The following is a 72,089-nucleotide window of genomic DNA, read 5'->3' as shown; positions in this document are numbered from 1 at the left end:
AACAAAAACACCACAGCATAAGAGAAAACAAAAACAATACAGAACAAAACAAAACAAAAAACATTAAAGAGAGAAAATGACATCCAAAAAAGGGAAAACACAACAGCAAGAGAAAAGAAAACACACATTCACACACAAAACAAAACAAAATAACTAAAGAAAAAATTTTACAAAAACACACTTATACACACAAACACACACCAAAACAACAAAAAGTTATAAAACAGAAGTCAAAACATGACTGCAACAAAAAAAATAATAAAACACACAAAAATATCACTGCACAAAACAAAACACAAAAGCAAAAACGCATCAAAAAAGAAAAAAAAACACAACATCAAAAAAAGGAAAAAACACATCAATAAAAGAAAAAAAAACAACAACTGCAAAAAAACTAAACAAAACTAAAGACAAAACACAGGAACGTTAAGTCGAAACAGAAACATGGTTCTGTGTCCAATCAGAGAGCAGCGTCTGATGTTCAGTAAGGACCGCCTCTGTCTGTTTGGAGTTACTGACGCTGATTGTTTTCTGTTGTGATTTTGACTGCTTAGTGTTTTGACCACTTAAGGGCCACCGTATTCTGGCCTCCCACCAGTTTTTTACTTTAGGAAACTAAATCACTCTTTACACACATTCACTGAGCAGCTCATTTGCGTTTCGTGACACCAGCGAAACTCCATATAAGGTAAAGCGCCCTGAACGCAGGAGGCACAAAACGAGAACGAAACGATGAAAGTGAACGCGTGATCACGTGTTCGCATGTGGAAAAGGGCAGATAGCGATGTGTTATCTGGTTGATCACGGTCGTATGGCAAAGACCTATTATGTAGCTATTGAAAATAATCAGAGGGGCGTGGCCAAACCCTAGCCAATCAGGAAGCTCCTGCTAATGATTATGGAATATCACATGATCATCAAGCTGTGGACAAATTCACCATCATGCTCATGTTGAGATGGAGATGATGTGTGTGTGTGTGTGTGTGTGTGTGTGAATAAAAGTAAGAGCATCAGCAGCCATTACAAACCATCTTGTGTAGCCTCAAATCTCACCAGTTTTCAAAGGTTTAATTCCCAAAATGACATTGGTCTCTTTGCTGCTGCTTATGTGTGTGTGTGTGTGTGTGTGTGTGTGTGTGTGTGTGTGTGTGTGTGTGTGTGTGTGTGTTGACGAGAGCAGGGGCTTTATTAGGGATGTTAGAATAACAGTTACCATTTTGGCACAGGCATACCTAACCCCATCTGTCCACAGTGTGTGTGTGTGTGTGTGTGTGTGTGTGTGTGTGTGTGTGTGTGTGTGCGTGTGTGTGTGTGCAGGCTTGTCAGAAGCTCTTTAGGCTGTAACGACTCTGTCCCAAAAGCCCTAATCAGTCATTAATGACTCCATCCCGTCTTAGACACACACACACACACACGCACACACACACACACACACACACACACGTATATCTGAGGCTCAAGTGTCATTATGTGAGCTGTTGTTGAAATTATTTCTGCTTTAAAATAACAAAAAAGATTATATATTATTCATGAACAATTTTACATCTAGTGTATCATTTTCGAGTGTGTGTGTGTGTGTGTGTGTGTGTGTGTGTGTGTGTGTGTTTGTGTGTGTGTGTGTAATTATAGTACAGTTGATTCCTTTGATGTTGTTTTTATTTTTTTGTATGTGTATACTCTGTTACAATAAAACTGCACTTTTTGATGCCATCTGCTGACGTTGGGGGTGAACCCAGACAAAGACACGCACACACACACACACACACTGTACTGGGACACGCTCGCCAGCCTAGAGTCTCACACACGCACACACATCCTCACACAAAATCTCTGAACGAGCATCATGGCCTCTATTATCACTTACGGGTCACAACCCAATTCTCCAAAGAATACATTCGCGCGCACACACACACACACACACACACACACACACACACACACACACACACACACACACTTTCACCTGACCTATATAGAGCATTAATCCACTAGAATTCAAGGTTGCCTGTCAGATGGCATTGATTGGGTCTAAAGATGTCGGCGTGCGTGATCGATGAACGTTTTGATTTTTCCTTATGGATCGATCTGTGCGGTTAGCCGCGAGCTAAACCAGTGTCGCTCTCTGTTCAGGACAGGACGACAGGACATCTCCAGCGGGAATTTGCTCCTTTACAACTAATTCCCCGGATGGTCCCTATTAGCGAGATGATAAAATAATGACTAGTTAGTCTGATGTGTTTTCTTTGCAGCATTTTTTTTAAACTAAACTAAACTACACGTATATATTATTGACATTAGTGTTTGCTTCTTTCTAACCTTGTCTGTCTCCTCACACACACACACTAACCCCCATCCTCCACCCTGCACAACCCCCACTCCCCCGTCCCTCGCTTAAGTTGGTGCCAGCTCGGTGGGCACGGATGCCATGTGTGCCCACTTTGGAACGCCTCCTGCACCTGCGAACCGCTGCTTGCCCAGAAACTCACACACTCTTTCTTTCACACACACACACACACACTTACACTCACCCTCAACCATCAACCCGTGTGTCTCCGCCAGACGCCAATCGCCTAGCGACAATCGCTAATTCAGTAATTCAGTCATCAAAAACTGATAAAAGAGCCAGAATGTTCTGTCGCCCAAACCTGACTCCAGATCAGTTCGATCTGCAGCATCAGTATGTTTTATTCTTTTACACTGACTCCAGATCAGCCCGAATGCCGACATCAGTTATTATTCTTTTACACTGACTCCAGATCAGCCCGAATGCCGACATCAGTGTTATTATTCTTTTACACTGACTCCAGATCAGCCCGAATGCCGACATCAGTGACTGCAGATCAGTTAAAAAATACAAATGGCAGCTTTCTGTCCTCTCACACTGATTCCAGATCAGCAGAAATCTCAAATTCAAGCCTGCGTTTCCTCTTCCACTGTTCTTAGATCAACTTGAAACTAATGCCATTCTCTCCTCCTTCACTGACTCTAGATCAGCAAGCTTATTTCCTTTTCTTCTCCTTTGGTTCACCCAGCTCGTCTTCTCTGACTCCAGATCGGCTCAAACATCACAGCCGGGGATTTCTCCACCATCCGAGCAATTTTAAATCGCTCAGCTGTGTCTTTACATTACCTCCAAGCGAGAGAGCCAGGCCTTTCTCTGCTTTTATAAATTGCTGTACAAATATTTTACTTAATAACTGCTGTTTTCATCCCAAATAACGCAAATTGACCTTTAAACAAATAGACTTGGAGAACATAAACAAGTGTTGGGCTAATAGGTAGCGCATGATGTATTGCGTAGGACACAAGTGTCCTGGGGAAACATATTGGAGCTGGGTGTGTGTGAGCATGAGAGTCCACTCCCATGCCAGGATGCGTGTGTGTATATGCGTGTGTGTGTCTTGGCATCGTAAACGAGTACTGTATAAGCAGCCGCAGTTAAGAAACCCATTGTTTTCAGTCCCTAGGTTGCAGTTAATCACTTCCTCCACTCCAATAGCACATAATCGTAGATTAAGATTGAGATTAAGACGGTATGGACACTCATACAAACTGGACACACCAGATGAGCATGTGCTGGTGCTGTGAGACGGGAGTGACGGTGAAAACGTTCTCATCATGGTCAGAATGTGGACAGAGTGATCATACAAGCTGGTGTCCGGTAGTGATAAAAAAAAAAACCAATGTTATGTTTTGATTAAAAAAAACGGTCCATTACAGGGTACGAAAAAAATGACCACAAGTCACATGCGTGATTGCAAGATCGCAAAGATGGCGCAGGATCCAAATTTGCTGAAGATGACAAGAAGAAGAAAATTGCACTCTGTTAATGCTTTCTGTTGAATTTTTTTTTAACAGAAAGCATTATAATGTCTTTTAATGTCGTTTGAGCTGATCTATAAGGTGCATTATGCAAAATGTTATTTTTTTTATATGATTAAAAATAATTTAAAATTTTCTTACCACATTTACATCCCCAAATCAATTATGGTTCAATTATCTCTGACTAGCATTTACCCACCTCTGATTAGCATTGCCACCTTTACTAGAGTTTATCCACCTCTGAGTATGGTTTATCGACCGCTAACAATCGTTCTCCGCCTCTGACTAGTGTTTAATCACTCTGACTAGCATTTACCCACCTTTCACTAGCGTTCCCTCAACTCTGACTAGCGGTTAATTACTCGGACTCGTGTTTACCCACTTTTAACTAGCATTTAATCATTTTGACCAGCATTTACTCACCTCTAATTAGCATTTACTCATGACCAGGATTTACTCACCTTTGACTAGCGTTTAATCACCTTTGACTAGCGTTTAATCACCTTTGACTAGCATTTAATCAGTCTGCCTAGTGTTTACCCACCTCTAATTAGCATTTACTCACCTCTGACTAGCATTTACCTTCATCTAACTAGCATTTACCCAAATCTGACTAGCATTTGCTTAACTTTGATTAGCATTTATCGAGCTCTGACTAGCATTTACTCATCTTCCACTAGTGTTTAATCAATTTATCTAGTGTTTACCCAAAACTGATTTAATCACTCTGACTAGCATTTACTCACCAGTGACTAGTAGTAGCATACCTCTGGCTAGCATTTACTCTAACTATTATTTACCCACACCTGACTAGCATTTACGTACCTCAGACTGGTGTTTAATCACGTCTGACTAGTGTTTGATGCCGTTTGACTAGCATTTAATCATCTCTGCCTAGCGTTCTTCCTAAAACTGCTTTTCAACAACTTGGGTTATTCATACTGTCCTGCCAGATCAAACTGTAGTGTATTCTATATTGTGCTGCTTAATTAGCATTTAAGATACCTCGACAGTCTACTCTGACCAATCACACAACCTGTTGGGTCAGCCAGTTGATGAGTTAAAGTGTAATAACATGGATATACAACAGTTTTTAAAGTGTGGAAATAGCAAGCCTTCTCATGTTGTTGCCGGCAAAACACCTCAAACACCAAATGGAGAAATAAATAAAACTGTGTTGTAAATATTCTTTTACATTATTATTATTGGGCTATCCAGGTAGTGATGTGATTAATACCATTTATAATATTCAACTTTTTCTTCTCTTTGAAATGCACAATGGTTTGTTAAATTTTTTTGAATTGTGGCTGATGTTAAAGAAACGGTATGGCCAATGCTAGTAAACCACATTTTGTTTACGTGCTACATGTAATTCCTTTATTTTTCTGTTAGTTTCCATCTGTTAACTCATATCATAATGTAAAGTGAAGAAACCTCGTTCGAAATGTGAAACAGACCTAGCAGGGTGTCATATTTTACCAGGCTGTGATGCTAATTGCCCATTTTTCTCCGTCTTTCAACTTGATTCTTTTGTTTTGTGCCACCTAAACGCGTCTCAGCCAACACGTCCGAATGAATCAGCTCACATTCTGGACGCATATTTCAGTCAGTAATAGCTCTTAATGAGAGGAAATAGCGAGCCCAGGCTCCAGGCCACGGAGTCGCTTGCCAGGATATGTCTATTTATGCGAATGACAGTGTGAAAATACCTTATGAAAATATTCAGTTGTGACAGTTCCTTCGGTCATAACCTCTGTGATCATGGCGTTTTATTTAATACCCTTTAGCAGGTCTACAGTGAGCTAATGGATAAGGTAGAGGACGGGTTAAATAACCCAGTCTTAAGCTTTCCTTTAACTCATCTCCTTAATGGAGCTGAAATGCCAGCAGGCAACACTGATCTCTATTGTTTTTTTTTCTATTTGTTATTTTTAAGTAACGCTAGCTAAGCCACGTCTTAATATAATTTTAGTCATATTAAAGTGCAATGGCTCTCCCTGTGTCTCTGTATTCCTGAGTGTGTTGCTTTTAATCTCGATAAAGCTGCGGTGTCTCAATCTCCACACTCAGACCAGCAGTTTAAATAAAATCACTCTAATCCAGCAAAGCAAAAGAAATGAAATGGCATGGATTAAAAATAAGCGACAAACCCTTCTTTCACTCTCTCTCTCTCTCTCATGTATGTATACACACACACACTTGCATCTTACTTTAGATTTATTTTCCCACTCAGTATTTTCACATCATTTTGTTAGGATTGGGAAATGACTCTGTAATTAAGCACATGTTGCTAAATAAAAAATAAATAAATAAAAAAAGTAGTTTTTACCTGACACTAATAAGCATTAAACGTTTGCAAATTTCCTGAAGACACCTCGCACCTTTCCTTCTCCCTTTTGAAGCTCCACGTCCTTCTTTATAATAGGGAATGACTTGTGTATGGATGAGCTGGTCTTGGTACCTGCTGGTCTCCTGGATGTGTTCGTACACTGTTACACAGTGATACACAGTCTGGGTAAGTCTGGTGTCTCTGAGATACTTTGCTGTTCACAACAGTTGTAATGAGTGCTCAGTCGAGCTGTCAGACTGGACCAGTCTGGTCACTGACCTTTGATCTCTAACATGATATTGTATCCTGTAGACCCTCTACTCACAAAACGTGGACAGGAGAGTGGGGTAGTAGATGGTTTTTGGGTCGTCGGGCCAACCTGGTTTCTGGTGCTCAGTGTGGACAGTGGCAGGAGCTCTCACCCTTCATCCACAATGTTCTATGTCTGATTGCAGCCGTGTGATTGGCTGATCAGATGGCTGCTTGGGTCTTTAGATGCCCTTTCCTTTTTTTTTCAAATACATATTTTCAATAAATAATCTCTCCCTCTTTGGTCTCTTTTCACTAGAATACTCATTGTAATGGTTCTTCTTTTTCTTTTTTTATGTTTTGTGTCTGATCCAGACATGGACATAAAAAATACATTAATGTTTCTTGTCTTGTGTTTTGTGGTGGGTAAATTTTATTTTCTGGTTAATGCTGTTTGCTCCTCGAACTGTTCCTGTTGTTTGTCCAGTTTATATCTATGTATAATAGAGAGAGTTCTCCATTGTAGAGGACCTTCGCTGTTTCCATAGCAGTTGCTAGCCCAACACCCAACCCTTCTCCTTTCTCATCCGGCACTTCGGAACCGGCAATGGCTGAGCTCTAGCCCCCCGAAGTTACAGCCTCACCCGGGAACCAAACTAGCGATCTCCGGATGATAGGGCGAGCAGTTTATATATATATACAGATTCTAAATTTCCTAATTGGGAATTGAAAAAACATCAGAAAAAAAATTAAAAAATCTTAAATCATGCTCCAATCTATCTCAAATTTAAAAATATGAAAAATAAATATTTTTTTGCTGTTTATATTCTCACATCAGAAACAACCTTGTGTCACATGACCCATGGCTGAAATCCATTAGTGTCACTTTTAATCAAATAAAGTAAAAAATATATTCCTTGATTCCATGATTTTTCGTCCCTTATCATCATTTCTGAAGAAACCGAACCCACTTTCACTGACACACACACACACACTCAAACGCCCACACACTCGTGCTGAAGCCGCTGTCCCCGTTTGCAGTGTTTGTCACACGTCTCTCGCTCTATTTTGACAGGTCGGATCCTGTTTTTTCAACTCGTCCATTTTTTCCACTGCCTCGTTTGTTCAGCTCTTTGCCTTCATCATGCCTTTATGATCTGTCTTTCGGCCTGTCTCTATGTATATGTATGCGTGTGTGTGTGTGTGTAGAGGGCTTGAACTGAAAAAGGTTAACACACCAGCATTGATATGCACAGTGAGCTTAGCTTTAATCTTTAATCAGAGCTCAAGACCCCTGATGTCCTCGCCCTCTGCGTGAGCGTGTGTGTGTGTGCGAGCCGAGGGTCTCCTGATATGCTCTGCCCATTATCCAGTCTTTATGGGGAGCGCCGCTCCTGGTCGCCGAAGACCGAGTGAGAGTTAACAAGCGGAGAGTGACACTCGTTTAGAGAATCCATTAATCTCTTAATCCCTCTCTTTAGCATCTCAGACATGAAACGATCCTCTCGCGCCCGCTCACTTCCTCCCTCTCGCCCTTTCTTCCTTTCCCACTTACCCCCCTCATCCGTAGTTCCTTTTTCTTTCATGTGTTCGCTCTCACTGTGAAGGGATAATCTCCCTCTCACTCCCTTTCTCCCTCTCTTCATCTTACATTAGATGTCAGCAAACGGTGAGAATATGAGCGGTGTGTATCATCTACCTGACTCTTCAGGACCTCTGTGCCACATCGTCCCTTAGGGCCTTCACGTTAACTCTTATATCTATATAAGATACTCTAGGTAGCTATGAATGGACAAAAATAAACAGAATGTTCATTAATCGCTTACACAACCTCCAAACGAGAACATTTACTCACTTTTGATTATTTTTAATATTTTTTAAAATTATTTTATTATTTATTCTTTTATTTTCTTTAATCTCCTACCATCGTATTCCTCAGTGCTAACAGTCTGAGTGTTAAGAAGAGCTGTCCTGATTCAAAGACTCCCTGCAGCCCCCCCCCCCCCACACACACACACACACACACACCTGTGATTTCACTCTGTTCTTTCAACTTCCTCGGTCACGATGGGCAGATTTTAATCAGCAACTATCACTGCCTGGGCAAACAGAGAAAACGCACTGAATGCAACATCAAAGAGAACGCGAGAAAACACACTCTCTCTGCCAAAGGAAGCTGCACTGGAGACACAGACACACACACACATACACATGATGACCTCACCGTGCTGAATACACAAGATCGAATCTGCTTTTTCGGAAGCTTCTGGAAGGCCGTGGAATAAAAGAAGGCCTTAGTCAGGCCTTACTCACTCATTCAAATAACAGGCTTTCATACACACACACACAAACACACACACACACACACACTCTCTCCCTTTCTCTTACCGAACAGGAAGTGCTGCTATTTGTCCCAGTGTCCTCTTCGCGGGTCAGTGGCTGAAAAAACGCTCCTGTCACTTTCCCTGTGGGAGCGGCCAAGGTGACAAACATACACACACACACGCACACACACACACACTCTTACACACACAAAGACTCTTCCGAGGTGGAGATTCCACCGGCTGAGTTATGGAACTCCCGGAGGGTCTCAGGCACAGCCATTAAACAAAACTGTTGTTGGGCAAAAGAGGGGTTTCTAAAACAGTAACCTAGACGAGCCCTGTAGGGACGAGCCAGTAGAAAACACACGCTTGTTTTCTCACCTCTCGCAAAGAATTAATGGCGTTTTTGTCACTTGTTTTTGTTCGAGTACAGCTGATAGCGATGAGTGTGTGTTCTTCTGCACCATTGTCTCGCCTCACCTTTAAAGGTGCCATTTTTATAATCAATAAACAGATTTTTTATTTTTTTTGGAAATGATGGTACAGGGTTTAAGATGCCCTTTGGTCTCATGAAAAAGCACAAAAATATCTTAAATCTGACTTTTGTCTGAAATAGCATACCAAATTACAAAACATCTACAAAACATCTCAAATCAGAATTCACAAAATATCACAATTTGAAACATCTCAAATTAGCATATTCACAAAATACCTAATCAGAATTCAAGATGTTTTAAATTAAAATCCATAAATATATATATATTTTTTTAAATCAGAATTTAATACACCAAATCAAAATTCTAAACTTTTCAAATTGGGATTAAAACACGACTCAAGTCGGATTTGATATTGTCTTCAATTAGAAAAAAATCGCAATTTAGAATTAACAAGATAACAAATAATAATTGAAAACGTCTTGAATCATGCGTTTCCGAGGTGATGTAATGGAAAAGCGTTCTCCCTGTCATCCGGAGATCACAAGCTGCTACAGCCACCAGCAGGCAGGACTCTAGAGAGTTTAGGTTGGCCACGCTCTCTCAGAGGGAAGGAACTGCATTCCTGCAATTTCACATCAATCATACTGACTCTAGCCAATTACATCTGTGAAGTCACAAAAGTGAAAAGGGTGGATAGCGCTTTCCTCCTAGTGTGTTAGATGTGGCCTGCTGGCGTCACATGTCAGCATGTTATAGTCTTTGCTCTCCGTTCTTGGTAATTGTTACCTTGATGAGGAAACACTTAATTGACTACAAATTTGAGAAATTGTGTACAACCCCCCCCCTCCCCCACTTTCATTCTCATCACACTAATGTTCTCAATTACTAATGTAATTTAACAATGTTACTCATTTACATTCAAGTAGCTATAAACATTCACTCCAAGAAATCCTCTTGTAAAACTCTGTCGACAACACATGACACAATCATTAAATAAATAAGCTTCTATTACAGCTAGTGTTCTAGCTAGTGAATGGATTTTTCTATTATTTTAAAGGCTTTGGTTTTTGTAGGGCTTGAAACCTGCCTGTTTGCACCTAATTATTATTTGCAACGCATTAGCTAATCACAATAATAATTAATTGCTTATTCATTTAATTTAGATTAGAATTCATACAGCCACTTGGCCAACAAGTGGTGGGTCTATGCTTTTTAACAAAGAGATTACCATTTCTACTTGCAGTAATGGTTTAAGTCCCGGTCAAAGTGCTGATCTTTACAAACACAACAGGGTGCCTCATTTAACCTGGTTAGACTGGAGGTCAAAGGTCAGTCTGATTCATCACAAGGGGTGGATGAGAGTGAACGCGGGTGAAAGAGATGAAAGGCAAGACACGTGTCAGAATCGGCTTGTTAATAGGTGTTTATTTAATGTGTTGATGTAATGTGGAAGTTTATCCTACACAGATGGTGTTTGATTTTTCTTGTTTTGACTTTATGACGATGAAAATGCGATATGCGTTATGTAGAAATTTTCTTTTGAATTCTGATCTTTTCCCAGGCTAGTGATATGAAGTTAGATATTTTGGATATTTTATTACAAATCCGCCATTAAGTTACATGATTTGTATTCAACCCTATGCTAATGTAATCATTTCAAGCTGATTTAAGGTAGGCTATGCCAGTGGTGCTCATCCTTAATCCTCGAGGAGCACTACCCTACATATTGTAGTGTTTTTCCTGCTCTATCACACCCACTTCAATTATGAAAAGGCTGGTAATTAGTTGATTAGTTAAATCAGGTATGATAGGAGCTGAGAAAGCACTAAAATATGCAGTGCAGTGGTCCTCCAGGAATAGGGTTGAGATCCACTGGGCTAGGATATAGCTGTTAGGTCAACCTTGGGTATTACAGCGGTACCTTGGTGTACAAATTTAATCCTTCCGGAGGTGAGTTCCTTAGGTGAAATTTCAGATAATCCATTCCAGCCACCCAAGAATGTTACCAATATTACCAATTGTTGACACTATAATTGTATTTTTGCATATTAAAAACAATTAAAACATTTATAAAACCCATGTAAATAAAGTACAATATAACACAAATAGACATTAAACCACACTTAACCTTAATTCATGATTTTTCTTGGCACCGGTTGGTTTAAAAGCGAAACTGAAAGTGGCTCCCTTTTCTTCTTGCTACCATCCTTGATAACATTCTTGGAATGCATAATGTGTATGTCTTCACTAAATCTTACACAAAACACAAAATGACCTACAAAAAAACCATAAAAAACCAACTTGGCCGGCGTTTCGATTCAAGTTCCGAGGCAAATTTCCAGTCCTTTAGATGTTTGTCTGCTGAGGTACCGCCTTAATTTATTAGTCAACTTGTCTGCAAAACTCAACTCCCACCAAATTTGTGAACATTTTGTTGATTCGAACCCACTGAACTTAAACAAAGTATGTTCTAAATAGTATGTTTTACTAAAACACAGCATGTTCTAAATCTTTCTACTTGTGTATAGTGCTGTTACGCTTGTCCCGACCAAAACGAGATGACAAAAAATTCAGGTGTTTCTTTGAAATGTTAGCTAGTTTACTGGAAGATACCTGAACAGTCATTGATTAAAAGAGATTAAGATGTGCATGTCATGAATAGGCATGAAGGCCGGTAGGTTTGTTTATATATAGGGAAGTGTTTCTGGTGCATGTTTACCGCTTTATCCTGTATACACTGTCGTGGGGGACCTGGAGCCTATCCCAGGAGACTTACAAGACAGGGTACACCATGGACGGGATGCCGATCCATCACAGGGACACACACACATACACACAGTACGGGCAATTTGGGAACATCCAATTAGCCTAATCTGCATGTCTTTGGACTGTGAAAGGAAACCGGAGCACCCGGAGGAAACCCACCAAACTCAGGATGAACATGCAAACTCCATGCACACAGACATGGTGGGAATCGAACCCAGACCCTTGTGGTGCAAGGCGACAGTGCTAACTGCTAAGCCACCGTGCTGCCATGTTTAATTTAGGTATAAGAATAAAACAGTCGATAAATTGTTTAAAATACATTTGTAGAACTTTAGTTTGTTCCTTCAGGGGAACATTTTAAGGTTCTAAGGAGAACCCTGGGACAAAAGCTACAATCATTACTCTGGAAAAAATCCTGAAAATGTAAATAGTTTGTAATTTTCTTATTATTTAGGGTAAGCTGCCAATACTAAAGTTTTTTTTTCGTAGTTGTAGTAGTGTGCACTTAATTAATTTGGGTTACTCACGAACACCCCTAAGTTATGACCACCTGTTCTGTTTTGTTTTTGCGAGTGTGTTCTTTTCCTCACACCCTTTATGGGCGTAACAAGCGTAGTGGGAACATAAAATAATTTCTCCATCTCGTGTTCCAGAAATGTGATGTTTCCTCTATGGGGATTGAGAGGCAGTGTAATCACACACACACACACACACACACACACACACACACACACACCTGCCCGCATTGTTCAATCAAGTCTGGCACACGACAGGAAGAGAATGTTTGCATCCTCCACTTAAGTGCCCCTTTCCTCCCATGATGACATCACAGGGAACAGGAAGTCGTTGGATTGGAAACCCCCGCCCCCCCCTCCGCTTGTGTTAAGGGTTCGAGCGAGACAGACACATGCGCTCTGACCCCCTACACGCACAGATGCAGTCCTACGAAAGGCGCTACGAGGCGGAAAGAGAAGGAAGGAGATGGATGGATGGATGGAGGGATGGAACGGAGGGACAGAAGGGGCCGAGGGGAAGCTCGGAGCGCTCCTGGTGGGCCGCGGGGGGCAGGATGTTATGGTTTGTTCAGCGTTTAATGTGGGCGTTTCCGACAAGGTGCAGAGTGCCCTCCTCACCACAGAACGGGAGATTTATGACAGTGATGGCTGACGGCTCACTTCTCCAGGGTGTGTGTGTGTGTGTGTGTGTGTGTGTGTTGGGGTACTTTTTTGCCTGTGCATCTGTATATACAGTACATGTGTGTATATATCTGTGTTCTTGGCAGAATCCACTTCCACTTGCTCTGTAGTAGCGGTCCCTTCATTCCTGGCCTTGAGGATGAGGATGTCAGCTCAGTCAAACTTCAGAGCTGGAAAGTTTAAAAACAGCACATGCAGTCTGGACATGACCTCTGACCCCACTTTAAAGTCTACACTTAGCACAATAGCACAGTCGGCTCATATGGTCTGGCAACCTGCTCTGGCGGTTAAGCCAACAGGTAGAGGCGTGCAGCTCTGACCCTGTGTTTTTATCTTGACCGCAGCCCCCATGCTGGGCCTCCCATAAAAGTGTCGTCTGGCCCCTTAATGTGTTTTCCACCGGGCTCCGCGCACTGATTTTGGCTGGGGCCTTGATTGATTTTTATAGCCATGAGACTTTGTTATTGGAAGATATCTTAGCGGCTCCTCGTGATCTCGCTCCTGCCGCAATGGCTAAATGAAACAGATGCAACACGCCCGTCCGCCCCCCGGGGGGCAATTGGAAACCGCGCCGACCGGAATCAGCGTCAGAACAAACGCACCGGCGCTTATCTCTGTTATTCCATCGTCTAACATCTTTTTAAGCTCGTGGACAGAGTGGGGGGTGCGAGGCGGGTCAGAGAGGTGCTGCGTCTGCATCGTCCAGATGTAGGGAAAAGCACCTATATTTGGATGTTTTGGAGACGAGGTCGGTCAGAGAGGAACGCTCAGCCTTTCGAAGCGGACTGTTCCACGGAGACGCAGGCGGGAAGGGGTCACAGGAGCGGCTCGCTAACCAGCCTCACTCAGCACCCGTGGACAAACACCTCATCCTGCATGACAAAAATAAAAGCGTTTTACTTATCTCCTTGTAATAAACTATAGAATAAATCTAATATATATATATATATATATATATATATATATATATATATATATATATATGTGCCCATCTAATTTTAAAAGTTTTTTTAATGATATATATATATTATACAATTATATTGTAAAAGTTCTTTTTAATTTTAATAAAATTTAAAAAACAAGAAAAAAAGTTTATTTTAAAATCACGTTTTAATTTTGTATCTCAGTTTATACTAGTTCTTATTACAAATTAAATAAATTGATAGAACAAGGCTAATTATATATTTTTTCACTCTAAAACTCTAAATTCATTAATTTTACAGCACAAACAAGCAAACAATCATTTAAACAAAGAAATATGTGATTTAGCTTGCTTTTATTTTGTTCATTTGTCTATTTATATCTGGAAATTACCTGTTTCACCTTGAAACTCTTTTTCAAGTAAACAAGCAAAGTAAATACATTAATCACACATTGACACAAACACACAATTCTTCAAGTCTCAGCATCTTTTGCAAAATAAATAACAGCTAGCTTTTTTTTATTAAAAATGAATACGTTTTTTTCTCTCATTAATTTATTTATTTATTTACAATTTTATTTGTATTTCATTTAAATCTTACCACTAAATCTTTAAACCACAAACTAGAACAACAACTTTATCTTCTTCTTATAAAACAACCACATAAACATAGAAACAAATAATACAAACAAGGAAATTTTATTTTTTGTTCCTTTTTACTTGTAAAATTGGATTTAAAAATCGGTAAAATTCAAAAACATTTGAAGACAACCTGTTCACTCTCGATGTGTGACAGATACATTCCTCTCCTACCTTAATGCATATTTACAGTAAATTACTGTCTCGGGGTCTGTGTGCATGGAGTTTGCGTGTTCTCCCACCTCTTGGTGGGTCTCCTCTGCGTACTTCGGTTTCCTCCAACTCTCCAAAGATATTAGGCTAGTTAGCATTTTGTGTGTGTACTTGTGCCCAGGTGTACCAGGGTACACCCTACCTAGTGCCCCTAGTCTCCTGGGATAGGCTCCAGGCCTCCTCCGACTGTGTACAGGATAAGCGGTGTAGAGAACGAGTGTGTGAGAGAGTGTTAATACAATTAAACTTCGGGACTTTCCTTTCTAGACTGTGTAACTATTTATAATCTTATTCAAAAGGGATTTTTTTAAAAGAAAGTTATTTAAGAAGTCACATATTTATGGCCTTCACGTGATCTGTGGTGACCTTTTAATAATGTCCCACCCAGTGAGAGAGGGAGATGAGAGGGAATGAGGAGAGAGAGAGAGAGAGAGAGAATGGAAAATTGAAAGTAAGGAAGAGAGGAGGGAAAGAAGGGAAGGGCAACAAGAGAGAGAGAGAGAGAGAGAGAGAGAGAATGAAAGAGCTGTTTGGCAACATCACTCCCTATTTTAAGCCTCTGTGATAAGGCCACACTGAGGAGAGGGTGCTTGGCTCTTGGTTTTGTGCTGTTGATCAGTTTACTTTGAGGCCTTCTATCGCCAGCATGCTCATCTCCGAACTGCCTCAGGTCATGTGTGTGTGTTTTATGTGGGAGTAAATAAACTGCAAATACTAGTTAAAAATAATCCATGATGTTGAGTAGTTGAGTTAAACTTTGCCCTGAAACACACAACATGTATTTAAACTGAACAGATGTTTAGATGGAAACATTTGGTTTGTTGGCGATGTCATCATTCATGTTAGATGTTACAGTCGTAGTTTATTGAGAAGCTCCTGAAGATGGGTCGTGAATGGATCTTCCAGCAGGACAGTGACCCAAAACTTACCGGAGAACAAAGGAGCGTCTTAAGAAGAAGAACATTAAGGTCATGGATTGGCCGAGCCACTCTCCAGACCTTAATCCTATAGAAAATGTATGGAGGGAGCTGAAACTTTGCGTTCTCAAGTGACAAGCAAGAAACTAAAAGGATTTAGAGAGGCTCTGTAAAGAAAAGTGGACAAAATCCCTCAACCTGGTAACCGACTACAAGAAATGTCTTACCCAACAATCATCTGATAAAAATTATAAGCCCTTAATTGCTTTGTAAGTGGGCGAACTTACACAATCTGCAATATTTTTATAGCTGTGTTAAGAAAGGACAAAAAAGTCCTATAAACCAAATAGAGATAGTTCTTCCTTATTATTTTATCTCTACCTACAAACTTTTGGTATCTTGCCAAAAATCACGTTTAAGTTTTGCTACCTATTAAATATTTTGTGGGAAATTACCCTGTATTATTTCTTCTGTCCACCTAGAATTGTTTTTGTCATTTTGACAAAAATTGTGTGCAACTTTTTACAATGAATATTTATGTTAAATATTGTATGTGAAATTATTAGCGTTTAGGTTAGTAGCTGTAGCATTAAAAGAGTCAAACCTCAGACACTAAACACTGATGACATCTGACAGGTTATGCATTAGTTTATGTATTTGTTTAAAATAAATCTTTAAAAAATGTTTAAGATAAGAAGGTCATTGGACAAGACTATACATGTGTCACTGATATAAATTCTAGCTTTCTGTTTAGAGTTCATCCGGAAACTTGTGTTTAAATTCTGTTTCCTTTTTTTTTTTTCATGCATAACACATTTTTAGTTACAATACCTACATTTTATAGGTACAGTTTGATACTGCGCATACTATAAAAAGCACACGACAGACACTGAACACATCTTGGATAGTGATGATTGCATGCACCAAAGACCACAGCTGTGTAAATGCGATTCTCTCGCAAATCATGCCTTTCATTTCTTCAATCCGTGAGTGATCTTGTGTACAGAAATGCTGGAGCTTCACCTCCTGAGATTAAAGAACAAACGTGAGAACCGAATAAACGCTCAGAAGCACAAGAGCAAGTTTGATGAAAGCGGCACACACAGTGTCTGATAAAGATCAGAGATCAGGAGACCATCTGCTTGTGTGTATGTGTGTGCGCGACCTTTTATCCAGTGCATGTGAGCTGGAGAGATAAACAGCATCGAGTTGGGCATCGAGATCGTTGGACATTATAACCACTCCTTCCTCTCCGATTCACACACACACACACACACACACACACACACACACAAACGTATACACACAAACACATGCGCACACACACACACATGCTGTAACTTCAAAATTAATGAGTGATACGAATGGGCCATGAAATGAGCCTCATTCAGCCAACCCTTGAAGAACATCTCTCTCTCTTTCTCTCACACACACACACACACACACACACACACACTGCTTCTCATTTATCTGATTTAGAGGCCCATAGGGATGGCTGCAGGCTGTGTTTGGAGCTAAACTGGCAGTGCCACATGGTGCCAGCTCCTGAGGTCCTCCCTCTGGTCCACCATGTCTCTTTCTCAGTTGTGACTTTTGACCCACACGAGAGGAGAAACTGTCCCCTTAAACAAACACACGTGTGCATGCACACACACACACACAAGCTCTAAGTATACAACCCTTGTTTCCTTCCCTTTTTTTACCTGAGGTTGTTGTGTATTAAAATTAATTAGTGCACATTTGTCTTCTAGAGCAGATGGACAGATAGGCATTTGTGACATTTTCTTCATCCCACTGTCATATACGGCATATATGTTATATACAGGGTGAAAGAAGAGTCTAGTGTGTGCCGTGTGTGTGATTAGAAGGCATTAAAAAAACATTGGTCTTATAATATCTATCTATCTATCTATCTATCTATCTATCTATCTATCTATATAATAACAATGTATATAATCTAATCCTCTAATCTCAGGTCTAATCCTATACAACAATAACTGTATCGTCACCCACATGCATACATGTTTACATAACAATTCTTCTAATATAAATTGCTTATTTCTTAATCTATAAACCTACTCATTTACAGTATATGCATGTCTGTGTAACAATGCTTACAATATATGTCTAAAGGTATAAAAGAATACATGTGCTCTTGCTCATATACTGCATGCTCAGGTCAGTGAAACTATACATCTCTCTATTTTTTATATATTAGTTCTTCTACTGTAGACAGTATATATCAGTATTTACTTTGTGTCTACAACTGCATTATATAACATCCTAACTTTATCTACTCTACACAGCCATATATGTCTAACAAAGTCCTAGATCTTAATATCTAATTCCTATAACCGTACATGATTATGTTTACACACGTAAATGCCTATATGTCTTCACCTTCACTCTTTTATCTGGATATCAATATGTGTGAATATCACCCTATAACTTTCCTCACTTAATATGTATACATTTATCTTTATGTATGCATGTCTACCTTTATGTACTGTAAATGCCTTGAAATTCCCATAATCATACAATCAATGTTCTTTATACACATGTCTATAAAGACTAAGGATGCTTAGCTGTCTATTCCTTAAGCCCCTTATCTATATCTGTAGTTGTACCTATGCATGCCATTACTTTATACTCCTTATAGTAACATCCTTGTCGGCGCGCACAATAAAGTGACGTAATAATAATAATAATAATAATAATAATAATAATAATATGTGCCCACATAAACAGGGTTTTGCATGTAGGGCCTGTCACCTCCACACCGAATTCACACAGGATGCAGGACACGCGCTGCGCCTTTGGAGGCTGAACACACACACACACACACACACACACACGTCAAAATAGCACATAGTTAGCACAGGTGACGCTCTATATGATAGGATGCGGTTTAGGGTTTGGAAAGCAGCCGTCCTCGTTATCTTCCTGGACTTCTCTCTCTCTCTCTCACACACACACACACACACACTTTTTTCCCCGTTGCCGGAAACCACCTCTCTCTCTCTCTCTCTCTTTGCTTTTAATGTCCCTCATGTAATGCGTGTTTTCCAGCTTTTCCAGTCGGTGCGCACCAGAGCAGCCTGGGAGGGACGGGGAGGCAAATAAAGAGCAGGACGAGACAAGAGACAGAGAGAGAGAGAGAGAGAGAGAAACAGGACACCTGTTTTGGAAAAAAAATACAAATAAAATAAAAATAAAAAAACCTCCATCATGGGGACCCTCTAAAAGTTTGCTGACTTCGCGCACTTGCGACATGGAAAAGAGAGACGCGCCTTTCCTTTTTGGCAAGGGTGGATCTCGAAACAGCAGGGGAAAAACAGCAGTTTATGAGTGGAGAGATAAATAGGGGCATTTATATATTTATTTATTTATTTATTTGCTATGTGAATCAATTCATTGCCGACTGACGCAGTTTGGGAGACACAGGAGACGCACTGCGCAGAGAAGCGCAACAATGTACGCACAAGCATTTTCCCTATTTATTATTATTATTATTATTATTATTATTATTATGCAAAGATCCGTTTTAATACAACGCTTTAATGTTCTTTAAATATTCTGTTTTTTTTTTTGTTAAAAATAAAATTCCAATAAACCGGTGTACTAAGTACATCTGCTGCCATTTTTGGACACATTCTGATTTTCATTTAATTTTTATCTTCCAATAAGTCTCTTAAATAGAATGGAGTGCTGATTATTAATTCAACAGACGGCTCCTCTAGATTATGACAAATTTAATTTATAAGGAAGTTAATTTATAAGGGAATCTGCAGCAGGCCGGTTAATCAATGCGTATTAAAGTGTATCAGATATATACAATTGATTGTTTCGTTTTTCTATTCTTATTTCGTTGTTTTAAGGGTACCTTGTAAAACTGTATAATTTGTAAATATATAATATAATATAATATAATATAATATAATATAATATAATATAATATAATATAATATAATATAATATAATATTCTCCATGGTTTAATTCCTGTGGAATTTCCAAGATCCGTTGTAAAACTCGCCCTCAAATTAAACGCAAAAGTAAATGACCTATCTGATCATTAACACATCTTTAACAGCAAAGAAACAAGAAACAAAATCAACAGAATTCACACCGCAAATTACGTACTGGTTCCTCAATGATTGTGAAGTCGGGCAAACCTTTCTGGACACTTTCAAATGCTTTGGTCAGAGAGAGAGAGAGAGAGAGAGAGAGAGAGAGAGAGGGGTGAAAGATTAGGAGGTGGAAATATGAGACGCCGCTATAACCACCGTGCGTAAAGTCCTTTTAATCAGCACCGCGTTCACTTTCAAAGCTGTTAAGTAAAGACATCAAACGGAAACATTGTATACAAAATAACACAACAAGCAACATCTAAAACAAGCTGCAGTGCTTGATCAAGAACAAGAAGTTTAGTTTTTTCTCAGCCTGCATAAGGAAGGAATCATCCTGCTCCGAGGTGATAGAGCTACGGATGAATAAAAGTTCTCCAAAACACGCCAGAGATTATTTGCACATTATTTGCACACGTCCAAAAAAAAAAAAGCCCTAAAGATGTTGTCACTCTAAAAACAAAAGTTTTCCAAGAAGATATTTGTATTTGTTTTTTTGTTTTTTTTGGTTTATTAGTTTTTTTTTAGGGATTGCTTCTGTTTGGAGATTAAGAACGATGAAAAATCCTCACAATGTTTAAACAATGTTTGCACACTCGGGCACCTTCATGAGGATGATGGAGAATGTGCTTGTGGGCTTAAAAAAACATGACAATTCAGTCCATGTATGCACCTTACATAGTTATTATTAATTAAATGCTCAGTATATCATGAAACATTTTTATTTCCGCACATGCATTGTTTTTTTGTGTTTTTTTTCTTTTCGTTCCCGGGCGTGTGAGAACCCTGATTTCGAATGACATTATTTTCCAATAATGATGCGAATAATGTTCTTAATGATGATAAGAAATATGGATGATTAAGCATGACAAGCTGCAATAATTCAGCAAATATTGGACACTTTTATTACAACAACAACAACAAAAAAAAAAATCCTTACAAGTCCTGTCCCCCTTTTTTTTCCCTCGATGATTTGTCAGGTAAGGGGTGTTTTCTTTCCTTTCCTTTTTTTTCGCTCTCCTCTCCAAGTCCTCAGAGCGCACCGAGTTCCTCGCGAGCCACCGTCCGCGGTTCTTATTGGTAGGCGCGCGGTTACATCACAATGGCCGATGGTGACGCGGAGTTCTTTCCTGTTTCCTTCGGCCGCGTCTTTAAGTGGGTGCCTGCAGTCGGAGGAGCGCGTGTAGAGAGCGCTTCTTCTTCTTCTTACTCTTGCCTTTCTTTCGCTCCTTCTTCTTTTCCATCCTCGCCACCGCCGCGCAGCCTGTGCGCGCTCCCGGACACCCGGCGCCGCGCACTGCCCCAGCGCAGTGTATTCCATAAAGGAACAGAAATCTCTCTTTTTTTTTCCCCTGTATGTGTGTGTGTGTGTGTGTGTGCCGCGTTCACTCTTTTTTCCCCACTCATCTCTCTCTCTCTCTCTACCTCTCATGCTCTTTCTTTCTCTTTCTCTCTCTCTCACACACACACACCATCTTGCTCTCTCTCTTTCTCTCTCACTCTTTCTCTCTCTCTCTCTCTCACACACACACAAACACACATACACGCACACACACTCATTTCCCACGCGCGTCGCCCGCTCGCTCCCGTTACTTGGGGAGAATATTTTGTGCGCGGGGGTTTGATCGTACTGTAAATAAAAACAAATAAAAGAAAGAGAAGAAGGAAGAAGAAAAGGACATTTCCATTTCCCTTTTGAAAGAGGTAAGTGACTCTTGACGAGTTTTACAGCTTTTGTTGTCATTTTTTGTGTTGGGTTTTATAATACATTTAGAGTCTCGAGATTTTCACTTTATTATTATTATTTTTTTTTTTTTTAAAGAAATGGAAAAGAAAACGAAACTTATAACCGTGCAAGGCGTTCTCCGCAATCTCAATTAAGGAAGTTTCCAGGGATGGAAACAATCCTCCTCCGTGTGATTATTATTATTATTATTATTATTATGATTTTTAAGAGCAGTCGTGTGTTTTTTTTCTTCCATGATTGTTCCGATGCATTGATCATGGAGTTTACGGATGTTTGAAATGGTGTGCGGTCTCCACGTTACGCGTAAGCACGTCTCCCCTCTTCGTCCCTCGTCCTCACGCCTCTCGTCCGCAGTTGTGGAGCTGTGCGCGTTTTTACGCGTGGAGTTCTCACGGTGCTCCGGTGCGTCCGTGTCCCCTGGGATCTCTCCCGTTCTCTGCACCGATTCAAACTTCCTTCAGCTCAGTCCCCCTGTGGGCTTTGTGTCTGTGTACGGGGTTAGTCACTTCAGCAATCAATCAATCAATCAATCACACCTTTAATCTTCATATGCATGCTGGTTTTATCATTTTTACGCGCAGGACCTACAAACTGAATTAAAACCCAGAACAGAATTCAGTGCAGTAAAAAGTAGTTCTAAAGATAATAGACTAGTCTCTGCGCTTTTTATCTGTGTGTGTGTGTGTGTGTGTGTCAGTCATTCAACTCGTCTGCACACTGCAAACTATCCAACACCAACGAATTCTCTTTATTATTATTATTATTATTATTATTATTATTTCCCCTCCTTCTTTTAAGCCATGTTTGTCAGTTTCAATAAACGCGACCGAGAGGAAGTTGGAAGTTCTCATCCCCTAGTCTTAGTTCCTCGTTCGTAATTCCGTGAAATTTTGCGTCTCGTGCGCATGCGCGGACGGGGAGACAGGTGCGCCGTGACGAAAGACAGGTGCTGGAAGTGCATTGTTTATACGCTCCGTCTTGTTTTCTTGTGCGTAAACGGACGACCTTCGCCTTCATCCACTCATACATCCATCCATCTATCATCCGTCTCTTATATCACAAGTTTTTCTTTTTCCCCCCCCTGGTATGAATAAAGTGCTGATAGATAACCGGAATGGGACTTATTTTCTAAATATTGACCATTTATCATCTTTAAATCCAGAAAAATAATTTATGCATATATATTTTTTTTGTCATTTGCAAAAAATGAAAGAATTAAAGTTTCTGAGGATAGGCACTGCTTTTTTTTTTTTTTTAATCCCTCCACCGTGTCCGAGCTCTAAAGTCAAGTTCCAACCAAATTATTGTCTTAAAGAAAATGAAAATAAATGTTTTAAGGTAGAAAAAAGAAGAATTATGTGATTATGTTATATAAGTCGAGAGAAAATTAGTTGAACCAAACAGTGGCCACATCGGAGACATTATTTTCTTGGATAGTGTTATATGAGATGAAAATTTAACCCTTTATGATATAATTCATATATTAGGATTTCTTTTACAATTTTTTTCAAAAATAAATTTTAATACATTTATTTTTTAATTTTTTAAATAAATAGTTGTTTCCTATAAGCAGCAACTCCTTACACTCGACACCGCACACGTACACTATACTGTTATATACTGGTACATCTGTTATTGTTGTTTCCACACAAGCAAACAATACTTGCTTTTGTTGTTTGCCTTTTTATGCACAGGTTCAAACTTCCTCCAGCACATTCTAATTTAAAAAAATCTAATTTAGTGCATGATCGACAAAAGATCATCTTTTAGGTCAAAACTCGTTCAGTTCCCTTTTATCTTTAAGGAACGTTCTTACATTCATCCTGTAAAACATGAACATTTCAACAATTCAAAGTTTTTTAATTCATAAAAAAAAAACTTTTACAAGTGAGGCATTTAAACATCTCATAAGAGTGCAGTGCAGGGATTGATAGAAAAATTGATCAATCAATAGTCTTAAGTTCTATTTAGAACAAATATACAAACATATAAATTCATGAACATGAATATGCCTAATTCTTTAGTCAAATGTGAATTTATTTGTGTTGTTGATAACTATGATAACCAGTACCATGGATTTCCTTCTATGACATAAAGCACATTTTTTTCTTCTCCAAACATTTTTTTTTTATTCTTAATATGCCTTCATTACTCTAATCCCAGATAAATGAGGACAGTAGAAAGACGATTTACATAATTTTATGCAGATTTTTGTTGTTGTTGTTGTTGCTCTTGTTTTCATGCGAAGCGACAATTGTTGCTTTGTTTTGTTACTAGGGCAGGATACACAATGTAGGACTTTGCTCGTGTATGCAAAACTGAGGTGTTAACCCCCTCTCTTCTCCATCCACACCCACCACCGTACACCCATTTTCTCTCTGCTTATACTTCCTGTTCCAGTGTTCTGACCAAATTTAATCAAATTTCATGTTTGCAAATGCGTATGTTAAGGATAATTTACGACAAACCAGCTCCGTCTTCCGCAGACATGTTTAAGAGGTACATACAACATTTATGCTTTTAAAATTTTAACAAAAGCAGAAGTTGTAAAATGTATAATTATTATATTCTGTAAACAAGTGTGAAATATCCTTAGGAGAAAATAGTTTTTTTCATTACTGTCATTACAGTCTATCCTTTTTTTTTTCAATTTTTTATTTGGAGTGTGTTTAAACAATTAAACAATAATTGCTGAATTAAAAAAACAATAAAAGTAATAATTTTTACAAAAAAAAATAATGCTGATCAACCATGTTTTGTGACGCCCCCACCCCCCCACCCGCCTGTCCTTTCTTTCAGCAGGTCACTGAAATTTACCAAAAGACTGTGAGCCCTGGCCTTTGAGAGATGGCTCAATAGAGGCACCAGGGATGCCGGACCATGACAGTGAGTCCCTCCTAAACCGACAGACCAAAAGAAGACGAGTGGACATCGGCGTGAAGAGAACTGTTGGCTCGACTTCCACGCTGACATCAGCAGCTCCTATTGACTTCATTGCCAGCCGCACATCAAACACCGCAATCATTTTTGGGGCCATGAACGCCCATCATAGTGGAGAGCAGGATCTCCTGGAGTGTCAAGGGGTGCAGCTTGGACACGGGGACTCGAATGAGACTAAGTCCAATGTGCTCCGGAAGCTTCTCAAGAGGGCCAACTCGTACGAGGACGCAATGATGCCTTTTCCTGGCGCTACCATCATCTCGCAGCTATTAAAGAGCAACATGGCAAAAAATGGAGCTGGGGGAGGAGTAGAGCCAGGGTTTCCTAGTAGTGCTCTCTCCAGCACAGGATCCGAGGTGCCCCAAGAGGACGCATGCAGTAACTCATCCCAGGAAAGCCCTCAGGAGTGTCTCTCACCGTTCAGCCGCCCAACTTTGGGTCACTTTGACGTTGAAAGACTTAATGATGAACACCTCCGAGCTAAGCGAGCTCGTGTGGAAAACATAATTCGTGGAATGAGCCACTCACCCAATGTAATGATGCCAGCAAACTCCAGCTCAAGGGAACGAGAGCGGAACAGTGAAGGAGAACCTGAAGGTCCCCAGCAGCCACCTAGCCCACGAGAGGGCTATCGTGAGAACAAGCGCAAGCAGAAGCTTCCACAACAGCAGCACAGTTTTCACCAGCTGGTGTCAGTGCGGAAAGAGCAAAAAGTGGAGGAGCGCAGGCAGCTCAAGCTGCAGCTTGAGGACATGCAGAAACAGCTGCGCCAGCTGCAGGAGAAGTTCTTTCAGATTTACGACAGCACTGATTCTGAAGGGAATGACCCAGATCACGATGGAGGGAACCTCTCTGAAGACAGTGCACGCTCTGATGCTGGCCTCATGAACGGAGATGTTGACGAACGCCCCATGCACGATTCTGCTGCTGATCATTCAGATAACGAGATGTCAGACTTGGATCCAGGACATTTTCTGGACAGAGCAAGGGCACTGCTAAGAGAACCGGCCCTTCTTGATGGAGAGAAGCCCAAAAGGGAAAGCTCACTAAAGGGCAAAGGTCCAACCTCTATGCATGCAGAAGGCAAACAACTGGCAGAGACCCTGAAGCAGGAACTGAACTCTGCCATGTCTCAGGTGGTAGACACCGTAGTAAAGGTCTTTGCGAAACCTCCGCGGCCTCTCCCACAAGTGTTTCCGCCTCTTCCTGTGCCTCAGGATCGTTTTGCCGTTAACGGGGACAACCCCAACTTCCACACAACCAATCAGCGCCTGCAGTGCTTCGGAGATGTCATAATCCCCAGCCCACATGAGTCATTTGGTGGAGTCCCGCTCCCCAGTGCCAATGATCAGACAGAAGCGCTGCCTTTGGTGGTGCGGAAATCTGCAGCTGAGCATCACCACCAGTCCTCAGCAGTAGGTGCTCATGGGGGGCACCACCATCCCTCCCTCCATCCCTCTTCCCTGTCAGCCAACATGGGCTTCAGCCCACCATCTTTCCGCCACCCATTCCCCCTCCCTCTAATGGGGTACCCTTTTCAAGGCCCACTTGGTGCCCCATCGATAGGTTACCCGGGCAAAGACAGAGGCTCACCTGATTCAATGGACCTCTCACGGGATACCACCAGCTTACGGACCAAGATGGCTTCCAACCACCATATGGGGCACACCCGAGCCTGCTCGCCAACCCACCCAGGGAGCACAGCTGAGAGTCTGTCTCTGTCGCTGATTAAGTCAGAGTGTGGCGACCTCCAGGACATGTCTGATATCTCGCCATACACAGGGAGTGCAATATCCTTTTCCTAGCAGTAAATACATTATTTTGTTTAATGTTGATAATGACATGTTGCATGCGTTAAAAAGCCTTTTTGCTAGTAGATGGGGCATTTAAATTGCTATTCACTTTACTTTTCTCTGTCTCAATTCTGTTTACTCAGTTCAGACAGATTATAGATTACCTGAGTGACCTCCTTTAGGTTTTTTTTTTAAGTTACACTAGCTCCTTCTTATTTCCAACTCAAATGACTTTTTCTATCAACTTGCCTTATGTCATACATTTAAACAAGTTTAGTTCCCTTACATTTACATAGTTTAGATGGCACCATGATAAGATAATACAGGCCAGGGTTTCAGGTAAGAACAGGTTCTAACACAGACAGTACACCTTCTAGCACACTTAATAAGCCTGATGCTTAAACAGAATCACCTCTTAAACCCAAATTTATTTTAAGAGATTTATATTATTTTCAGCTCCTCAGGCTATGAATTGGTGTCGACTATGACAGATGTTTTTGTTGTCAAACTTTAAAGTTCATTTGAGGACTCAAAGTCTAACCCGCTGTCCGTTTTTTATGACTGACAGGTTCCACCTCGCAACCCTCATCATATCCTATTATATATAAAAAAAAAGACAGAGGAACAATTATCCCTCCTTTTCATTTTACCCCCTTTGGATTCATAAAGATCGGTCAACAACCTGAGGGCCCTCAGCTGTTGCTTGGCAGCCAAACAATCTCGCTCTTTTTTTTTCTTCTGTCTTTTTTTCCCCCGTTCCTTTCTTTTCTTTAAAGCAGGCATTAACAGGTGTTTGCGGCTGTATGTTTGTCTTTCATTACGCTGCCTCGTCTTGTCTGCCAAGCCAAGGGCCCTACGCTCTCCACAGCCGCCCCATCAAGAAAGCGGTAGTGAGGGGAATAAAGGAAAAGAGGGATGGAAAGCAATTACAGTAAGGCAATGACCGTACACAGCAGTTACTGTGTGTTTTATGTAGCAATTTTAAAAAATCACTCAAAATGGTTAGGCTGTTAAGAGAAAATGTAAATAAAAAAATAAAAAATCTGCTGATAATTGCTAGTAACGTGTGCTTATGCTAGGTATAAAAGGAAAATTGTTAGCAAGTTCGCTTATTTACAAAAAAGAAAAGAAGATAGCACTAAAACGTTACAATAATCAATGTAACTGAAGTGTATAGCCTTCTTTTTCTTGAGTTTACAGCATTAAAATCTCTGGGTCTGATAAGTAGGTAGGATGTAAAACTTCCTTTCCAGACAGTACATCAGCCCTGGATAGAGATATGATAGCGCTAGACACACTGGCCTGAATATATGAGCTTGAGGAAAGTGCTAGAAATGGAAATGTTATTTGGGTTTGTAATGTGCTTAAGGCATCACAGATTCAAGATTAAGTAAAGGTATGAGGGCAAGAGAGAGAGAGAGACGGGGCGGGGAGGATTGGATTTGGGATTGTTTGGTTAGCCTGGGAATGGGGTTATAGCCGTGTTGGGAATGGGGTTAAACTGTGAACGCTTGGACGGAAATGGGGTTAGCATGGACTTAGAGATGGGGCGTAATAGTTCAGAAGCAATTAGGATGGGATTATGGTTCTGGTTATGAATGGGAGACTATATGCTATGTGATATTATACTCAACAACAGAGTTCGATTTGGCGATTTGGCAATATTGTGAAACCTCGAGCACTGGCAGGTGAAAGTTTCCCCCAGCGCGACCGCTAGGCTACTGGCGGCCAGTCTGTTTGACAGACACACAAAAGGGCCAGAGCTGGTTTCAGAAGAGGCAGGGCTGGGGAGGAGGGTGCGGAGGACTCTTTGTCTGGCGAAATCGCATAATCAGCCATTTTGTTGTGTGGCGGAGGTTAGGGCAGGAGAACGTCCTCTGCAGGAATGTCACACTCGGTGCCCGCTTCGCACTTACAATGCGTTCTTAGCTTAAATAGATTATTGATGAATGCAGAACGCATGGTGGAAAAAGTGCAGATCGGACCGAAACACCCAGACGACTGGCCAAGCAGTTTTTTCTTCTTTTTTCAGCTTTTTCTCCCACGCAAAGAAAACACTGATAACCCACGCATTCGTGTCATATCTCGCCCCATCGCATCTCGTCACGTTTATATGTAAAGAAAAAAAACCCTGACATTATACTGTGCGTCTGTGTTTTTAAATGTAACAATGACCCATAGCACATAAATTATGCTTAAGTGGGCAGCTGGTGCCACATTTCTTTCTTTATTTATTTGTTTATTTGAGGTGATCTTGAGAATCATATCATATCTTTATAAAACTTGAAAGAGATCAACCTTCTCCCACTGCTACGTAATTAGGGAAAGTAATTCTTTAATTCTCAACGACAAAAAAAAAACCCAAAACAGAAACGCTAAATGTGTTTAATGTCATTGTTGCGTGTTACGCTGCAAACGTGTAACTTTTTATTTGTGTTCCCAGTGATAAACTTGTCATCAGCTTTCATGTTGAAATGTAGTTTTTTGTGGTTTGGCATGATCCATTCATTCACGGCGCTGAATGAAGTAATGCTGCAAAAGAAAAGAGCAGCTTGTCCCTCTTTCATTCTCTCTGGCCTTTGTGCTCATAAAGCAAGACCAGATGGTGAGAGAAAAAGGGAGAGAGAGAGAGAGAGAGAGAGTGAGAGAGAGAGAGAGATAGAGAGAGGGTGGGTAAGACAAAGATGCGCTTTTCCAACTAATCCCCCCACCACCACCACACACACACACACACACACACACACACACAGCCCCACCACCCTTTTCTCTCATTTCTTTTTTTTCTCTCCCTCAATTATGTGAAGTACTCCACTCGTGGTTGGTCTGAATCCGCATTATCTTTGAATGTGTGCACACTTTATAAGACTTGTTTATGTTTTCGTGATTAGCCGTATTTACATGACAAACGTGTCATTTTACAGTCATATTGCAGCTTCAAAGCAACGTCTTTAGACGCTCTTACGCTAGCCCTTGAACGTCACGGCCAAATTGGTGCCTACAGAAATGAAATGGGGTGGCAAATTCGCTGTCATGATGCCATACCAAGAGGCTGCACTCCAGAGAGAGAGAGACAGACAGACAGACAGACAGAGAGAGACTGAGAGTAAATTCAAAAACAAAAATGATGCTTTACTTCAAGACAATTCTGATCAAGCATATGTACTTTCAGATGTAATTTCATAATGTGACCTGAAACCTGACGCCGAAATGAGAAACACTAAGAGTCGCTCTGGGTTTTTGTCAGCCCCTGAGGCCTTCTCCAAAGTGCTTACCGCTGTATTTGTAGGTGACATGCAAAACGATCTCTCACTCTTTTACATCTGAAGGAGGAGGTTGGCTGAGGCTTAGGGCTTAGGGAAAGACGTTGCTCGCTTTGCCTGCCTAATGGCTTTCTCATGTAAAACTGGCTTTTCTGCGGTGGTATATTGGCCGTGACGGCGCAGCGCCTTGAGTAATGATGATGACAATGGCAAGCAAATCCTGCCTGCTCTCTGTTCTGGGCTCGGCTGCTTTTCCTTAACCCACTCATTTGCACATTCAGGAAGGGCTTTCCCCCAACCACCTGAAGAAGGCCAAGCTCATGTTCTTCTACACCAGGTACCCCAGCTCCAACATGCTCAAGATGTTCTTCTCCGACGTTAAGGTGAGTACATCGCCTTAGACCTTTAATGGTGATTATCATTATCATTATTGTTATTGTCATTATGATTTGGAAGGAGATGTGTGTGCGTGTATGTGGGGGGGAGTTGGTGATATGGTATCGGCTTACCTCACTTGTCCAGGTGAGTTCACTTACAAACGTTGGGCAGCCCACTGGTGGCGTTAGGGAAATGTTAAATGCCACAGCTGTTGCTATTGGTCAAGGCCGGTGGAGATTAATTCGGAAGGAAAAAGGATACCGGCACGAGCCGGGACAGCTGCGAGCCAGGTAGAAGGGTGGGTGGTTGGGTATTTGGACAGTAAGATGGATAGGAGTGGAGGCGCCTAGATTAATATTCACTAAAAACGTCAAGAGGTTTGTAATCGGTTCATGATTGCAATGTCGTGTCCCAAGTATCTACCCATCTCAAATCCACACGATGCTCTGTAGAGCTTCAGAACATACCTATGCTGATTCAACTGATTAAACCTTGGCAGGAAACAGTGTGTGCGTTATGTGTGCACTAAACCCTGTAGCACATTCAGGCCATCTTATTCAAATCACCCGACAAACTTCCTCTTTTTTTTAACAGTTGCTTATGGGTAACTACTGCACCGGCAACAAACATCACCAAACTAATACCATGGCTGAAACCTGCAGTTACATCAGTGATGCCGGCAAAAACTAAGAAAATGAGCACTCAATGAACAGATTTAATCTTGTCTTTTACCCTCCCACACAATGGTTTTTAATAACACATGGAATTTAAGCATATATTTCGCAAAATACACAAAATATGTGGTGTTTCCTAACAATAACAATTAATGATTTACCTTTTGGCTAAGTTTGTCGTACATTAAAACTCCGTTCCGCATCATGAATAACATACAATCTTCTTCTCATGATCTTCATGGAAAACTGTGTGTGTTCAGGAAACAGGGCTAAATGTGGTAACTTCTGGAAAAGGAAGTTGACGTAAGCATAAGACAATCATATAATCGATGTTGGTTATTATTGTTATAAATTTTGATAAATGTGGAAGATGGAAATCCGTTGGCGTGAACGAGACTTAATTTGTATTTAAAATGTCACAACGCTAAAACGAGCTTTCTCTTTCCTTATCAATCGCTCCTTTTTTTCTACCTTGCCTTTCTGCGTCAACAAACCGTTTCCTTGTTTCCCCACAAATGCTTAGCATTCGTGCCATCAGTGTCCCTTGCTTTATCAAAACTCACATCTCCAAGGGAAAGATGATCGTCACGTACAGTACGTATACAAATGAACAAAATTTCTCCTAATCTCGCATAGCATCCATGAATAATCTCATTCCCTCGCCGGCGAATTTTAACCGCGGTAAAATCCTCAGCGCGCACCTATACAACACAAACAATTTCTTCAAATTAAATCATCAAATTATGACATAAGGCAGGATAATGGCCCTCTGAGTGCATCCAAACCCCACAGACCGTTTGTTCCCCCCCCCCCCCCATAATCCTCGCTAGCATTAAGGTTGCGCTTAATTGAACTAGATTAACATAACACCGAAACAAGGTCAAATTGTTGGCAGCATTCTCTCTGCATGGCTTTGTTCGTAACTGCGTCACGGAACAATAGATGGCACGGATTTTATCTTTTTTCCCCTCCATTCCCCCCCACACACACACTCTTCCATTCTCATGGGGATTCACTACTGTCCTTATAATAGTTATTCATTAGTCATTCATTATATTTCCATATCTCATGAATATCAATGCAGGACATGTTGCATGTTAAAGACTACCCACTGTCATAAAGGGCTCTCATTATCTGGAGTATAAGAACGGTGGGAACGTCCGCGTAGCTTTCGCTTTGCTTGTCGCAGGTCTGTCGGTGCGATGAGGGTGGGAATAAGACCACCCTAGACTGAACGGACACTTGTGGAGAGCCCGCTAATTGGAATGGTTAGAGACCTGTTGACTTTTGACCCGTGTGGATAGACTTAGTCGGAATTAGTCACACGTCAGGAAGTATGGCGCGTCGTGTTTGCGTTGGATCACTTTGTACGCTAACGAGACACACAAGCTAATATTAAGGTTAATTTTCATGAATTAGTGAAAAATTAACATGGGGGGGGGGGGGATTAATCCTTAGATGATTCTTGGACACAAAATGTCGTGCTAATGGTATGATATTTATTATGCAGGGTGTTCAAGTCAAACCGGGACGTTTAATTGTGCAGAATAACAGAACACAGTTATGAGAGTAGAAACACCCTGTAATGTTTCACTCGTGCTCAGACACCATCGATGTAGGAATATTTGTCAATATGCAATCTGAAACACTGGCGTCCCAGGAACTCCTTTAATTGCCCAAAATGTCTAAATGGCTCAGGATTCTAGGGGGGCGGGGGGGGGGGGGGGGGCGTTGTTGATGAAGCAACAACCCCCAGCTAAGCTCCTGTAACATGCAAGTGAATGATTGTGTGTACAGTTCCCACAGACAGATGCATCTCTTCCACAAGTTGGCGACAAGTTATCCATTGATTTTACAAGGATCAGGCATTCCACTCGCTGGATGTTTACGAGAACGACTGCAGTGGGCTCTGAGCCACCTCGGCCGGGATCATCATTTACAGACGTACGGCTTTCGTTAAAACTTTTGCACCGTTGAAATATTTTATGGCAGCTAAAGAGTTCCATCGCAGTACTGTGCTTACCTTTATTGGCGAGTCCCAGTTTGATTTGAACACCCTTTGTATTTTTAAAAATATTAATTATACTTTTTCCCGTAATTTTTACATTAATGCAATTTCAAAATACACTAAATTTGTACAACTTGTCAGCAATCAGATTTTCTTGTTAGAAATAAAAGGAATATTAATATGTCATGAAGCAAAACTAAAATAAAACAATTAAGCAATAATATACATTTTATGTGCCTTTACAAATGCAACCAGTTCTATATTGCAGCAAGTTAATAAAAAAAACATTATGTTAATTAAAAAAAAACATTTACAGTTAAGATGAGTCAAGCAAACTTAATTAAAAAATTACTTGACCAGCTAGGCAGCTGTCTGTCTTTTTTCAAAAAAGACAAATTTTTTCAAATTGTCATAAAGTGTGCTATGAGTAGGTTAGAATCTAGCTAAGATAATTAGCTTAAAAATAATAATAATTTTAAACCCTGACCCGTCTCTCTCTATATCATGCACACAACCATTTAATCATCACGTTGAATCGCAGGGTGCCAAAAGTTTCTCACCTCTAACAAATGATGTACTAAATGCTACACAGTGGTCCAGGGACAATTCCTGTGACAATTCACAATTGCAGGCTTCTTTTGTTTTTCTGCTGATGCTACAGTGGAGAGGGATGTTTTTCTTTTCCCTCTTTAGTTCACCAGCAGAAAGTGTGTGTGAGCAAGTGTGTGTGTGTGTGTGTGTGTGTGTGAGATATGGTTTAATGCTGGCGCATGATATAACAGACGTTGAGGTAAAAAGAAAAGTACACAGATGACTTCAGAGAGCTGGACCGTACAGTAATAACAATTACCCCTGACACACACACACACACACACTTGTTCTCCGTCTTTCTCTCTCACACTCTTTCGCTCTCCGGTGGTGTGACAGGAAAGGTCTTTGTTGTGAGTGATGAGGTCATTGTCAGTGATTTACAGCTCATCATAAAGACACACACACACACACACACGCACACACGTACGCACACATGCATACACCCGTCTGTCAAACCACATGCTCAGGTTGAAAGGGCTAGGCCAGATCGGACAGACCTCCTCATGGTGGTCACTCACTTGGCCGTTTTTTTTTTTTTTTGATGATTTTTTTTTATTTTCTACCCATCTATTTTTAGTTATATAATATAATAGAATATCATAGTTATAAAAACATCTTAAACCATAATAAAGTATTGTTTATACATAGATCACACAATTATTAATGAGTGAGATAGATTTCAGTGGCTAAACAGCTGATTGCTAATGCTGATAGCGTCTAACTTTCTCATTTCAGAATATCTAGGATTAGTTTATCTCTCTCTCTTAGTGTGTGTGTGTGTGTGTGTGTGTGTGTGTGTGTGTGTGTATTTTAGTGCCAGACTCCCGTGTCAGTACTTTCTGAAAGCTAGCAAACAGTGTCTGCGTTTCATTTGTTTTCTAGACTGTGCGCGTGGCTCCCCTTTTTGTCTCTCTGTACCTCCTCTCCGTCCACCGTCCATCCCTCGGTCACTAGCGTCCCGTGTCCTCGTTCTCTCTCCATTTCTGTTCCTTTCGTCTCTTTTCTCTGAACAATAGTACCGTCTAATCTCCATGTAAAAGCTGCTTCCCCTCCCTAGAGGGCTGCTTGCCCGTCGTTTTGTCATCTTTTTTCTTTCTTTCTGAAAGACAGGAGATGAAGGAGAAAATGGGGGAGAATGAAGAGGGCCTTTTTTGTTGGGGGGGGGGTAATTAAAGAGGTACGAGGGGCCCATTTAGCTCTTATCAGCTGTTGTTTGTGAGAAGAGTTTTCTTTCTGTCTCTTTCTATCTATCTCTATCTCTTCCTCCCTAACCCCCCCCCCTTTACCCCCTTCCACCTCCTCTGCGGGTTCATTGCCCTGATGAACTGTAACCCAGTGCTCTCTTAAACGGTTTAAGGTTGTATTGAATTTGGCAGAGATCATGCCCGCGGGGGGAATGGTAGATGAAGGCAGGCCGTTGATTGGTGAATGGGTTTAAGCTGATGTTTGAACTCCCCGTGGGTCCGATATGCTCTTTTTTATGTTGACTTTATCAGTTTTCTGCTCAATTATCCATCCGAGGCTCTTGCAGCTGAGGGCTGCCCATAACTCACCACCCCCAACCCCCTTAAACTCACCCCCCACCCTCCATGCCCCGTCCAGATTGCCTCCTCGACTCGTGTAGAGAGAGAGAGAGAGAGAAGCTTTTCTTTTATTCATGTAAATGATGTTAATGATATTTCCCAGCGTCGACACACGATATGTGATTATGAAGATTTGATTAACAATTAACCCTACCCTATTTTACCCAGAGGAATACTTGCTAACAAGGATGGAATTTCTACAGTGTTGTGGTGCAATACGTCTAAAGAATACTATCACAAGTGTCGAAAAAAAATAAAAAACCTTTGTTATAACTCATTAATACTAAAACAAGAAGAAACAACGATCAAGCCAAAAAAGGCTATAAATAAATAAATACATTAGTATAGTATAGTATAGTATAGTATAGTATAGTATAGTATCTTATGGTATGGTAAAGTTTAGTTTATTATGGCATGGAATAGCATAACGTAGTATAGTATGGTAAGGTATGGTATTGAATGATGTGGTGTGGGATAATCTTGTATCACATGGTATCAGTGTACTGTAGTATAGTATTTATTGCTCATTCATGGATGGTGTCAGATGAAAATGACCAGACTGTTCAGGGCAGACTCAAATAGTCACTCGTTGCAACTGTGATGAACTTAAAAGCCTCTCAGAATGCACAGTCCACTGAACCTTAAACAGAACTTTCGGAAAATTTCAAGTGAATCAAATCCTGATAGCTGTAATTAATTATGATATTGGCCATCACTCTAAGTTTACCATATAATTCAGCTGAAAATTTCAGTCCCTTCTAGCATTAATAGATATTTTTTTTTTTTTCAATCCTGCTATAGCCACATGCAGACGCTGGCACTAAAAAAAACGAATTAATCCGAGAGCCTTAGCTGCTAATCGTCCTCATATCCTTCACTACATCGTTAAATCGCACTGAAATGGTATTTAATTTCAGGTTATATGTAGCACAGATGTCCGTGTCTAATGGACTCTCTTCGCTCTGTCCCTGTCTCCCAGTTTAACCGGTGTATCACGTCTCAGCTGATCAAGTGGTTCAGTAATTTTCGGGAGTTCTACTACATCCAGATGGAGAAGTTCGCCAGGCAGGCCATAAACGACGGCGTGACGGGGGCTGAAGAGATCGCCGTCAGTCGAGACTCTGAGCTCTTCAGAGCTCTCAACATGCACTACAACAAGGCCAATGACTTTGAGGTACATGCACACACACACACACACACACACATGATGAAAAGATAAAAAGATGTGCACAAATGTGCTGGGTGTGTGCCTAGCTGGAATCATTTGGACACTGTAAGAATGAATGCCTGCGATTTTACTGTGCCATAGTGATTAGAGAGCGAGAGTGAGAGAGGAAAAAGAGAGAGTGAACCAAAGAGAGAGGAAGCGAAAGACAGAGAGAGTGTCCTGTGTGTCCGGAAGGTTAGTGCAGTCCCCTGGAAGGACCAGGTCTGCTGGCAAAGCACTTCGTCAGAAAACACCTCACACTGGAGTAGAGCAAGGTTATGAGTCCTGCTGCTTCAGAGAGAGAGAGAGAGAAAGAGAGAGAGAGAGAGAGATGCCAGGTCGAAAAAGAGAGAGACATGTGGGAGAGGGAGGGAGGGTCTGATGGCAGGGAGAAACAGAGAAAGAGAATCAGAGAGAGAGAAACTGGCGAGAAAAATGGCCAGTTGAAAGGAAGTGAAGTGAGAGTGAGAAAAAGAGAGAGAATGAGAGAAAAAGTGAGAGCTACAGGGTAAATGTATAGGTGAGCGAAATAAAGGTGAGGAATGAACCTGTGAAAATACCTTGAATATAGAATAAATTAAATTCACTTATCAACTTTTTTTTCTCTCTAGATTTGATTTTTTTTGGACAATTTGTTATTAATTTATAATTATCATCAATATTATAATTCATAATTAATCACATTTAGCCTCGGTGAAGCTAAAGTAAGCTAGTTTGTCAATTGCTAATGTTAGCCAGTCCATCTATACTTCAGCTCTTAAAATGATCAATTGCTAACAACACACAGCCAACAATGAACCATATTAGCCGCAGTTAATCGCTTAACCCAAAAACAACCTGCTCACTGATTATTTTCCACGTATTGCGGGCTAACGTTAAACATTAACTAAGCATCTACACTTAGCAAGCTAGTCATAAATAAACTACAGATAAACTAGCATACAGTCGAATAAGAGTTTTGCTGGCTAATGGCAAACTCAGCTAAACCGCCAACAGTCTCATTTAAATGATATACAGCAGGTTATTAAGATGTTTTTTTTTAATGTTAATGCATAAAAATGGTTTTATGTTTAATTTTTTATGGTAAATTTTATGTTTAAATAACTTTTATTTAAAGGGCTTAGCCAGCTAGATAGCTAGATAGATAGATACAAACAAGGAAACTGCTTTTCTGGCTAAGAAACGTGGCTGCATAATTTGCTAATGTCAAACTTAGCAAAAGATTTACACTTAGCAAGTGGGCATTATTAGCTTAAGGTCTCATTTAAATAACGCACAGCTTTGAGATTTTTTTATTCTATGTAAGCTTTATTGGTCCAAAGACTTAGCTTTTGTTTGGAGAGTCAGAATGCTAGCTACAAACTAGCATACAGTTTACTGAGAGTGCTTTTCTTGACTAGAGCCAACGTTTTAACGGATCAGCCTGGCTAAAAGGGAGCTTATATTGAGATTTTGTTGTATGAGGTTTTTTTTTTTATGATGTATAGTTTCGACACTTAATAACATCAAAGCACATCATATTTTGGTATTAAACCTGAACTTGCAAGATCAAACTCACTTCCTGTTTGGACCTGAAATGCGGTGCGCTTATCTCGTCTCACGTAGGTTTTCTGACTGCTATCAGTGCTCGTAAACATTATAATGATCTGGAATGATCAAGCCCCCACCTCCCCGCGCAACCACACACACACACACACACACACACACACAAACATTTCTTTCCTCTTCTTCTTTTTTTTCTTCCTCTTGCTATTTAACCCGCCTATCTCATCACCTTTCTTTTTCCACTGACCGTTTGCCTTTTGAAAGAAAGGAGAGGTTGTTCCTTCTCCACACCTGACACCCACACACACACACACACACACACATAGAGACACTCATCTCAGGGTGCAGGAACTTAAGGTTTCATGCTCGAGATGATTTCCATATATAAACGAAAGATTTGCCTACGGAGAGGAGATGAGTGAATAAGTCTACTGTTGTTCTGTGAAGTTTTGGTCTGCATGCGTGCGCACGCAGGAGTGTTTGTGTGTGTTGGCGGGAGGTAGACGGGGCTGTTTTGCATATTAAGGATTTTCTCAGCAGGTGTCTGATGGATCTAATAGCTGATCAAAACTTTGCACAAGGAAATTATGCCAAGCCATGCAAATCTTTACAAACTAACCCACCTGACCGTACTCTGTGTGTGTCTCCGTGTCCGTGCGCCTGTGATATGATGTAGAGGCAGAAATTGTGCTGGTTGTGAACTTACATGTCCCCAAGATACCCAATCTCCCTACCTGGCTAGATCACTATTCGAAACACGAGCTCGTGCTGAATCAGCATCGCGCACACACACACACACACAGCAAGGTTTTTTTTTTTTTTTTTTTGTCCCGATCCATGTACTCAGCTCCACCTTGCGAGTCTCTTTAGCCTATATGAGTGTGTCCTGTTTCTTTGCCCACCTCCCTCGTCCTCGTCGTCACCCTTCCAAACCCCCCCCCCCGTCTGTCTCTTTTCTCCACTTTGACGGTAATCAGCTCTGTCACTGATTTCTTTCTTCGCTCCCTCGAGAAGCCTTTTGTAATTACTGTTTGCTACTTCCCTCATTCCCTCTCTCGCTCTCCTTCTCTTTTTCTGCGCCCATCATTTTCTTCTTATGTTTTCTCGTTCCTTTCATCCTCTTCAAATGCTTTTCTTCCGTTCCGTTCCTCTCTTGAGCCCATTAGGAAGTTTTAATGACATATTTTTCCCCTCACGGCACAGCGAGCACAATCGGCAATTAAAGCATCTTCATTAATTACTCTTTCTTTCTTTCTCTCTCTCTCTCTCTCTCTATTTTTTTTCGCTCCTTTTTCTTCGACTGTTCGCTCTGTATTCGTCAGCTCTGTCCACCAGTAAACACTAACACACAACCTTTCAGGAGCCACTTCATTATTCAGTACAACAGATTTTATTTTATTTATTTATTTTGTGAATCGCATGTTTGTTTTCCACATCTTAGTGATAGAATAATTTTTTCTGACAAAGCTCTCATAAAACGTTTAGGCTTGAAGAGTAACGAAGGATTTGCTTCAGACGTGACCTATTACGAGTTAGCGACTGATCCATGGTAACAGCGTTGATTCTTTTCCTCCAACGCCACGTCCCAAAGTGTTTCATTCCACTTAAACCAACATTTTCTATTCATATACAGCACTGTGTACTGAACTTTTAACTTTAGCCTCTTATTTCTACATATTTTGCTTCCAAAGAGCCAGATCATTTTTCTATTTTTCAATGTAGTCTTGAGGAACAGCTCTTCAGGCCACACAGTGACCTATTAAACATTCAAGCCCAAAAAAATGCATCTAACTTAAAATGCATCTATAAAAAGCATGAACCAGATGAGGACAGATGATCGAACAGACAAGAGGGGAAAAGAGGTTGCTGCTAAGGTTGTTATATAATCAACCAGGTTTTACATTGTATCTTTAGGCATTTCAGAACCTTCAATTTCTTTCATTTAATCTTCATAATTTTATTTAATTTGATATGAAAAAATAGGGGGGGGGGGTCAAGACTTTGACACATTTAGAGTCTACGACACAAGTTACTTCTAGTTATCGCATATTTTTTAGACTCCTTTCATAAAGCTTAAATCTTCTACCTAGAATTATAAGATTCAATTAATGAACTATAATTTATTTATTTCTTTATTCATAGAAATATACAATAAAAAAACAAGCACATTTTTGGATAAAAAAAAGGAAAAGGTGACTCACGATTTAAATAAAAATAGATATCTTAAAAAAAAAAGAAGAAGGAGAAGCTTGGGATGTAAAATGGTGTGTGTAAGTGTGCATGATGCTGATCTTGTAATAGCTTATTCCTATCTACATTACATCATCACATTTATAAAGACTTACAAGACCGAAAAAAAAAAAAAGACAAAAAAGGGAAACCTGTAATTCAGCGCTTTTTACATGGCGGGGCTGGACGTGTGTGACTGCCGGTCTCCCTGCAGGCTGGAACGTCTTGCCTAACACACTCCAGGTCGTCTTGTCCATGCCAGACAGAAGCACTTAGTGCCAGAGTGCCGTTTCTCCCCCGTGGGCCCCGGGGCAGGTGGAGTTGGATTGGGTTTGAATGAGGTCGTCTGCTTCTTCTCATATTGCCCTCGACACGACGGACCAGATAAGCCATTTAGCAAAGACAAAAGGATCTGATTCAGATGTGTAGCCGCTGACTGTCACTTTTGCATGTTTTTGTGCACTTTAGGTGAAAAAAATGTGTCGGATCCCAGACTCGGGTTTCAGAGTCCCGGAGAGAGATTTGCAACTTGTTCTTTTAATTGCGCAAACACTCCTTTGTACCTGCCGGTGAAACCTGGCCCCTTAGCCCCCGGATCTAGACGTGACCTTGTAAGAGTCAAAGTTTGACTAGCATGCTCTGGAGTGGTTTCCATCTGCGTAGGTGTGCGTGTGTACGTGTGTGTGTATATATGAAATGAAGCCATCCCAGACCCTTTCCCCTAGGCTGACATTAAAAGATCTGGTTTTTGCTTTAATCTGAATTGATCTAAAGTGGCCTCGATCACGGCTAAAGACTGCTGTCCTGACACAGCTCTAAAAGGAAACACACACACACACACACACACACACACACACACACACACACACACACACACAAATATATGCTGCATCTTTTCTCCATCCTTCTTCCTGTCTTTCTTGACTTCTTTCTTCAAGTCTTCTTTGTCCTTCCTCCATCCTTCTCCTCCCTCCCTTCCCCCTCCCACCTCTTGTTCTCCCTTTCCACCTGCTCGTCTCTCCATCCTGATATTGAGATGCAAAGGAACAGCTTGTCACATTCAACATGCTCAAAAAAAAAAGAAAAAAAGACCTTCCCCCCACCGAACCTCGACGGTACGGCGAGCATCCGTGCCAAGGAGATTGGCGCACACTTGGCAGGGCCGAGAGTGCCAATGGCCTTGTCTCAAGTCCTCCCGCGTCCCCTTTTTCCACCCAAATAGATCTCGCCAAGATGGTGGCCATCAGTGCTGGCTGGACGCGTCGCTCCCCCGTGGTGTGCCCCTCGGCTCTATCCTCAGCCCAATGTTAATCTGCTCCATCCTCTATAACCTTGTGATTGCGAGGGAGAATACATAAAACTTCTAAGTTAAAAAATATCCTGTATCCCACCACAGCATTGGTGATATGTAACACTTTTTCCATAATGTTTAAAGCGTTGAGAAATAAAACACTTCAGAATGATCACTTTTAAAACAGTGACTCCATTTTATCACATCACTTTGTTGTTTATTATTTTGCTAAAACAGCACACACTGTGCAAACTTACCACTTATTCTGGAAGTCAATTTAGTTTTACATAGTCTTTTCTTCTCTTTCCACTTCGCCGATGCTCCAGATGTCTCTGCTCCCACACCCACGTTTCCTCCCATCTCACACCCCTCACTCCCTATCGTTATATGCGCTTGTGACTGTTTGACTCCAGGGACCTGTTTGGTGACCCTGCTTTGCTCAGAATCAAACCCAATCTGGGCGCCATGTGGAGGACGTTACAAGACAAGAGTTCCTCCCTGCTCATCTGTAATGCAGATTACATCGCAATCTGCTCGCCACAGAGCTACCGTGCAGAGGTTAGAGGCGCGTATACATTAGCGAATACAAGATATCCAGCATGCGCGACTGAGGCGCGGAGGCGTACGTCTCCGGCAAGACGACGTTTCGGGTGTTTAGATGGCTTAGTAAGAATATTTACATTTATAACAGTCACATTAGCATTCCTAAACTGCTAGCAGGCTTTATATATAATATATAATGCATAACGTAACAGTGTCGGATACCTGTCATTATTATTAGATTTTTAATAAATATAGATTTTTTTATATAAACAATTGCTTCAAAATTTTTAAATAAAAATATTCATATTATGTTATAATATTTTATAAATATAATAATATTTTAATATATTTTAAAATATTTTATAAATTTTTATAAAATAGGAATAAAAGGTAGATATAAGTTAAATCTATTATCACAGTTTTTTCCCATATTTTTTTCAAGTTTATAATATGAATAAAAAATATTTAAATTATAACTATTTATAGTTATTATAATAGTATATAATAAATAGTAACTATTTCGAATTTTGTATATATATGGTCCTTTTTTTATTTATTTTGCCTAATTTACTTATTTATTGCTATTGGGCAAATCAGATCAAAGGAAAACTAGATAGGCATAATACTTTTTTGATCTACTTTTTGACTCACACAGAATCATCACACACACTTTCTCTCTCACGCACACACACCTTGAGAAGCAGATTGATGACGTGGCTTGGATGTCCTTTCACTAGCTCTTAAGAGTAAAAAAAAAAAAGAAGAAAAAAAACAAGCAAGTGACAAGGCCATGCTAGAATGTCCAACTCAGCTGCAATGTTTGCCTATCAGGGCAAATCTCCTGCTGGACTCTTCAAGGCTGCATGGTTTGGGAGCCTTGGTTTCAGGGAAAATGCTTATCATGAGAGACCAAAAGAAAGAGAGAGAGAGAGGACTAGATAGACAAACTGGGACTCAGAGTGTTTGGATGTTGTGACACAAAAAGCCTTATCATGGCTTGTCCTCCACTATTGATTCGTCGCTGATAGGAACACCAGTGACCAAACACAGTTTGCTTTTAGGCATCGTTGAGAAACAGGGTGGATGGGGGGGGGGGTGTTTTTCAGTTTCCGACCACCAATACAGATTTAAAAAAAAAAAAAGCCCTCAATACAAGAACGAACACACACCCTCATCCAGGAGAGCGTACCTGGGCAGTTCCCAGCTCGTCTCGAACGGTCAGGTTGACATGAGAATTTTTCCGTTTCGCGTTCCCAGGCCGCTGGTTAGGGATTAACCAGGACCGCTCGGAGCATGCGGGGTCCGTGAATCCTTCAAGGCCATCGCTGCCTTTATCTCTCAGGGTCAGCTTTTGTTTGGCCAGTGCAGAACAAATAAAAACACGCTCCCAAATGAAATAAGACCGTGTCAAAGAACCAAGCTCAATCCCCACCTCCCAGCCCCCCTCTTCTCCTCTCTTCTCTTTTCTTCTCTTCAATCTCTACCGCCATAAATCTGCGTGAAAGTTTCACTTAGCTACATATGATTTAACACACACACGGCGTCCAGAGTCGGACTTTCCCCTTAAACACACAGACTTTGAGTGAAAGTTGACTTGACAGCTTGTTGTGCATTATAATGGCAGGTTTAAAGGCGTGCTCAGGCAGGACAATGTTCCATTGGCTAATCAAAGGCGAGGAAATCTGAAGCCGTCTGTCGCATCTGAGAAACATAACTCTCATAAAGCTTTCTGTCAGCAGAGAGAAAAAAAAAGAGAAAAGAGAGAGAGAGAGAGACAGAAAGAAAAAGAGAGGTAGATAGTTCTGGACAAGTTCGGTTCTGTCAGAAAAATCAATGGAACATCCCTTAAACCTAAAAAAAACTTACAGTGTATTTGAGGGGAACACATAAAACACACACACACACACACACACACACACACACACATATAGGATGTATCTCAATCAGTATTTGAGTGCCGATAAGTTCAGCACAACACCTGCTTAAGATATTCTAAGATTGACCTAAACGTGTGCATGTGTGCGCACATGTGTGTGTGTGTGTTCATCTGCCTGTGCAAGTGTGTTAATATGTGCGAGTGCACACGTTTGTTAATATCACGGCCATGCCATATGCTGTCATCATTACCATACAACTCTTAAAAGCTGTTTATGTGCTACTTCAGAGGAGACTTGACAGGTGTTAATCTGAAATGCAACCAACACCATCACACCCATAACAACTCATCCCCCCCCCCCCCCCCCCCCCCCCATACACACTCACTCAGACATACATGTGCTCAGACATACACACATATACTCCGACACACTCACTCACTTACCTAAAGAAGAAAAAATAAGAAGAGGAAGCATAACTATTTAAAACAACTTTTATATCAGATCCCGAATATTCTCGTATGATTGGTCAGAATTATTATTCTTAGTTTGTTTTAAATAAGAGCGGCTCTAACAGTAATGGTTGCCATGGTGACAACTTTAGAAGTCACTGATTGACATGGAGATGATTATTGAAGGAGTCTCCAGTGTTGGCTCTTTGTCACGATTACATGGTGTTCCACAAAGTTAAATGTAACCACACACACACACACACGCACACACACACACACACACACACACACACGCACACGCACACACACAAATGTCCTCTTTACCCTTTACACACATGGGGACAAAAGTCCCGCAGCGAATAAAGCAATCAGTAGGAAGACAAAACTGGAGAACGGTCGCGCGTATACACACACACACACACACACACACACATCAGTGACAACTGCGTGATATATAGATATACACAGGTTCCCAAAAGAGGCTGGGAAAAGGGTGCTCAGGACAAGAACAAGCTTCTGGCTTCTCCTCTTTTTTTCCTCCTCCTCCTCCTCCTTTTCCCTCCCTCCTCCCTCAGTCTATCTTCATCTCTGTCTTTCTCACCTTTCATTCCATCACTCTATCCTTCCCCCTCAGGTTTCATCCCTAACTGACTGCACCTCTCTCTCTCTCTCTCTCTCTCTCTCTCTCACACACACACACACACACACACACACACACACATATGCTTTCTACCTCTGTCTACTTCCAACCCCCTCTCTTGTTCTCTCCCTCCCTTCCCTCTCCTTCTTCTCTGTCAAGAGGATCTAAAATACCGGTACCCTTTTCTCCTTGACATTGGCGTCTCCCCGCAGTCAGCATTTCGCCGTCCTTTCGTAGCGAAAGCGTCAGGAGAAATTCCGCGCAGGAGTATTCTTAGCAATGCGCCACTCTGCTCTGCTCCTGCAGACAAACTTACACTTAGGGCTGCTTCTACTTTCTGTGTATAACGAAAAGGAAGCACACACACACACACACACACACACACACACACACACGGTACGAGTTTGTACTGTTCACAGTGTACATAGCTATGATAATTGCAGTATAGTGCTACACACACGCGCTAAGAGTTTGCATTGTATTCACAGAGTACATAGCTATGATAATTATAGTATAATGCTATCCACACACACACAAACACACACTTCCTGAGGTCCACACTCGGCCAAGATAGTACTGCAAGATAGGAATGGTGTGTGTGTGTGTGTGTAAGTACATTGCCACTAACCTTGGTGTGTCCTAACACTCTTGATGAGTGTCTGCAGGGCACAGGGGGAGTGCAGTTATGGTCTCACACACACACACACACACACACACTAGATGTAGTCACAGTTACACATAGCCCTTATGTGAGTAGAAGAACCTGACCTGGTGATAGTAGTAGTAGTACTGTGTGTGTGTGTGTGTGTGTGTGTGTGTGTGTGTGTGTGTGTGTGTGTGTGTGTGAGTAAGATAGAGAGACCATACATGTTTGCTTTTTGTGCATTTCATACACAGTAGTTTAAATTTCTGATGTTTATAAATCTGACAGAACTCACACGACTCCTGTTTGCTAAGCGTGTGTTTGGGAAGCAAAGTGAAATCTGAGCCCTAGACAGCCTCGGTTTAGTAATTAACCATCACATCTGAGGTAAATGTTAATATTCTCGATCATTCTGTTCCGTTTTCATCGACGTTCTGCCTTCATTATAACCGTAACAGGTGCACGCTAGCTGGCTAAGTCATTAAACTCAGGGGATTAGCCGCTGCGCTCCTGAGTTTCTTAAGAACGCGTTTCGTTTCTTAAGGCCTCGTTTCGTTCTCGTGAGGAGAGAAGTGAAGCGTGGCTATTTCACTTTTGAGAGGGATATGAGAGTTACGGTGACGATCCGCTGTGTCTTAGATAGGCTACATGACAGGGAACAGATTAGCGCGCAGGCTGCTCCCTGGGCGACTTCTGCTTTTTGGGCTTCTTCTTTCCCCTTTCTTACCTTGTTACATTTCACACACACACAGATTCAAACATTGCCTGACAGTTAGTTCACCTCTTATTTATGAGCGTGTCTCACACACACACACACACACACACACACACACACACAAAGGGACACACCTGTCCTGTATTCACTTCCCATTTCTGTGTGTGTGTGTGTGCGTGTGTGTGTGTGTGTTACTTAAGCTGTACAAATACTGGGAAGTACCACAAGACTGTGTATCCAGAAAGCTGTTTTATAGGAAGTGAGAGCAAGACAATGTGATGTGTAATGCCACATATCACTGTGTTTCCTCATGCCTGTCAAACTGGAGTGGCTGATAAGAAGCTTGTGTGTCTGCCTGCGCATACATATGTACACATACAAATGAGCTATAATATTAAAACCACCTGCTTAAAATAGTGTAAGTCCCGTTTGGGCTGCCAAAACATCCCTGACCCGTTGAGCCCCGGCCTCCACCCTGCGTCTGAATGAGTGTTGTGGTATCTGGCACCAAGACGTTAGCAGCAGATCCTTTAAGTCATATAAGTTACCATGTGGAGCATCCATGGATCGGACGTGTTCGGCCAACACATCCCACAGAAGCAAAAAAACTGTTCAGGAATGGTTTTGAGGAACACGATAAAGAATTCAATGAGTTGACTCGGCCTTTAAATGCCTCGCACATCTATCTGGTTGAGTGTCTGTGGGTTGCGCTGTGCAAACAAGCCTGATCCATGGAGGCCTCACCTCGCAACTTACAGGACTTAAAGGATCTGGGGCTAACGTCTTGGTGCCAGATACCACAGCACTCCTTTAGAGGAATAGTGGAGTCCAGACCTCAAATAAGAGACACCTATACAGGTGGCATTAAGCTGCCTTTATATACTGTACAGTGTATGTATAGCCTTGAACAGAAAGCGCTAATAAGACAGTGACGCCAACAGAAATTTTAATAAAAGGATATTTTTTGACACTTTTTATTTATTATTATTATTATTAATATTGTTACCATTATCAACCTCCGGTTATGTATTCTCCATACAGGAGTTGACGCGTTCTCTCTCTTCCTTTTGTTTTCCTGCAGGTTCCTGAACGCTTCTTAGAGGTCGCTCAGATAACGCTGCGTGAGTTCTTTAACGCCATCGTGGCCGGGAAGGACGTGGACCCATCCTGGAAGAAGGCCATCTATAAAGTCATCTGCAAGCTTGACTCAGAAGTTCCAGAGATCTTCAAATCTCCCAACTGTCTCCAAGAGCTCCTACACGAGTAATGTTTCCCCCAAGACCTCCTTCACTACACCTGATGATTTCAGTTTTTTTTTTTTTTTTGTTTTAATATTTTCCCCCTTATTTCTGTTCTTGTTTTATTTGAATGTATGGCATATGAAGTAGCATTCCTAAGCATTTTTTGCCTTCTTTCCCTTGGGGTGATCTAGTTAAATTTTGAGAATTCTTGTCGTTTATTTTACATATTCTTTTTTTTTTTTTTTTTTCATATTTGATGGGACTTTGATCCCTCTAGGGCCCTTTGACTTTTTGCCTGCCCGCTCTGGAATTACGTGTAATCCTCATGAAATCCCAATACGGAAGCCAAACAACTCAGTGAACTGGTATGACTGATGACTTGGGCTTTGTTCAAACAAGTTTTGAAGTGTGTATTTCACTGGAGAAGTGGGCATTGCATTTATAGGGTGTATAGAATTATTATTATTATTATTATTATTTCTATTATTATTGTTATTTTATTACTGTTGGTGTTCTTGTTGTCGTTGTTGTTGTTCCTGCTTGGGTAAGACTGGCACTTGGAGGTTTTTCTTTCTTTCTTTTTTCCTTCCTTATTTTTCCTCTTTTTGTTTCATGATAAGATTGCAAGAAAATAAATTATTATTCCAAATGTAAATCTCTAACTATATGCAAAACTATATTACAGACTTTACATTAGATTAGCTTTTCATTAAGTCCTCGCCCTGGATTTTTTTGGTTTATATGGGTCCAAGATTGAACATCCTATTTTTGTCTGGCTTTGACTGACAGCCCAATGCACCAACCACAACGATTGAAAGGGCATTGTAACCTCGCCCATTTTTATTATTCTTTACAAAGCTGGCTTTTGTTTTGTTCTGTTTCGTCAGGTCTCTGGTTTGCACAGAAAACACAACTGTAACATATACTGCAATGATCTAGTCCCTCAGCACATAGCATCACCAGCACACACATACACACACTGTCCTGCTCAGTAAGTAGCTGTGTGTGTGTGGCACTTGCTCAGTTAAAGAGGCACGGTGATCAAGCAGGAGGTCGTCAACTCAAGGCCGAGTTTCAGTGCGACTACACCACGGATACAACGTCACATCACGTCAAAATTTAAATTCGGTAGCTATGCACATCTCAAGAACACACATTTAAATGCCCTTCAACTGCTCATTCCAGAGGAATCATTTGAAACCTTCGAGGACGTATGAGAGTGTGTGTACACTTATTTTTCAGTGTGAGTGTTTTTTTTTGTTTTTTGTTTTTTTTTGCTGTGTGGTTATTAGCTCAGTATTTTTATTGTGTTTCTTGAATACTGAATTGCTATGAAAATTAAAAGCAACCATGTTTAAAAGGGCACATAACAACATGAATTCAATCCTTGCAAATGATTTTTTTTTTCCCCCTGGATGTTTCGATTTGAAAGTTTGTACTGTATGGATATGAATTTAAAAAAATGCACTTACCTGTTGTTCAGTGAAAGCAATGACATTGGATTTTATTTAATAAAGATTGAAAATATACTTGAAACAATAACTTTACTTTTGCATTTTTTCTTTTGCCCCATTTTTGTAGTAGCTGTAGATGTCATTTTATACATGATTTAAAATAATAATAATAATAATAATAATAATAATGAAGCCATGATGAGACAAAATGGCAAGAATTTTGTGGAAAATAGTACTGTAAAAGAGTCAAAACAACAAATAAACAAAATTGACAATATCAAGTTAGCTAAAATGAACTAAAATTGTACTAAAACACAAGAGTAAAAGGGAAACAATAAATAAATGCATAAACAACAGTAAATCAGGAAATTCAAAACAAAATCTCACGTTTTCAGTATATTTCCTATTCAACCATACTAAGGCTGCATGAAAAAAAGAAAGAATGTTTAAAAAAAAGCAAGTAAAAAAACATCCTTGAATTAACAAATAATTTTTAATAAAACCTTTTTACTCTAAATGTCCTCCAGCTGGCTGATTTCTACACTGTAACCAATCAGCAACAAGAAAAAAAATCTGAAGTGTACCTGTTCTTCTGTTAGAATTCTCTCTCACACTTTGCTGGCCTAAAGGCAAGTTAACAAGTTGTGGCAAGACCCTCTGAGCTAGATATTTGTATAAATATACAGGCTTGGAAAATCTTCTTTTTTTATTTTTTTATAATGGGAGCACCTGTGTTATTTAACTGTTTACATGAGATTATTTCAACTAGCTTTCCTTACTTAAATTTTCAGTTTATATAAAACAAGCATGGTTATTTTATATATTTGACAAACCATTTATTGCTTTTGCTTGTACATTTTGTCAATTCTTAGATTTCTGTTGCTAGGAAGTTGTTGGTTTGTGTTTACCAGGTACTCCAATTTGTTGGATTCACAATAAATAAGAATACTTTTGTTAAATTTTAATCAAAGAGCTGTATAAAAATGACATCCACCACTCTATATTGTGATGCTATTACATTACTAGCTAGTGTGGATTGCTTTTGACATAATTTTTTAAAACCTTACTGATTGATATTTTCTTGCTAATAAGATATTTAATGATTTGCTTCTTATATATATATATATATATATATATATATATATATATATATATATATATATATATATTTTTTTTTTTTTACAATTGTTTTCATAGCAAATTGTGAGTTTGTATTCAATTTGTTGGGGTTACAATTTTTTTTTGTTGAATTAGTTAAAGAGAACCATGTAAAAAAAATATATAACTCTGTCATTTGGGACCTTAAAAAATTGCATTTGTGTTAGAATATAAACCACTGACCTTGAAAACTAAAGCTCTAAAACTAATTGCTAAATATCTACTCACCTAGCTAGTGCACACTGTTTAGGAATTTTTTCCAATTTCTGTTAGCTAACTTTTCACCTAGTTTCAGTTTTACTTGAATTAACACAAAATAATTTACTACAGGTAGTCATGTAATAAAGAGAACATAATAATAATAATAATAATAATAATAATAATAATGTAAGGATAAATTAATTGTCTCACTTTTTTCTCATTATTTAATCAACTTTGCCACTTGTAATTATATAGATTTTCGCAAAAATTACTGTTACATAAACTACTTTAACACTAAAACTTCCAATGTTAGCTATAAAGGATTTTGAGAAATTTGCTGTTCCTTCTTATTAAATGTGCTTATTATTGTTTCCTACCTATATTATTTACAATTTCACCTAAGACCATTTAAATTAACTTGCCTCTCAAAAATTTCATAGTGCGATATATAATTTAAGTGTGACATACAGTATAGTGTAATTTAGGCAGAAATAACTGGCTAAATAATAATATAATAGTGTTCATTTCATAGTACTGTTTATTACTTAGTGCGGCACTGCTAATGAATACATATCTCCATTTCTTATAAATCTGCTACTAGGAAGGTGTTGGATTTTCAAAAAGTTCCACTAACCATGTTAACAGGAAATGTTGTATAACAACAGCTTTTTAAGGCAGAAATTTTGATTTGGACGCCTTTATGAGAGCATCAACAGCTAGCTAACTAGTAAAGTTAGTGCAGGACATTTAGAAAATGTTGCTGTTAATTTTTTAAATATTCTTAAAATATGTATTATAATTTTTTACTGAACTCAAACATTGGTCTCAGTTAACATACAACGTTTATTAACGTGTGGTACTGAGAATATACTTATGTTTCATTTTGAATGAATGTAACAGGTGTAAATACACTATTCAAATGTAATTAATAGTCAAAGTTTGCTGAGGCATTGAACAGTTCATAAACCACAGGTTTTCTTTTTCTTTTTTTTTTTTACAGTTCTGAGTTGAAGCATCGGTTCAAGATCAAAGAATGGTTAGATGGTTCTCAAGTGAACCTGGTTTCTCTTCTTTGCCAGTGTATTCTCTGGCCTTTCTATATCCTCGCTCTATGAGCAAACACTACGAGGCAGTCAAGATTGCATATTTACCCACACACAAAGGCAAGACCCCACCTGTTACTGTGTTACTGTTCTTTCAGATACTCTTTTCATCTTAAGATCCTTTGGTTCTGTGGGAGATGAAGGAGTGGTCTTTGACATTGTGCAACACAATCGCCAAATCTTTCATCTTACTTCAACCGTCAAAGGTTTCAAAGACCTTTATATATGCATCCTCATGAGAGAGAGAGAGAGAGAGCAACAGAAAGAGAAAGAAACAGAGATCATGATGAGACTAGATGGAAGATCGGAAGAATCATGCGCCAATAACTCAAATTACGGTTTCCTGCAATATGAGCTACAGAAACTCATGGCTTTTATGAGGATCGCAAAAGGGTTATGGCAGTTACAGTCAACTATGTCATAAATTTTCTTTTTTTCTTCTTCTTTTTTTTAAGCAGTGCTTTTTAAAGGTGTGCTCGTCAGTGTTTTTATTGCTTATAACATTGATGCATCCAGAGAGCACAATGAAACGTAATTGCTGACAATGTGATCAAAGCAAGCATATCGTACACATACAAAAACCACAGGCCCGTGCTGTACCCTGCGGTTGTGTTTATATCCCTCCTGTCAGTCTTTTTTTTTTTTTTCAACACAGATCCTTCTTTAGTGCTCAAAACTTAAAGATGGTTGAATTCCATACCAGATACTATTGTTTTAAGAAACAAAAATGATGAACCTGTTGATGAAGTAACTAGAATTTTCTTGGAAAGTTAATTATTGTAAGCCTAAATAGCTGCGTTTGGTAAGTTGTTTACCATATAAGCCTCATGTAAACAGTAATATCCTCAATCCAAACTTGTTGTATACAAATTAAAACTTTATCAGATGTTTTTTTCTCACTGCTTCCATGACTGATTTTAAATGTGGGTTTTGGCAGGCTGCTGGTCTTCCCTCTTTCCAGTACTTCATACTGCCACTTCATCTTTTACTGGCACACAGACTGTACTCGTCTACTTTCAGCTATGGATATAGGCTCGTGATTGACCACGATGGCTGACCAGGATAGTGAATGTGAGTAAATGGCCAAGGATAAAACAACAATGATAAGACATTTTGCTAACTTCAAAACTGACATGTTTAGCCAGCTAGAGTTTTCGGAGTTTCTGGAGTTTACATGGACTGGTCAACAGCTAAATAAATCACTTAAGTGTTATTTTTTTTTACAAATATTCCACAAATTCTGGTTGCTGCACCTTTAAATAGATGAAAAACAAGCTGTTGAAATACAGTATATTATCAGTAAGTTATGATTTCCTTTGGCCCATATGGAAACAAACCAACCCCAGAAATCTAACAGTAATTGAAAGCCATTGCAGTGTAGAGGATTGAGGCGAAAGCTACTATATATATATATCTCCCAGTTATGGTCTGTTTATGGGTCAGATGTTGAGTGTCTAAGCGCCTTAAAATCATTCAGGCTTTGTTCTGCAGGCTGCTCATATCTCATTAGCCAATCATGCGCTCTTATTGTAATTAAAATCCAAGCAGGCAGTTTCACCCTTGCACCCCTTGATGCTGACCTTCACCCTTGACCCCAGGCCTGGCCAGCAAGAGCAGATGCCACATTCTCATCTTAGGAAATAGTGCGACGTGAGCCGGGCAGTATCGCGACTTCACTAATCGTTCTTTCAATTGTTCATACAGACACTGTATTTTCCCTTTCTCTCGGCATCGTGTCTTCTCCCCGCAGTCCGCAGGCAGCGTGAAGGCTCCTTGGGAAAGGCTGAGGCAGCATCTTTGTGTGACACGAACCGTCTGCTCTACTATCAAACACCATCTGTCGCTACATCTGAACTTGCACATATCTGAGCCACCTGCTCGGCGCAGAAGCCCCTATAAATGTAGTAAATGTAGTTTACACACTTACAGTCTGGCAAAATGCACAGTAAATTGGTTCATTATCCAGTGGTTTGGGGTACATTGGAAATAGTTTTTATCTGTGCACAAGTCGACACATTGCTACCTCCAGTGACAAGCAGGAACGGGAGCTTTTCAAACAATTCAGGTTAAGAGCTTTCCTTGCTGAAGAGCGCCAACAACATAAAAAAAAAAATTATGCAAATGTCATTTACTACTGCGATACAAAGTATGAAGAACCTGATGGCCCATGAAGTTTCACACAAATTAATTCGTAAGACAAAATGCAAAGACCAACTCTTTTAACCAGCGCCTTCTCAACCTCTTCAATTAGTCACGTAAATTGTTGAACATTTGCAAGTCAAGTTTTCAAAATTATCTAAATCAATCTAAAATTTCTAAGAAAATCATCACCCGTAATGTGTGTGACCCTCACATCCGAACGGTAATCCGTTGATAATCCTGCACCAGAACTGTTCTTTAGGAAGAAATACTATCATACAGTATAAACCCCTTATGAGCTCCAAGATTTCCTTTTTCTGATGTTGCTAATGTGTAGATTTACGGAAAATTGTACCATAAATATACTAAATAAAATAAATTGAAAATACATTGGAATAAAAAATAAAAATAAAAAAAAAAACGAATAAACACTTCATTGGTGTAATTGAGTTACTATCACTGAGAACCTTTTTTTTTTCAATAAACCATTTATAATTCAATTTCCTTAGTACAATGTCTGTGAAAAACACTCATTGGCCACTTTATTAGGTACACCTTGCTAGTTTTTGGTTGAACCAGCTGTTGCTTTCAGAACTGTGTTAATTCTTTATGAAATAGATTCAACAAGGTCCTAGAAACATTCCTTAAAGATTTCGGTCCACAACGCCTCACGCAGTTCTCATGCAGAACTCTTTGTCATATTCAAGAAACCAGTTTGAGATGATTTTAGCGTTGGTGGACATGGCTATGGACATAAACACATGGACTTGGACAGCAAGAATACTCAGGTAGGCTGTGGCATTTAAACCATGTTCAATTGGTACTAAGGGGCTCAACGTGTGCCAGGAAAATCTCCTGCACACCATTACACCACCAGCCTGAACCCTTGATACAATCAATAAACTGCCAAATTCTGAACTACCTAATGAAGTGACTGGTGAGTCTAAGTTAGTTCCCATCATTTTATAGCAGCTACTGTATAAACAGCCTATCAAGAATATTTATGTAGAGTAATAATAATAATGTACAAGAAGCTTTCGTAAGAACTTCGATCCAGTCAGCATTGTGGGAAGAAACTTCATATACCGCGAGAACATGAACGTTAAACTACACATTAAAAACGCACGCCACTCCGTAACTCCTGACACCTTCAAACCACTTAAACGTACATATTCTTTCCTCTCACCCTCCCTTTCCCCATCTCTTTCCTTTCCTGTCTCTTTCCCTCTCTCTGACACCTTGTATCTCCAGCTCTCATAAATCTTTGATCGCTGTTAGCTTAACCTAAAACGGCTCGTGTCATTAGAGGCTCAAGGCTTCTCTCCTTCTTCCGGATGTAGATGAGAGCTCCTGCAGGTTTAAATATAGTGTGTCACACCTCGTAGCTCTCAGAATCACACGCCTGGCCTTTAACAAGCTTCTGAAGACATGGAACAGACATCTTAACAGCCTGTCACCGGCCACCAAACAAGCAAGAGATTGGGGACACCTAGTGGCAAGAATGTCTTTGAGAGAGAGCAGAACTTTTCCCAATGAGAGCTGATTATTAGAGACGGTTATATCTATTTTTTATGTGTTTATCTATAGAGATCTATATCGATACTGAGGATATACGTATGTGTATGTTTTGGGGGGTTTTTTGGATTAGAATGTGATACACAAGATTTAAAGGTTTTACAAGAGCTAATTAAATAGCCTGGAGTATGTAAAAAAAAAGATTCTACTGCAAAGGTTATTATATTATTGAATTGGGAATGAGTGCAGAGCTTCCCTTCACCCATTCTTCTATTTAACATCAGCTGCCTTTGACAACTTGTAAGTTAACAGGGCTCTATTCTTGTAGGACTATTTGTGGAAAGCTTGTGTAATAGCCATTGTCATTCCACCTTCACCCTGTATGCTAGGTCATGTCTTAAGCTCAGCCGGAGTCACGCTGGCTCTCAGATGCTCGCAGTTCTCAATCTAGGCTAATCTGCCAATCATGACATCTAACCAAGGCAACATTTGAAGTGATCCCAGAGCTAAAAAAAAAAAAAAGTACTTGGTCTTTTGGAGTCTTTGTTCTGGTTTTGGTCTTTTTGAATGTGTTGTTTGGTGTTATGGACAGCATGAAAAAAATTAATATAGTTTGAGATATGTTCTCTTTTAAATATTAGAGTTAGCCCCTTAAGGGGAAATAATTGAAAATCATTGGGTAGTAATTTCTTTACTCTCCTTTGAGTGGCGTTTAAGCAAATCAGGACTTTTGACTTGGCAAAAAAAAAAAAAAAAAATGAACAGTTTGAGTAAAAGAAACTTCCATCAGTTCTCTATATAGTCCCCTGCTACATTAATGCACTGACCCCACCAATGTTCAGATAGTATCTAAAGTTTGCTCAGTACATCCGAGGCATGAATCAGACTGGCTTTGTCATGTCTGAAATGCTGGCCTCCCAGGAACTCCTTTAATGCCCCAAACATGGCTTGGAGAGAGGTCAGGACTGTACAGGGGATGTGGCAATATCTCCCAGCCGAGTTCCCGTAATGCGCAAGTGGTGTTGGCGGATGATTGTACATTTCCCACAGACAGATTGTTAGATCTTCCACAAGCTAGCAACAAGTGGTCCCTCGATTTTCAAGGGTCAGGCGTTACACTGGCTGAATGTTCATGGAAACGACTGCAGTGGGCTCTGAGCCACCTCGGCCAGGATCGTCATTCACAGATGTACTTTTTTTTTTGTTTTGTTTTTTAAATTGAGGCTAAGAGTGTCTTTAGCGTACTTAGCTTAAAGTCTTTTGTAAATGTCAACCCATGTAGTTTGGCTAAAATATTGTGAAAGGGTGGGGAATGGGTGCGTCTGAACATCATTTGGTAAATCTTATACATATGCCAATCTGCAAAAAAACTCACCACTTTTTTACCAAAAAAAGTATACTTTAAAATATCTACATACTTTAAGAAATCACAAGCATACCTTATTAAAACACTTTATTTTGGCAGCTATCTAACATTGCTATTGGGGCAGTGGTAGCTCAATGGGCACTGGGTTACTGATTGGAAGGTTGGCGGTTCAAGACCCAGCTCCAACAGGTTGCCATTATTGAGCCCTTGAGTAAAACTTTTCACCCTATCTGCTCCAGGGGCACGGTATCGTGGCTGACCGTATGCTCTGACCCCAGCTGTGCTTTGACATGCAAAGAAAGAATTTGTCTGTGGCGTAATAAAGGCTTCACTTAACTTGGCTATTGTTATGTGGTTATGCAAATGAGAAATATAGTTCAGGAAAATCTGGTCTTTTCAGAACTATACATAGTAGACAATGCAAAATTCAACAAAGTCAAGGGATTTCCTCGGTTGTAATAGACATACAGTATACAAAGACACTTTTATGCGTCACTCTTAAACAGTTGATTGCTCTTCTTTGAAAAACACATGTTGCAATGTTCTACATAACGTTTATAAAATTAAGGGTTTCCCAGAAAGACAAATCAATCTTTTTCACACAAATGCACATTTCTTTCATTCATCTTCAATGGGCGCTTTATCCCGGTCAGGGTCATAGTGGAACCGGAGCTTTTCCTGGGAATACAGGAGGCGGGAATTCACTCTAGACATTGCGCCACTTTACAAAATTTCTCTGCGCATATTTAACTCACTTAGTCAAGTAATTAAGGAAATATGAAGATCAGGACCCCTGACTGGGAGTTAACCTGCACTTTCAGTTTAAATAGTCATGTTTTTTTAACCATGTGATAATAGAACATTAATGTTGATGTCAAATATAATTTCTTAATCAAATATTCAAAACCATCTGATATAGAATCTAATTACCAGCCATGTCTGTGTACACTCATATATATATATATATATATATATATATATATATATATATATTTCAGATACACAAACTCAAAAAAGTATAGTTTATAGTTTATGGGATTTTTCTTTTCTCCCTGTACATTTAGAAAATAATGAGGGATACTAGAATGATAGAAGCAGTTTTAGTAGCCAGCTTTTGCTGTAAGGGGTCCTTTTTAAGAGCTGGTCTAAATAAACATGTGTAAAACTGTAGCATTCACTATTTAGCAATTCTTTTTTTTTTTTTTTCATTCCAATATTTCTGACCAGTGAAAGTACATCTTGTTGAATTAGAAAATGTTGTTTTTGCATGGTAGAGAGAAAAAAAAAACATTATGTTTGATTCTTATGTGATCACCATAATTCCAGCATCCTGGAACATATTGCAAGGCTGAATCACTAACATCTAACCGACTTTGAGTAATCTCTAAGTGCCGTGCAAGTTCTGTAATACTGTAAGAACATGTTCCACCCTTCTGCTGCCCATATTCCTCCAGCAGCACCACCAGCTTGCACCCACACCCCCTTGTTTTTGACAAAGATTCCAGTTGGACAGATCAGTCTGCCGTCAGTCTCTTTCATTTCTGCCGAAAAATCTGGACGAGGCGACGTGCCGGGAATCTCTGGGACTCGAGGGGACGTCCTGGGAACCGAAGAACAAAAGGAGTGCGGCCCCAGCCGGACCGCCATCCAAATTAAGACCCTCTCAGATGTGAGAGATCTGGGCCCTCCATTTCTGAGGAGCGGAGAAGAAAAAAATAGCCAGCCGAATGGCAAAACACGCAAAGCAGAGACGGCTTCACAAAGCTGGCCTTGTTGGAGGGCACTCAGAAGGTGGAGGGGCAGAAAGAGGGAGAGAAAGAAAGACAGAAAGGGAGGAAGAGCAATGCTTCCAGTGCCGTCCCAGTAGATTGGGTCTGATGGGGGTCAGCTTGCTCCAGTTTCACTCCAATCGTGTCACTGGGAGTTTTATTTCCTGTATTGCAGTTTGCTCTATAAGAGCCTATTGAAATGCTAGTGCTTATACTTATGAGGAGATGTATGGCTCTGCTATACACTAACATGCGATAATGAAAACGAAAAAGGAATAAATAAATGATAAACAACTTCATTTATCTCTTAATTTGACAACACTATAGCACATGTGGATAATATATCACAAAGCTGAACTGCTCATATTAAATATCAGCTATGTCTGTCTTTCCATTCTTACACAAATCAATCTAACATTTTGGTTTATAAGACATGTAGGAAATTCAGAGTATCTTAGATCTTTTTTCCCCTCAAAGTTTGTTTTCTTACTTTCTAAAAATGACCCATGGCATTTATGTTACATCGGAAATTACTTCTTAGCACATGAAAATATTACTCTAAAAAGACTTGCTTTTATAAAATATTTCAGATTATAAAAGTACAACGATTTTGCTTTCTAACAATTTTACGCTTAAAATTCTGAAACGTTTATTATTATTATTATTATTATTATTACATGTTATGCCATTATATTTACATTTTTATTTAAAAAAATTATATATTATATATTTTATAAATAACTATTTAATTTTAGGAATACAGTCAATACAGCTATTACAGGTAAGAAATTGTGCACATAAACATTTTCTACAGTCTGCATCTTGCCTGTGTATACAGTGTGTACAGTACACCAAAAGCTTCTGAAATCACAGAGGACTTGACCATGGTGTTCTCACAGCTAGTTATAGCTAAAACAGTTTAAATTTTTATCCTAAGTTCGTAGAATGACTTGGAAGAAGCCCTAAAAATCATCTTTTTCTAAATAAATTGTTTATTTTATTTTTACATGTACACAACCACACACAGTATGATAGGCAATGCCAATTTAAAAAGATAGTCCATGACTTAAAATAGAAAGATTTCAATACAATGAAAAAAAAATGCTAGAATTTGTCAATAAAAATTAAATAAGAATAAATTTTGGCTCAAAATGTAAATTTTTACAAAAGTAAACAAATAAATTTAAAAAAATAAAATAGAATGGAATCTCTCTCTCTCTCTTCACACACACACACACACACACACACACACATATATTTATATATACAAAATGTAGAAAAATGAAAATGTATTAAAAATATGAAATGAGAATATAGAAATGTAAAAATATGGTGTATGACCGCAGCAGTATAATTAACACATGAAGTATGAAATGGAATGGTATGTGTGTCAACAGCAGTGTGATTGTTTAAGTTCCAAAGTGCAAGTTAGTCCTCATCAGTATAAACTGTACTGTATAATCATTGATATGGCGACTTTCTGTTTTTTATTGTGGCACTGCAAAAACAAAATTTGCATCTTAGCATCTTAGCAAATGAAATAGACTTGTATCTAGGCAAACCAATGTATAATTTCTTAAGATTACATCAAACCAAATGTAAGACTATTAAGCTTATTTTGGGTGAAATACTATTAAAACTATATGTAATTGTATCAAATGTCTTCCTCTATTGACGGATAATTTTATTATTTTTTTAGGGATTTATTTCTTTTTTATCTTTATTTGATTTGTAGTAATCTTATTTTAAGAAATTATAGATAGGTTTCAAGAATATTTCACTTTCTGAGATGGCATTTTTTGTACTATAGTAGGAGTCTCCAGTGTCAGAGCGGTGTAAAAGTACAGTCTTCCACCATGGGAAAGTCTTCAGGACTGATGAGTTCCTGTTCCTACTTTCCAGATAATATGAGAATAAAAAGATACCAGTGAAGGAAGCAACTGCTGTAACACAAGTGAGAAAAGGAACTGATGTGGCTTATAGACGTTTCACAACATTAAATGTCACTGTCAACAAATAACTTTAAATTAAGACTTGTTCTGTTATGGAAGCAATTAAACACCTCAAAATGAGCTGGAAAGAAAGGAAGCGAATCCACCTTCTGACTTTAGTCTAGAAAGGTTTAGAAGAGCGAACACCATTATTATTGTATATATTCTTTCCACCAGCCACTGAAATGAAAAGTGTTTGCTAGTGGACTGTTAGCTTTTTGCATCAGTTCAGTACCAGCTCTGTTTTTGCTAACTATGGCTAGTCAGTGCTGCGTGTAATTAGTTCTGCTTTCTATTACACACTGCTCGGCTTTCAACAAGCATCAGAGCTTTGCCTTGAGCTCTAAAGCTCTGTCCATGACATCACAAGCAAGGCCATTTCAAGGCAGATTTGCGCCGTTCTCTCAGAGGAACTAAAGATTCTTTTTCAGCGTGGCGATGTGTGGGCCAGGCCAACCCGCGTAATTCCCGCGCTGCCGCTATCAGACGGCACGCTTTATCCACAAAGTGATCCCCTTGAGCTGTGAGGGCGCAGACTCAAGACAAGAGGCTGATGGTAAGGACAGGTGCGAGGGAGAGGGAGGGAGAACAGAGCCTCGGGGCTAACCGGCCTGGGTCTGACTGCGCCTGCCAAAAGGGCCAAAGGAGGAATTTCATTTGTCGTGAAATGGATATGGACGCCGGCCTCGAAACAAAGAAGCGCCACTCCTCAGAGCTTGGCTAAAAATAATGGCGCATTTCCCAAGGTGCATCTGAGAGGGTTATTGTTTTCAGAGAGGGACTGAAGGAAAAGGAAAGAAGGGCAGCAAGAAAGAAGGAAAGAAAGAAAGCAAGAAGGTTTGGCTCATGTAAGCAGATAAGCATGTTTCCGCCTTCGTTGTTCCTGCTAAGCTGTGAGAGTTCTGCTTTGAGCGATGAGCGAGCTTTTAGCAGGTAAAGGTGACATTCAAGCCTTTGTTGAGATATGACCTCAGGATCTGAATGCATGGCATTGTAATAAAAGTGTCTGGCAGCGGAGAGGAGGGCGATGGGATGTCTTTTGTTCTCCATCAATGCATGCTCTGCTGACAGCAGCTCTAAGCCTTTTGTCCAAGCCCCCCCCCCCCAACCTCACCCACACCCCACGTTACCCCTCCATGTGAGGCCGAGAGTCATCTTTAAGAACTGATTTGCTCTGGTATCCAAAGCCTGAAGCTCCGGCTGCCAAGACCGTCGGCACAGACACGGCATGTGAGGGCCAGGTAGCCGACAGCTGCTTTCCAACAATACATGGAGAGAAATGGAAGGCACTTGCGGAAGATGCACAATACCCTTTTAGTCACCTTGCGCCAGTTGCCGCTTGGATGACATCAGTTTGGGGGAATAGGGGAAGTGTGTTGTTGGTGGTGGTGTTGGTGAGGGGGCTCAACTTGATTGTAGCTATTGAGGGATACCTATAATTCAACCCGAGAGAAGGGTGGTGGGGCTTGGGGGTTGGAGATATTTTCCTCTTCTTCTTAGAAGCGCTTGTCACTTGGCCTTTGTGCCATGAAGATGCCGTGCGACACATGCGGACCGTAAATAAGACAATGGCATGTTGTTCTTTTCAGAGCGAGGTCAGATGAAGGAGAACCGGCATACGTGATGAGATCCGGGTTGTTCTTTTTTAAACTGTAGGTTTAAAATCTTCAATTTTTTCGAATCCCTTTTGATTAGGGAGGTTGTGTTTAAGATTCCTGTTGTACTAATGGACAAATTTAGGTTTGTACAGAAAGAAGAATTCAGTGGAAGTGTAAAAAGTACGGATTGATGTTAAAAAGATTTTAATTTTAAGCAAATAAAGGCTGGTTGAAGCTTTAATCTGTCTGTTAAACCTGGCATAAAGTTTTAGCTTTAATTTCAACCCGCATTTCTTCAAGCTCAAAAATAACTATCCCATCATGAAGCTGGGCTAAACCTAATCATAGGTGATAAACAAATCTCAAAGACTAAAACACACTGCAGTGAAGGACATGCTAGCCTTTTTTTTTCTTTTCTTTTCCTGGAAGAGCCAAGACAAGACATTTTTAGAGGCTGGGATTAGGTGAACGAAGCCAAGTGGCTTGGCTTCAAGTTCTCTCACTGTGCTGAAAGGAGGGGGCGAAATTGACTAAATCTGCTCAAGGGGGCCCTCATTTGGATATTAAACAAGATTTAATAAGTGAGAGTGATTTGATGAGATGATTATCATGCCCATTAATCAAGCACGCTTCTGTCTCGGTGCAATATGTTCCATCTTTCAGCTCCAAAGCCTCTTTACTTCCTGAGCTTCTTAAAAGGTTGACATGGTTTCATGATTTTTTTTTTTTTTTTTTTGGTTAAACTCCCATAAGCAGTGCTGATGTCACTTTTTAGCATCTGGGTCATGGGAATAAATCTTTGTAGCTGGTACATGATGCTATTTGAAAGAAAAAAAAAACTGGATAACATTAAGGAATAATGACAAATCTGATAATATAATACAGCACCATGAATATTTTTTTCTTGTATATTTGTCTTAAATAATTCAAATCAAGACAACTACTACACAAAGAGTAAATACAAAATGCAGTTTGTAGATGATGATTCCATTTATTAAGCAATAAAAAAATAAATAACTGTGATTTTCGGAAAGCTTAAAACTCTTTATTTAAATTTGACTTGCCACACCTTGGCCTAAATACTTCCAAACTTGTTGAATCAAGAAATCACTTAAATACAACCTTAAAGGCGTTGTAAATACATGTTTGACTGGTGCATTGTGCAGAGATATCAGTTTTATTAATATATCTAATATATTCACTAAACCCACAGCACTCATATGATCTCCTGCTAATGTACCACTGCCTGACACCACAGTACGCTCCGGAGGTCGTATGGGTTCATGCCTGTGGGGCCAGAGCCACCCGGGTGGCACAATGGGAACCTACACAACTCCGGGAATAATGTTTTGCCTTAGAATGTTATGGCTGATGAGAGTATATACATATGCTACCAAAAAAAACAAAAAACAAACAAAAAAAACCCACACACTGTTAAATCCCCATGGGAGTTGAGTTGTGCAATTCTGTAAAAATATACCGTATATTCAGAACTCATTTTTGATTATTGTGAAACAATTTAAAATGTCATTTCAAGCATGAAGGTTTCCTTTATTTTTGGAACACAATCACCATGTACCCTTGATTTTCAGGTCAAAGTCTAAGCTGGACATGTTGTCTCATTGTTCTGGCACTGGTACCAGAGCTCCCATTCCAGGAAAAAGATCAGACTTCAAATACAAGCCTGTTCTTTTCTTATTACGTAATAGACAACAGTGGAGTAATAGGGGAATGGACAAACATGCAGGGGTGATGCAAGGTGTAGAAACATAATGTGAAGAAAACCTCAAACAGATTGTTGGAGTGACGGGTTTTTAACTTTTAACTGTTGTTAGGTAAGGACTATGAATAGTTAATCAATTAGACTGATTCAGAGGAAACTCCTTTGTACACGATCACACATCTCTGTTGGTTATATATATATATATATATATATATATATATATATATATATATATATATATATATATATATAGTGTTATATAAGTGTTACAAATGAAATTTGAAAATTCCAAGCTGTGGTAGAAGTATTTCATACATGGAAATCCTACTTGTTTATATTACACGGAATTATTTAAAATTTCATCTCTGCAGTGAAAATAGGCCACAGAATAAGGACACTCCTAAATTAAGATTGAAATACTAAAAACAAGGACACAAATACTAGTAACTAATCAAGAAAGCAAGTTTCACTGTCAGGTACAGTGATGTACTAGAGGAACGGAGGTCCTTCTAGGACACTGGGGGACTGTATTAATACAATAAGCATTTAGAAATAATACAAGGATATTTTCAGGAACTTAATCCGACCAGATGAGGCCGAGCAAACCAGCCGTGATGGGTAATCCTAAGGAGGGCTCGTGCTCGGGAATCTCTTCTCACAACATCCGATGAATCTGCTCTGATCAAAAACGTACACTAGCGGGTGAGATAAGATCATGCCGGAACTCAATCACGTCTCCAGCCGCAAGCTTTATGAAGGACCTGATCTAACTTGGGAATAAGAGAGAGAGAAAGAGAGAGAGAGAGAGAGAGAGACAGGGAGCATATGTTGATATTAAAGAGGATGGATGTCATATCTAAACTCTGCATATTTAACCGTAAGTCAAAGACAATAAATAAAAGCCGGATGGGCAAAAAGTTCCACAAAAGTCGTAACACACGATGCATGGCTCCGTCTCCTCGTAATTGTTTATTAAGGCGTTTTTGTGCATGCTGCTGCCTGAGCATCTGCTCTCGTTGACCCCTCTCGGTACAGATGTCTGCCTCAATCTCCATTAATTTACTAATTACTGCAGTAATATAGAGCCGACCTGCTGGGAGTGGCTGTGTTTTCAGCTAAAGACAATGTGTTCGGTGCCATTTGGTGCAAAGGCGGGAGGGGAAGGGGAGCGGAGAACCGATTATGACACGTCCGACCATCGGAGCAAGCTGTTACCCGGCCGCGGAATATCACTAATTCTGAAACGACCTTGACTTCTCTGCCGTAAAAGTGCCTGGAATGAAAAGCCTAGCCTTTGAGCCAATCCCAGAGCAAGGACAGTGGACATCCTCTGACCTGGAGTGACCCCGGGGTCAAGGACAGAGGTTTGAAATATGTTTATGGTCTTAGGTGCCTAAAGACAAATTCTTCAACTTCTTTAAGTCAAGGAATTGAAGATGGAAGCAGGTGGATTTATAATGTGTCTTGATGTGTTATTCGCTTAGCTAAGACAAATTAATTTCCACAACAAAAAAAAAAAACTCTGCCCACGTATTATATATGTAATAATAATAATAATAATATAATTACTATAATAATTATAATAAAATTTCATTACTATAACAAAATAAACCAAAAAACTCACACATGCATTATATTTTGCATCACCTGCATACTATTGACTGCCTTTATACAATTTTCGTATTCTTTTACTACAAGCCCCGCCCCTTTCCTGTCATAGCTCTGTTGCCCTATTGTAAGCTTTGCTCCTCTTTTTATTTTTTATTTTTTTCATTTTTAAACCCACAACTCCTGGCATGAGTTAAAACTGAAACGGTGACCGGTCCAGGGGATTTCCACACGCAGATATCATGGACTGCGAACTGTTGCTATGAACACAACCACATCCAGAGGTTGTTTGTTCCTTGACTTCCTGTGTAGATTATTTTGAAAGGATTATTCACCGTTCACCATGAGTGCTGACAAGCATAAGTGCTGCGACATATTGTCTAATTGTGTGTACGAGTGTGAGTCCGAGTGTAATCAGGCATCGGCATTTACCTTCGAACCTGGATTACAGTACGGCAGAACAGTGGTGAGATCACCGACCCAGACATGTGACCCCTTACCTTGGAGGGCAACACTGAATTCTTAGAGCTACACACACATATTCACATGCCACCCTAAACATAGGACAAAGGAAAATATGCGGACTCTTGGCAGGGCAACTTCCTTTGCTCACTTCGGTGAGAAATGCAAAAACGTGTTTATTTTTATCTTGGACTGATGACAGACTGTATAAAAGTTATTCATGGTGTAAGGATGTCGAACCTGGCTTTAAATCTGACTTGACATAATTTGATGAGCTTTATAATCAGTTCATTTCATATATCAAGCACGGTAATAAATCGAACATATCTAGAATAAATTCTTAGCTGCGATTGTTTTTTTCCCCCCTAAATCTCCATCATGTTGTTAGCATAGCTGTGTAATAAAGAATAACAACAGCGTGGAGACAATAGGCCTGTATTAGAAGAGGAGGTCTATTGTCGTAGCCCGATATAGCAGCGTAGCGGCGCGCACAACTGTTGTCACGTCTAAGTTTAGCCGGCGGTCGGGGCAGCTGTGCGCTCATAAAGAGGCCAGAGCTGAGGCGCTAAGCCGAACAGTGACAGCGAAGCTTACCGAGCAGCCAGAGGGCACGGTTCCGACGCCTGCTATCAGCCTGAGCAAACACACCACGGCATAAACACGACACACAGGGCAAGACTTCACATGTATAAGTGCCCCCACACTATACGGTAACAGTGTTTAGGGGTGCGGTGAAGGAGAGATTTATATACAGTAGAAAAAGAGATAAGGAGGAGGAGAGGGACTTAAGGAGAATAAGGGGACAGATACTGTGATAAATCAGTGAGAACAGAAAGGTTAATAATAGAGAAGAAAAGAGAAAATGGTTAAGAAAAGAGGATGAGAAAGAAAAGAAAACCATCCAAAGACTGTGAGATGAAAGATGAAAAAGAGAGGAAAGGAGAAAAGGGAGCAGAGAGAATGAGAAAGGTGAGAAATGAAGAGGTAAAAGTGTAAAACGAATAAGAAAGTGATGACAAGCAATGAATAAGAGAGAAGGATGATGAGAATGAGAGAGTGGATGAGATAAATATATATAGCAAACATAAAGAAGAGAAATTATAGATTAGATAAAATGGATAGAGAGGATGAGAAATGAATGAAAGGCAAGAAAAAATAGATACAGAGGATGAAGTGAAAGGATATAGAGAATGAGAAATGAAGAAGAAGGGAAAAGAGGGAAAGAAGAAGGGAAAGAAGAAGGGACATGATTAAAAGATAAAGAAAGGAGAAAAGCGAGAGAGGGAGATAAAGAGATGGAGATAAAGTGAACGAGGGAGGAAAGGATCGAGAGAATAATAGAGGAGATGATGGAGGGAGATAGAGAGGCAGGTGTTAAGGCATTACTGCCGGCTGGTCGGACAGCTTTGACGTTAACTTTCTGCAATGAACAAAGGAACTTTGTAAACACACACACACTCACACACACTTAGTCACTCACGTATGCACTACTCAGATGTTCAGAGAAAACTTCATGCAATTCTATTTATTCCCGCACAGACACACACACACTATGGGGTGTCTAATAGCTCTTATTAAAACAAGGTGTGGATAGACATACGCCAAACACACTGACACATCGCGTGTGGATTTATAAAGCACACACTGCTCCTTCTTTCCGTAGCGCGTGTGTGATGTCTCGTGCGTGTGTGTGTGTGTGTGTGTGTGACTCAGTGTGTGTGTCCTCACTAATACCACTTTAAGCCCATGGCCAGGTGTTGGAGGACTTTACAAATGAGCACAATCACATGCCTAATATCTGCACACGGCAGAGAGAGGAACTGCAGCTAAGACTCAGAATACCCTGAACCTTAGACTGCTGGAACTGCACGTCTGTTTTTTTCCAGTCTATAACACTTTGATTACTGTTAAAATATGTTACGAATATTAGTGCTATACTCTGGGATTGCCCTACAGGTGTACAAACTTTTGAATCCAGTCTCTGGGCTTTGGGGATTTTTCACAAATTACTAGACTTTAAAACGATTCTTTACTGGATTTCTTCTCTGAAGACAGCAGGCTTAATCCCACGACTATCTAATCTCCGTCTGCCGAGACAAATCACATCAAAACGTCCGATAATAAAAAGATTTCCCAATCCAACGTGTAATTCTGTCATAATACCAAAGTCCATCTGAAGAAATAAAACGGATTCAATCAAGGAGAGACGATGAACCCGATCAGAGAGATGATTTTATTAAAAATGTCTTTAGGTTCAGCGGGGAGGGAAAATGGAATTAGTGGGAACCCGCCGCATATCTGGGGCAAGGTAGGATAAAGACCCGCGTTGTGGATGTAGGCCAAGACCTCGGTGTGGATGTTATGAAATATTATCCTTTTAATTATAAAAAGAGAGACAAAACAAAATATTTCCTAACAACAAGCTAATAAAATATCTGGAAACACTTTATCTTGGTAAGCAAACATTGATGAGGGCAAAGGTACAGGGATTATCCCCGAGCCATCGGCCACATCAGGTGATGAATAGTTCCTACCCTGGAGAGGTTTCCAGTTTTTTCCAGAGGCAGTTTTTTTTTTACAAGGTTTGGTTGCAAGCTTAATGCTTGAGTGTGTCTAAGCAGTTCGGGATGCTTGGAGGACCTTGAGAACCTTGCTCAAAGACCACATGGGGACAGCTTGGCTCAAACCGGGTCCATCACCTGAACCAGTGAACCACCCGTGACCTCAAGCTGTCATTGGCTAGTCGTCAATTTTGTAAACTCCTTTTATGGAGTCAGCTACTGTCCATGCTGATTTACCCCTCATGTCCTCATCCCTACTTAGAAACCAGCAGAAACCAGCAGACATTTAAGACCTGCCCAGAGTTTCCACTACCAAGGTGCCCAAGGTTTCATTTTCTTGCAAATACTCGATGACCGCATTAATGGCAAACCAGGCAGAGTGTCTACAAAAAGTTTGAACAACATACAGGGTTAAAAAAGCAAGTGAAAGGATCTGAGAAACTTTCAGGAACATGCACTGGAAGTGAAGTTTGGTCCGTCTGGTCCAATTAGATTATTATTATTGGCAAGCCAGCACAGGCAGTGTGATGCTCTGGGCAATGTTCTACTTGGGTCTTGACATTCATATGGGTGTAGCTTTGACACATACCACCTAAACATTGTTACAGACCCGAGAATACCCCATGGAAACGGTATTCCCTAATGCCGGTGGTCTCTCTTTTAGGAGACACTGAAAAACACTGGAAAAGGTGATCTAAAAGATTTGATGATGTACAGGACAAAACGATCATGGAGTTGACGTCAAATCCTCCAGATATCAATAAAAAGGTCTTAAAAGGTCTCTTTGGTGCCAGATACCATAGCATACCTTCAGAGGTCATGTGGGGTCCAGGTTTTTATGGAGCAGAGGGGTTTTGGTGACATACACTATATTAGGCAGATGGTTTGATCAGTAAATAGTCATCTTAGCAATGCATTGAATTCTGGGGCTGTTTCACCAATACTGGATTTCTAAGTAATATAATGTTAACATCGTTATTTTATATTTTAGCACTGTGTGTTAGTAACAAGGGTATTGGTGGATCAGTCATGGATTTAACGCCTGCCATTTGGAAGGCCCAGACTCAGTTCCCACCCAATGCCCAAAGCCCAGTCACCAGATGCAGTGGCAGTCCCAAGCCCGGGTAAAATGGGACTGTTGCATCAGGAAGAGCATCCAGCGTAAAACCCGTACCAAGTACCCGCACCGGCGACCAGACGCCGTCAATCACTCACTGGCTTAGAGTGCTGTCACTCAAGATTTTCGAAAGACGCACACCACGACTCAACCACTACACCTTTATGGAATGTATACAGTCAATTCTAAATGTTTTAATATGGTCCTGAATATAAATAAATGTTACTTTTTTCAGTTTTTTTTATAAATAAATGTACAAAAATCTTTTTTCCCCAAAAATACTAGATGAACTTCTGGCTCTTGTGGAAGTGCCACATTTAACTTAATACCACCCGTATTATGGCTCAGGGCATTGCTCAAGGTTTTGAAAATCATGTTTAATGTTTTCTAAGCCACTATATATTGCTAATTGAATCTGATTTGTCATTCCCCTGACTGCTTCTTGGTGGGAGGAAATAAAACTTCCTTTGTTTGCCACAAGATGGCAGCACTTGGAAGTGTAATTAGACAGACAAATTGTTCCAAGTCAAACCGTATATAACAACCGACCATTGTTTTGTGCAATAAACTGCTATTTATTTATTTATTTATTCATTCATTCTAACAATTCCAGAAGGGAAAAAAAGGTTTATTCCAGTCACCAACAACACAGTAAATCATTTGTTTAAAATAATTTAAAAGAACCACAAAGTTTTTTTTTTTTTTATCTAGCCTTTTGTGCATCTTTTTAAAGGTCACTTAGATTTAAAAGATACACGTGCCATTTCTTCTACTTAAACGTGATGGAAAGAATAAAGGTTTGGGTAATGTCTTTTTTAACCTGCACTTCTCGCAATCTGCCACTAGATGTCAGTGTGTCAGAGTGAATGAGTTTATCTCATAGCTGGAAAAACAAACCTGTTTGGAAACCTGTCTTTTGGGCCCGAAACCAAGTTTATATCATTTTTTGTGAATAATTTAAATACTGTAAGTGGAGCCACATATTGTAATATTCCTGAGAATTTAAGGAGAAATTTAATAAAATAATTTATCGCTACTGGTGTGGTTAAAGATTTTTTTACTTTTTCTGCTTTCAGACAGACATGATTAATAGCAACTGGTTATTAGCATAAATATTTACTGTATAGTGTAACATCTTGTGCTTATGACTTCAGTGACATTTAATTTCTTAAATGACAGAATGGTGCCACATTAAATATTACAAATATTGGTATTGGAATATTATAAATATTCAAAAAGAAGTTTACCTTCACATATTGTAACTAAAATATGAAAACACACGAGAGGCGTTCAGGAAAAACGAGGACGTGATGAAATTCCTTGTGAATAAACGTGTAAAACCGACATTTTACAGCAGCACAGTATGAGAGACCAGTGTTTCAGATGCGAGACAGGCTCCAGTGTACTTCGAAAACTTTCTACTGTGATGGTATCCAAACACTAATGAAACACCGGGAGAAGTGCATTAGTGTAGCAGCTAATTATATACAGTATTAAGAGAAATAAAGGGAGTTATGTATTCTGTTATTCCACGCAATCAAAAGTCCCAGTTTGACTTGAACATCCCTTCGCTGAAATATACTGTAAACAGCCAGAATAATGTGAGAATTTATGATTTTATGATAATGAAGTGTGAATTCACTTTATATACAGTCTATTTTAATCAGATACATGCTTAGAGGTGGATGAATTGCTAACAGATTAACATTAATAATATTTATTTATTTGTCGTCCTGTATGAGTGGAATAAATAAGCTTTAAAAAGCATATTGACATCAGGCATTCAGCCAAAGGCACACTCTAACTGGCTGAACATTCCTCCTGTGTCCAAACACATACACGCGCACACACACACACACACACACACACACACTCACCTGCTACACACACAAGTTTGGGTGGAATATTTTACCAGACATGGAAAGCATCAGGTTTGTTATCTCCATTGTCTGCCCTGAGGTCAGTGTTTAGCAGCTGTAAGACATGAGTCACTTCACAACGTCAATCAGTTGCTAAATATAAATTCAGGGCTTCAACAGTGTGTTTCAAACATGTGGGTATGAACATGGAATGAACAGAAATCTATCCATATAAATATAAATAAGTCGGTGAAAGTGTTAATATTGCTATGCTAGCAAGCTGCTAGCTAATACTTAGCTAATAACTTGTTGAAGATGTACAAACATTTCCATTTCAATTAGTAATCTCTGTTCAGCGTCACCTTGCACCTTCAGAGTTTGGGTTCGATTCCCGCCAGGGGTGTCTGTGTGCATGGAGTTTGCTTGTTCTCCCCGTGCTTGCTGGGTTTCCTCCGGGTGTTCCAGTTTCCTCACACAGTCCAAAGACATCCAGATTAGGCTAATTGGGGTTACCAAATTGCATGTAGTGTATAAGCGAGCATGTGAGTGTGTGTATGTTTTTGTGCCCTCTGATGGTTTGGCAACCCCTTCAGGATGTACCGCGCCTTGTGCCCTAAGTCTCCTAGTTAGCACAAGAACTATTGGAAGAATTTAGTCATTTAGCAAAACATTGTTTAACACAGTCTGTAAGAATCTATATCTTTAACCATACAAGCAATGTCTGCATGCTGACTGGCTGAACTTTGCTCAATAGCATCAAATAAGTATACTTAAAAAATATTCTTTACTAGCATATGCTTGTTTTGGTGTCCAGTGCTAGTTCTTTAGTTTTGCTAACAGCATCGAGGCTAATTTATTTCAGTCTCATTCAGTCTTTTTTTTTTTCTTCAAATCTCTCCCTGAAACTTTATCGACGTCACCACACTTGCTGATGTGGTTTCGGAGATGGTGAGTCATAAACACAAACTATAACACAAACAAAACTTCACCATGTGCACCATCTTCACAACAATGTTAACAATCCAGCCATACTTTTTTATCCACCCCCAAGTCCCTCCTTTCACGACAGGGCAGGCAGAACCAGGAGAGAATACAGTAAATATTGTCCCACTTTAAACTGTAAATACAGTATACTGTAGATACAGTACAGCGCTTCTGAGGTGGAGCCACAT

The 72,089-nt window shown here is 39.9% G+C and overlaps 1 protein-coding gene across 1 annotated transcript; it reads left to right on the top strand.

The window, feature by feature from the left end:
* Positions 1-21,041: 21,041 nt before the first annotated feature.
* Positions 21,042-48,835, top strand: LOC128510347 (prospero homeobox protein 1-like). Its single transcript, XM_053482570.1, has 6 exons — positions 21,042-21,643; positions 24,486-26,418; positions 29,957-30,062; positions 32,529-32,675; positions 35,893-36,087; positions 47,134-48,835. Exons 2-6 carry the CDS (start codon positions 24,557-24,559, stop codon positions 47,317-47,319), a joined length of 2,496 nt encoding a protein of 831 aa, XP_053338545.1. The 5' UTR covers positions 21,042-21,643; positions 24,486-24,556; the 3' UTR covers positions 47,320-48,835.
* Positions 48,836-72,089: the final 23,254 nt, after the last annotated feature.

This window comes from Clarias gariepinus, chromosome 2, assembly GCF_024256425.1.
Source record: "Clarias gariepinus isolate MV-2021 ecotype Netherlands chromosome 2, CGAR_prim_01v2, whole genome shotgun sequence".
Lineage (NCBI taxonomy): Eukaryota > Metazoa > Chordata > Actinopteri > Siluriformes > Clariidae > Clarias > Clarias gariepinus.
Note: the sequence above shows the minus strand (reverse complement) of the source record. Positions and strands in the feature narration are given on the sequence as shown.

Coding starts and splice junctions, on each gene's coding strand:
- LOC128510347 (XM_053482570.1), top strand. CDS start 24,557: ATGCCGGACCATGACAGTGAGTCCCTCCTAAACCGACAGACCAAAAGA. Junction 26,419..29,956: donor CCATACACAGGGAGTGCAAT/ATCCTTTTCCTA, acceptor TCATTTGCACAT/TCAGGAAGGGCTTTCCCCCA. Junction 32,676..35,892: donor CGGGATCATCATTTACAGAC/GTACGGCTTTCG, acceptor CCTGTCTCCCAG/TTTAACCGGTGTATCACGTC.